We start from the raw sequence: 60948 nt of genomic DNA, 5'->3' as shown, positions 1-60948 counted from the left end.
TACAGCATGAAAATCCATGGTTTAGGTAGGGTTGCCATCTTTTGGAGATATTATTCAACTAGTCTAAGACCTATCTCACAAGATGTTTTTTTAATTAGATCCTTGTTAAGGCCTTTAGTCAAAGAATCCACTAAATTTGTGCACGATCGAATATAATCCACTATGATTACTTCATCTTCTAATAGCTATCTCATAGAATTGTGTCTAAGATGTATATGTCTTGACACACTATTATATAATTTGTTATATGCTCATGACAAAGTGGCTTGACTATCACAATAAATTAAAATAGAAGGCATACGATTTAGCCATATTGGCAAATTAATCAAAAAAATATTTTAACCACTCAGCCTCTTTGCCTGCTGCTCCCAAAGCCACTAACTCAGACTCTATAGTAGAATAAGTTATACAAGTCTGTATCTTAGATTCCTAAGAAATGATAGCACCACCAAGAGTAAAAATCTATCCACTCGTAGATTTATAACCATCATGTACACAGTTCTAGTTTGCATCACTATACCCTTCAATAATAGATGAATTTCTTCCATAATATAGTGCAAACAATTTAGTTCCTTCAAAATATTCTAATATAATGGATATTGCTTTTCAATATTCAAAATTAGGATAACTAGTGTATCTACTCAATTTGCCTAAAGCAAAAGCAATGTCTGGACGTGTGCAATGCATTGCATACATCAGACTTTCAATAACCCTTGAGTATTCAAGTTGTGATACACATCGGTTTTTATCAATATCAAGCTTCAAGTTTAGATTATAAGGAACTCTTGAAATTTTATCAAACAAATGAGAAAGTTTCCTTAGAATTTTCTCAATATAATGACTTTGTGACAATATAAAAGACTTTCCATCTCTAAGTATTTTCATACCAAGAATAGTATTTGCAATAACCAAATCTTTTATATTAAAGTGAGATGATAAGATATTTAGTTATATTAATACACCTTACTAGAGTCTTTTCTTATTACATTAGTTATTTATTTTTATAAAAATATACTTTCTGTAGGTCGCGTTTGAACGCAAAATGCCTTTGTGAACGCCTGTATTAGTTTGCATCCATAGAGAACGCGTCTTTTGTGTGTTCGAACGCAATCAACCCCATTCGAACACGATCGACGAGAGCTTACTAGTATTAGCGTTAATAATTGTTATTTTGGCTTGTTTGCTAGCCTTTATAAAAGTGTGGATAGCAATCAAAATTATTATAATGAATGAATATTAGTTTTTTTATCTTCCTCTATCCTCTCTCTAGTCTTTCTACCCTAGTCTCCCTACTCCCTCTTCACCAACCAGCCACTTCTACCGTTGGTAAGGTCTCATCTATCTTCTAATCTCCCTCGTATGTCGAGTCCTCCCTCCTCCTTAGGATCTCGACCACTTCTCCCTTTCATCTTTATCCCTTAAACTACATCAACCATCCACCCTCATCTCCATTATCATCCATAACCCTATCATCATCTCCACTCGTCACCACCACCATCATCTCCACTCGTCACCACCACCATCATCTCCACTCTATCATATTTTTTCCCCAGTTGTACTCCGAATCTGCAAAGGGCATCAATATCAAAAACGTAGATTATAAAGTTATGGATCAATCACCCTTAGTTTTATAATTTTTTAACTACGAAAGAATATTTTGTGAATATTTTCCCTCGATTGCATGGACTGCTTCTTACAATCAATCCAGATATTGAAGAGGAAGTTACTTACGTTAACATAATGCATAAATCACTCTTGCTAAAAATAAACATATCATCTACATTTAAGCATATGATCATAATATCATTATCAATCATCCTATAATAGATACATTTGTCTGTTTTATTTGACAGGAATCCATTAGAAAGCAAATAATTGTCAAATCTTTCATGCCATTGCTTAGGGGCTTATTTTAGACCATATAATGATCTAACCAATTTGCATAATTTATTTTCTTGACTTTGTAAAATAAAACCTGCTAGTTGATCCATATAAACTTCTTCATCCAAATAACCATTCAAAAATGCTGTTTTCATATCCATTTGATGGATTTTGAAGTTATATATTGACGCTAAAAAAATCAATATTTTAATCGAAGATATCTTAGCCATGGGGGTATAGATATCAAAATAATTAATGCCGTTTAGATTGTCTAAACTCTTTGGCTACCAATCTAGCCTTATACTTATCAATAGATCCAACAGATTTAAGCTTTCACTTAAATATCTATTTACATCCAATAAATTTAGATCTCGAAGGTAAGTCTACCAAATCTCTATTTCATCATTGATAGCTTCTTTCGAAAAAGTAGTTTATATTGATTTCATTACTTCATCAAAATTAGAAGGACCACTCTCCATATTAAGACAAAAACAAAATTTATTCAAATCAGAATTTGAAGTGCCTTCCACAAGGTAAGTCACAAAATTAGGATCAAAATTTGATTCTTTTCTAATTCTTTTAGATTTTCTAACTTCCACATCTTCAAAAGAATTTTTAGAAGAATCATGATTTAGAGATTTCCCTTAATTATTAAAATCAAATTCTAGAGATTTAGATTCTTTAAAAGTTTTATCTTTAAAGAATTTGGCATCTCTAGATTCAATCACAACGTTTATATTTATCTGTAGAAAATAATATGCTTTACTATTAGAAGCATAAACAATAAAAGCACATTTAGAGGTTCTTAGCCCCAACTTTGATCTTTTCAGATTGGGCAATCTAATATAAGCTAGACACCCCCACAATTTCAAATATTCTAAGTTAGGTTTTCGATTAAACCATAACTCATTAGGAGATACATTCCTTTTAGAAGGTATTCTATTAAGAATATGTGCAACCGTTAGGATTGTTTCACTCCAAAGATTGTTCGGAAGACAAGAATAGTTAAACATTATATCAACCATATCTATTAGAGTTCTATTTTTTTTTTCAGCCACACTATTTTGTTGTGGCATATATGAAGCAGTCTTTTGATGCACTATACCATTATTTTCACAAAATGCATCAAAATCATTGTTAAATGCTTCTTGGCGTGACACTACTCCACAAGGATTTATGTGCTTCATATTGACACAGGTAGGACTCTTGAACTCCGATACACAATTACAAGCAACATCTGCATCTAAATAATTATTGTAAGATATTTCCTATGCAAAATATATCAGCCCAAAGTAAAAATATTATATATTACATTGTAATAAGAACAAATACTTACACTAAAACACCATAAGATGATAAGGCAAGACAACGATCATAAATAATAATACATTAGTACATATATAAATTGGTACATTTAGAAGTATACATGATGAAAAGATCAGCTTGAATTTTATAGTTGGCAAGGGGCATACTGATTTCTTTATAAGTCATAAATAAGTGACGCAAATGCAAATGCAGACTCAGACAACCTATGATAATAGGCCATGGGAATGAGATCTATAAGTTGTTTAAATTTATAATCATACACTACCTCAGTTGTATTTAGACCTATTGACCTATTACCAGAATTATTATAAGGAAATTCAGTTGTTGACGATTTTATTTTTAAAATTTTTAGATTCTCATGGAAAGAGTCTTTAATAGGTCTCCTAGACTGTTATTGACTAATCAGTTTGAGGGTGGAATGCACTTTACTAAAGCTTAGTTCCTATCTTATGCCATATGATTTTTCAAAAATAATTTGTAGACTTAAAATCCCTATCAGAGACAATAGTTTTTGGTAGTCCGTGCACCCTAATAACTTTATCAAAATAGATTTTCACACTCGAGATGCGTCAAAAGTGTGAAAATATAGTATAAATTTTGCCATCTTAAAAAATCAATCCATTACCATGAGAATCCTACAATGCGTACGCAAGAATTAACTAAGCATCAATATTGACATAAAAAACAAACTACCCATGCCTATATATGTAATAAACATTAGGAATAGATGTAATACCCCTACTCGGCATAGGCACGTGCACGCCCACGCATCCACACGGCACGTGCGGCTCACGTGACAGGACGGGCAGAGCCCGTCACACACAGATACACTCCTGTGCACGTATAATTATGATTTCATCAAATACTACTTGCTAACATATCTATGCTCACATAATCTAACAACAAATAAATTATACTATCAATCAAATAAACATGTTAACATATGAATATCTAAGTCTACAATAATATATACTAGACCACCGCATAATCTGGCAAGACCCACATAGGCCACGATAAATCATCAAGCTACAACTAAACAACTAATGTACGAGTACACTATAATCTGACATGAATTATACAAATCATCATCTATACAATGAAGTACAAATATCAAATAATGGTACAACTCAATATTTGATTAAACTATCTTCTATACTATCTCACATCTATAGCTCACCTCATCTTTGCTCTAAAATATCTTCTTAGGGTATCTCAAGTCGCTATCACGTATTATAATATCTAGAGAGTTAGAAAAGAAATAAAGAGAGAGTCATAAGAAAAAGACTTAGTGAATAGACCTTACCCCGAATCAGTGATGCCAAACATAGAATAAATCATGTACTAGATGATATGAATTAGAAAGCAGCATGATGCCATGTATGAGTATGTATATATGTATTATCAATGACTTATATATAAACAAAATCAATTCTTATGAATGAGCATATTATATTCTCAACAAAAAATATATCTCATAATAAAATCACAATATAATATCACCGAATATAACGACATATGATGTATACCAATCATGATCCAATGATACTAGTCACATCAATGATGATGCATGATGTATGCCAATCACTAAATAATCATATATGTTAGAGCCAGATATAATCTACATATCTCTCACTATCACAATCATCTATCTCAACTTTGAATATCATCCATCATGCTAGACTACGATACCTGGCTCCAAACTCGATATACATCATGCCACAAGCTTAGAGCATACACTGTCATACACTAAGAGTATCTCTAGAGATAAATCATATCCTATCATACACTAAGGGTATCTTAGAAGAAAATCATACCCTGCCATACGCTAAGGGTAAATCAATGATAGTTGTACCTTATCATACGCTAAGAGTACAACCATCAGCCATCACCATTCTCTGTCATACGCTAAAAGTATGTCTAGTACCAGTCCGAACCAGATACTGTTCCAGCCATCACATCATATACACTAATATTTTTATAATTTTCTAATACATGATAAATCATATGCATATCCAGTACTATAACAAATCATACAACTCAGAAATTTAGATGGTAAAAAGGCTAAGAGAAAGATGATGCAATGTAGATTCCAACCATATATCTAACACATGCATACTCATGCTAGTTTATCACATGCACACTCATGATAGAAATCATCTAGACATAAAATTATAACAGTATAGTCATCTCCAATCATCTCTATATATCACCAATATACTTATATCCCATATCAGCCTAATCAAATACATGATAAAATATGCTCGACTGAAATTATCTCTAGATAAAGTCATATAATCGTGCTCCTAATTTGAAAAAGATGCCTAGGGGATAAGACCACTCGCCTATGATTAGAAGACCCAACACACGTATCCCTCACGTCCATCAATCAACCGTCACACATCACTAGCAAGGTCCTCTGGGTCTTAAATAAGGGGGTTCGGAGTCTGAAAATATTTAGGTAACATAAAATTAGTTGTTTATCCGATTATAATCCGTTCGAGTAAAATATAATATTTTATTAGGTTTAAAATTGATTAGATTCATAGGATTAGTTTAATTGTGATAATATTAATATGCTATTACCATAATTTATATTTATTTACTCAAAATCCTAGTTTGCTAATTATAGAATAAGTAATAAATAAATAGTAATTTATCTCCTTTTTGTAAATAACCAAGACGACTATATATATATGATTTAATAAAAATAATATTATTAATACTTATTTTGTAATACCTACTTTTATTTAATTAATCATAAATTATACGCAAAATAGTCATTATCCTATTATACAGAAATAATATGCAAGTCTAGTATTCCATTTTATACAAATTGTTAGACAATAATAATATACTAAAAATAGTTATATAAAATATAAATATAACTATAAGTTTATTATGAATGAGACTACATATATTAATCTAATAAATAATAACTAAACTATAAATAAATTTATAGGCAATATTAATAATTAAAATTAATAAATTATTATACTAAAAGTACTTAGTAAAATTATATTAGTGAGTTAAACTAGAAATAAATTTATAGGCAATATTTATAATTAAAATTAATAAATTATTATACTAAAAATACTTAGTAAAATTATATTAGTGAGTGTAAATTATCAAAATAATTAATTATCTAAATAGACTAATTTACCTAACATTAGAAAATAATTATATATATATAAAAAATAATCCTCTTTGCTATAGTGCTGAGCTCGGCCCAACACTAATCCTCTTTGCTATAAAAATAATCCTCTTTGCTACAGGAGGGACCGAGAATGGAGAAAAAGAAGAAAGGAAGAAGAAAAGAAAGAAAGAAAGAAAAGAAGGAAGAAGAAGAAGAGAAGAGAAAGAAGAGGGGAGGGAAGTGTCGACCCGGGCTGGCGGGGAGGGTTCCGGCCGCTGCTGGCCAACCAGCAGCCGGCCTCTCGCCGGCGGCACGGCTCCAACGAGCCCGAGCTTAGGTGTGAGCGAGAGAGAGAGAGAGAGAGAGAAAGGGAAAGGAGCTCACTGATGCTTCCGGAGGAGGCGGCAATGGTTTCCAAGGACGGGCAGTGGCGGCGGCGAGAGAGAAAGAGAAAGAGGGGGGAGGGGGGGGGGAGGGAAAGGAGCTCATCGACGCTTGCGGAGGTGGCGGCAATGGTTTCCAAGGACGGGCAGTGGCGGCGAGAGAGAGAGAGAGTGGCGGTGGAGGGGGAAAAAGGCGGCGGCGTCAGGGCCCGCCGCGGCCAGCTAGTCATAGCCGGTTGGCAGCGGCAGCGGCGGTGGGCGTGTGGCGCCTCACCATGCAAGATGCCTCATGCAGCTAGCCGCATGGGCACGAGGTGCCCTTTTTTTTAAGGTTGGGTTGTTACATTATGACTTTTAATAGCTTTCATCATTATAGCTCGTTTTACATAAAAATTCACACAGGAGTCGAGTCACAATAACATATCTCACAAAGCACCATAAAAATCGAGGGGGACTAGCCAACTAGCGGTATTATCGCCCATACATGCCTGGCGACGCTGCATATGATCGGTTGTCTGTGGTTATCAGACTAAGGACTTCAGTTGTAGGCCCATCAACACCGTTCTAGTCATCATCGCATAGAGCGAAATCATCACATACAGCTGATAAGAGGGCACAGCTCAATAGACGCCCTAACCCTGCATCCTCGGGTACCGCTAGAACTACAATCCCTACCTCTCAATCATCTTTTCTAATATCATACGAGTCAAGTCTCCAATTAGGCAGTGTAATCATCTGAATACTCCACCAGCTACCGACCTCAGGTGTGGGCCGCTAATATAATACTAAATAATATACACTCTACCCCTAACCCCGGGTTGAGTGGGTAAAAGGGCACTACCTAACTGGGACTTGACTAATAGTGATACGTGCACGTGGTGCCATGACCTCTATTATTTATTTAACATAATCATCATACATGTGCATTAAGTGATAAATAATACAAGTAAGAATTGACACGTAATTAAATGCAAATATGAAATGTCATATAAGTTTCACAAGTAAGAAAACGGCATTTAATTATCACAGGTAAGAAATGACATAAGCATGCATTTTTCAAAGACTATTATAGAATTCTACTCGCCTGAGTTATTTTTGGAATCCGTCTTACTCTCCTAATCAGTCGGCTCTTCTTAATTTTCGAGATCCTTCCCGCACAATAATGGATCTAATAATTTATAAATAAAATAAACATAAGATTAATGGACTTATAGACTAACTGTCTAGTTGTATGAATTTAAGTTTGATTTTTCTAGGTCTGAAATATTATTTGTCTTAATTTAAAAAAATAACGGTCATTTAGAGTCGTTTACAATGTAAGTGTCGAAGATAAATGAAAAGACTAATGAATTCAAATATCTAATTTAATTATGTATAAATCCTAATTTTATTAATAACATGGTTGAGAAATTTAATTAATTACAATTTATGTAGCTAACGGAATTTCTAAAAATAACAGACTAAATAAATAAATTAGTCGAGTTAATGATTGGGCTGGGCTTAAGGCCCAGCAAATTAGGTGTGAGAGAGAGAGAAAGAGTGGGCTACAAACCTACCTGCAGCCCACTAGATTAGAGACAGTGGACTTAAGAGCCCAGTCCAACAGAATGAGGAGGTGGGTTGCGGTAGGGCTTAAGAGCCCAGCCCACCAGGTTCTAATGTGTTCTGGACTGGCTCAAGGGCCCAGTCCAGTAGGGTGATATGGTGGACTGGGCTCTGGAGCCCAGTCCAACAGAGTGAAGAGGTGGGCCGCGGGCCTACTATAGCCCACTAGGAACTAAGGGGGTGGACTGGGCTCTAAAGCCTAGTCCACCGAGGCCTTAGAGAAACTGAGGACCTGGGCTGCAGCGCAGCCCACGTCACAACCTAGAGAGAGAGAGAGAGAGCAGTAGGGGGGTTGGCCCAACCCCACTTTCTCCTCGATTCCTTGCCAGAGAAGAAGAAACAGAGGAGAGGGGTGTTACTACTGGTGATCCCCGTCACCGGTAGCCCCCGGCTCCGGCAACTCCTCCCCAAGTTGACTAGGTCGACTTGGGCGCAGGAGTGGTCAGAACCTCCGGCTAGTGCGGCCGGAGGGTGAGAGTTGAGGAACTCCATGGCCGGCGGCCATGGAGTTTTCAACTCAGTGCTAGGTGGGCTCGAAGCCCTCTTCTCGGGTACCTACTTCTTCCAAGTGAAGAGGTGGGTCAGCCGAGGTTGACGAGTGAGGCCACCACCGCCGGTGGTGGCCGCTTGTCCCAAAGAAACCCGGCGGTGGGAGGCGACATGGCATCGCCTCCCTCGCACCCTGTGGGTACCCACAGCAAGGGGGTGAAGCGGCGAAACTTCCCGAACTGGTGGGTGGTCGACCTGAGATCGTCGGTCGGCGAATTTCTCCGGCGAAAGCAGACAAAAATAAAATCCTAATTACACATGATTAACTAGGCTATTTTCAAATTGAACTAAAGAAGAGATGAAGGCTATCCTGAGGATCGAGGTGAGGGGGTTTTAGTTGATTGTTGGCGCTCCCGTGACTTGCTGCCCGCGATGAGGACTTCGGCGGCTCGGGAGAGAAAAGAGGAAGAGAAGAGCGAAGAAGGGGAAGTTGCGAAAGAAAAGAAACTCGAGGGGAAGGAGTGGGGATTAAATAGAGAAAAGGGTGGAGAGGGCAACGGAGTGGAGTTAACTCCACTCCGGCGCACTCCTCTCCCACCTCTCGCAACTGACTGCGAGAGGTGGGGGCAAGGGGGAAGGAGGAGTCAGCGCACGCGCCAAGCACGTGCGCTGCGGTTAGGGTGCACGTGCGCTAAATTTTTTTTTTTTTAACGGGTGTTACAACTACTCCCAACAAAATAAAAATTTTGTCCTTGAAATTACGTACCTGAGTTATCTAGTAAGTGCGGATAAGTGGACTGGATTTCCTCCTCAAGCTCCCAAGTAGCTTCCTCTACTCCATGATTCCGCCAAAGAACTTTGACCAGTGGTACGTTTCTTCTCCGAAGCACCTTCATGCATCTATCAATGATCCGAATGGGTTGCTCCTCATAAGACAAATCCTTCTTCAGCTGAATATGCTCCTCTTTCAACACATAGGAGGGATCGTGTAAATATTTTCTCAATACTGACACATGGAAAACATTGTGAATTTGAGACAACTCTGAAGGCAGATCCACACGATATGCAACTGACCCTATCCGCTCCAGTATCTCATAAGGTCCAATGTATCGAGGGCTCAACTTGCCCTTCCTCCCAAATCGGACAACTCCTTTCCAAGGTGAGACCTTGAGGAAAACTCTATCTCCAACCTAAAATTCTAGATCTCGACGTCAACGATCAGCATAGCTCTTTTGTCGACTCTAGGCTGCCCGCAAATGTTCACGTACCTTTCAGACCTTGTCAATGGTTTCCTGGATCAACTCTGAGCTCTCTATCTTCCGCTCCCCTACTTCATCCCAGCTGATAGGTGTCCGACATCTCCGACCATATAAAGCCTCATATGGGGCATCCCGATGCTAGAGTGATAACTATTATTGTAGGCAAACTCAATCAAAAGAAGATGCATATCCCAGCTAAGTCCAAAATCAGCAACTGAAGCACGTAACATGTCCTCCAATATCTGGATCGTCCGCTCTGACTGGCCGTCGGTCTGAGGATGATAAGCTGTGCCGAACTGCAATTTGGTACCCAGAGATCTAGCAAATTGCTGCCACAATTTAGATGTAAATCTAGGGTCCCGATCTGAGGTGATAGACACAGGAGCCCCATGGCGAGCGAAGATCTCATCTCGAAATAAGGTGGCCCGCTGCTCCATGGAATCTGTGGTGTTAACTGGAAGAAAATGAGCAGACTTGGTCAACCGATCAATAATTACCGATATGGAATCTTTCTTCTTTATAGTCTTTGGCAGGCCAACCACAAAATCCATAGTAATATACTCCCATTTCCACTCAGGAATGGGTAGAGGTTTGAGAGTTCCTGCAGGTCTTTGGTGCTCAATCTTTACCTGCTGACATGTCAGGCATCGGGATACAAACTCTGCTATGCTCCTCTTCAGTCCTGGCCACCAAAAGACCTGCGAATATCATGATACATCTTCGTCTCCCCAGGGTGAACGTTGTAAGAAGTCTGATGAGCTTCCTCCAAAATTTCCTTTCAGAGTTCACTCACATCTGGCACACAAAGTCTATCTCCAAACCTCAAGGTTCCCGTATCATCAATACAAAAACCTCCTTTGCCCGAACCTCGAACTTGCTGAATTATCTGCAGAAAGTGAGAATCCTCCACTTGTGCTGTTCGAATCCTCTCAGCTAGTGTCGGTCTCACCACCAAATGAGCAAAAAGTCCTGAGCTTGCTCTGCTGGAAATAATAGGGATATCAATCCTCTATAGATCCTTTAAGATGCCCACCTACTAGGTGATCAAACAAGCCAAGTTGCCTGTAGACTTCCAACTCAAGGCGTCAGCTACCACATTTGCCTTTCCTGGATGATAACTAATAGTGCAGTCATAATCATTTACCAGTTCAAGCCATCTGCGTTGCCTCAAGTTCAGCTCCTTTTGGGTGAAAAGGTACTTCAAGCTTTTATGATCAGTGAAATTCTCACACTTCTCTCCATAAAGATAGTGCCTCCAAATTTTCAATGCAAAGACCATTGCTGCCAGCTCTAAGTCATGAGTGGGATAATTATGCTCATAATCCTTGAGTTGCCGTGAAGCATAAGCGACAACTCTGCCCTCCTGCATCGAAACACAGCCCAGGTCCATATGTGAAGCATCACAGTAGACCTGATATCCCACTCCACTACGAGGCACTATGAGAATAGGTGCAGAAGTAAGTCTCCTCTTCAGCTCCTGGAAGCTTTCTTCACAATCACCCGACCACACAAAATGCTGGTCCTTCCGAGTCAGCCTGGTAAGAGGACTCGAGATTTTTGAAAATCCCTCCACAAAGCGCCAATAATATCCAGCTAACCTAAGAAAACTGCGCACCTCTGCCACAGTGCTTGGCTGCTTCCAACCCAAGACTGCTGTGATCTTGGATTCGTCAACTCGGATGCCTTCCCCTGACACCACATGCCCTAGGAACACCACCTCGTTCAACCAGAACTCACATTTTGAAAACTTGGCAAACAACTTTTCTTTCCTCAAAGTCTCTAGTACCACCCGAAGATGCTCCTCATGCTCCTGCTCTGAGGCTGAATATATCAAAATATCATCAATGAAGACCACAACAAACCGATCTAAGAATGGACGAAAGACTCGGTTCATTAGGTCCATGAAGACAGCTGGAGCATTAGTTAGCCCAAAAGGCATAACCAAGAACTCATACAAACCATAGCGAGTGCGAAAAGCGGTTTTGGGGACATCCGCTTCCCTAATCCTCAGCTGATGATATCCAGACCTCAGATCAATCTTCGAAAAGACCCGAGCTCCACGCAACTGATCAAAAAGGTCCTCAATACGAGGTAGGGGATATTTGTTCTTCACAGTCAGCTGGTTCAGTTGCCGATAATCAATGTAGAGACGAAGAGTGCCGTCTTTCTTCTTAACAAAGAGAACTGGAGCTCCCCAAGGTGATGTACTATTCCTGATAAATCCCCGATCCAGCAAATCATCAATTTGTCCTCTAAGCTCCTCCATTTCTTTTGGAGCCATGCGATAAGGAGCCTTGGGGACTGGTCCTGCTCCTGGAATCAGATCAATGGTGAACTCGACTCCCCTGTCTGGTGGAAGCCCTCGAATGTCCTCAGGAAAAACATCCGGAAACTCCCGAACCACCAGCAAGTCAGTTAAGGCTTGGGCCCCACTAGACTCGTCAGACATGATCGCCACCAACTACGGGTGGTCCACCTGTCGATCCTTAAACAATCGACACTCTATGCCATCATTAAGTTGCAAAATAACTTCCTTGTTGTAGCAGTTAATGCTGGCATGATAAGCGGCTAACTAGTCCATACCCAAAATCAAGTCAAAATCATACATCTCAAGGGGTAAAAGGTTTGCCCTAAATTCCCATTCGCCAAAAGTCAGAATGCAAGGACTATAAATTTGACGAATCTCCAAAGAATCACCCATTGGGGTAGCTATGAACAGAGGTTCATCAAGAGGCTCTGGGGTCATATCAGCATATCTCAGAAATGAGGTAGAAATGAAAGAATGTGTAGCCCCAGGATCGAATAAAATCTTAGCAGTATGAGAAAATAATGTCATAGTGCCTGTCATTGTATAAATAGTTATAAACAAAACTTCTTTTATTAAGTTTGTAATAATTATGACATCATTTCCTATTATTAGAAGGAAATAAGGAACAATTGAACTTCTATTTAAGCAGAAATTGTAAATTCTAAAGAAGTATATTTTAATTATTACCTATCGCCACATCATTAGATGCTTCCGCATCCTGTTCCGTCATGGCAAATACTCGTCCAGTACGTCCGCCTCTACCCCTGTTAGAAATCTTGGATCGCGCCCCGCCACGTCCTCTACTCACAGTAGTACTAGCTCCTGAGGCTCCAGAAATAGCTGGCGTAGTGGTAATGACTGACCCACCAGCTAACAGAGGACAACGGGGCCGAATATGTCCAGCCTGTCCACAATGATGACAGGTCACCTCCCGAGTACCAAGACAATCCCGAGATAGATGTCCCTTCCGACCACATGTATAGCAAGTCCTCTCCTCCAAGGTAGGCCGTCGAGTAGATCCTCCGCTACTAGTGCTACCTGAAACCGCTATTGGCCTCCCGGTGCTAACAGAAGGTGATGCCTTACTAGGTCCGCCCAATGTGAGTCGGATCTGCTCGGAGCTGCACTAGAATTGGCACCACCAGCATAGGGGTGAAACCTCGGTTGATAAGATCCAAAGGGTCCACTCCAACTCGAACCACCTCCTCGTGGATGCCCATCTAAGCGACCTGGACGTCTGGCCACTCGCTCCTGCCGCTGGGAATACTCCTTTAGTAGATCTCTCTCGGCTATCCATGCGTTCTCCACTAGCTCCGCATAAGTCAGGTTCTTTGCCATGTTCACCTGTTTATGGATCTCAATCCGTAGCCCCATCTTGAATTGCTCAGCTCTGGCAGCATCATCTGGTACAACCCTAGGGAAAAAGCGGGACAAGGTATTAAACCTTTCCTTGTATTGAGCTACAGTCATATTCCACTGTTTTAACTAGGTAAACTCCTGTGTCAGCTCAACTCGGAGGGATGCAGGAAAGTATTTCTGGTCGAAGGCATCAGTGAATGCCTTCCATGTGATGTACTCTCCCATAGGCCGATTTGGCATCAAGCGCTCAGTGGCCTTCCACCACTCTTCCGCCTCCCCACGAAGAAGAAAAGTGGTGAAGGTCACCTGCTGATCCTCTGGACATCTGAAAGCAATCAGGATCTTCTTCACGTCCATAAGCCACCGATTCGCCTCCATGGGACCAGTCGTGCAACTAAACACCGGAGGATTTAGCTGCATAAATCGGTTTAGTGGCCACGAAGACCCCCTTCCAGCTTGCTCAGCTATGGTGAGATGCTCAGACGATCCACTCAGCGGGTTTGTCCTGGCCGCCGACGTGCGTTCGTGAATCAGTTCCTCAATGAACCTCTCCTGTTGTCTGACCAAACACCCGAGGGCCTCTATGCTGCTGGCTGAAGCATCAACAGTCGGCTCATCAACTGGAGCAGAGGCTCCCTCAGAAACAGTCGCACAGATCGATCTAGTGCGTTTAGGCGGCATTCCTGTTAAGTTCAAGATAATTTATTTATAATTTTCAAAGTTACACCTACATGTCTCTAACATTCTTATGTCCAATCTATCATGGTCTTTAAACTTCCTAAATCAATATGTGGACTGTACCCTAGAGAACTTGCCGGATTATGGTAAACCTATGCTCTAATACCATGTTGAAACACCCACTTCCAAAAATTCACGTGTTCCTCACGTGGAGCATGTCCACGTGATTCCCACGTGATCTGTCAGTGAAATAATCTCACCAAGTATCTGAATAAGCCAAGTAATACCATAATAATCCAACAAAAAAAATCCAGAATTATAATATCACAGGCCTCGACAAGTCTCTAGGAATACAAGTCCATCACAAATTTGTTAAAACATAAATACCCTCGCAGGGGCTAAGTCCAACTGAAATAATAGAATAAACAAAAGCTAAAAATGAGAAATGAATCTGCTACTCCTCGATGTCCGCATCCTCTATAATCATCTCTGAAATATTTCCACAAAAAATAGCGGTGAGCACGGGGCCCAGCAAGTAAAATCTAATAATAATAATATAAGAATATTATATGATAAATAAAAATGCAACTCATAACATACGAGAGAAAAAATGTACATTATGACTTTTAATAGCTTTCATCATTATAGCTCGTTTTACATAAAAATTCACACAGGAGTCGAGTCACAATAACATATCTCACAAAGCACCATAAAAATCGAGGGGGACTAGCCAACTAGCAGTATTATCGCCCATACATGCCTGACGACGCTGCATATGACCGGTTGTCTGTGGCTACCAGACTAAGGACTCCAGTTGTAGGCCCATCAACACCGTTCTAGTAATCATCGCATAAAGCGAAATCATCACATACGGCTGATAAGAGCACACAGCTCAATAGACGCCCTGACCCTGCGTCCTCGAGTACCGCTAGAACTACAATCCCTACCTCTCAATCATCTTTTCTAATATCATACGAGTCAAGTCTCCAATTAGGCAGTGTAATCACCTAAATGCTCCACCAGCTATCGACCTCAAGTATGGGCCGCTAATATAATACTAAATAATATACACTCTACTCCTAACCCCGGGTTGAGTGGGTAAAAGGGCACTACCTAACTGGGACTTGACTAATAATGATATGTGCACGTGGTGCCATGACCTCTATTATTTATTTAACATAATCATCATACATGTGTATTAAGTGATAAATAATATAAGTAAGAATTGACACGTAATTAAATGCAAATATAAAATGTCATATAAGTTTCACAAGTAAGAAAACGATATTTAATTATCACACGTAAGAAATAACATAAGCATGTATTTTTCAAAGACTATTATAGAATTCTACTTGTCTGAGTTATTTCTGGAATCCGTCTTACTCTCCTAATTAGTCGGCTCTTCTTGATTTTCGAAATCCTTCCCGCACAATAATGGATCTAATAATTTATAAATAAAATAAACATAAGATTAATGGACTTATAGACTAACTATTTGGTTGTATGAATTTAAGTTTGATTTTTCTAGGTCCGAAATATTATTTGTCTTAATTTAAAAAAATAATAGTCATTTAGAGTCGTTTATAATGTAAGTGTCGAAGATAAATGAAAAGACTAATGAATTCAAATATCTAATTTAATTATGTATAAATCCTAATTTTATTAATAACATGGTTGAGAAATTTAATTAATTACAATTTATGTAGCTAATAGAATTTCTAAAAATAACAGACTAAATAAATAAATTAGTCTTAGGGTTAATGATTGGGCTGGGCTTAAAGCCTAGCAAATTAGGTGAGAGAGAGAGAGAAAGAGTGGGCTACAGATCTACCTGCAGCCCACTAGATTAGAGACAGTGGACTGGGCTTAAAAGCCCAGTCCAACAGAATGAGGAGGTGGGCTATGGTAGGGCTTAAGAGCCCAGCCTACCAGGTTCTAATGTGTTCTGGACTGGCTCAAGAGCCCAGTCCAATAGGGTGATATGGTGGACTGGGCTCCAGAGCCCAGTCCAACAGAGTGAAGAGGTGGGCTGCTGCGGGCCTACTGCAGCCCACCAAGAACTAAGGGGGTGGACTGGGCTCTAAAGCCCAGTCCACCGAGGCCTTAAAGAAACTAAGGACCTGGGCTGCAGCGCAGCCCATGCCATAGCCCAGAGAGAGAGAGAGAGAGAGAGAGAGAGAGAGAGAGCAGTAGGGGTGTTACTGCCGGTGATCCCCGTCACCGGCAACCCCCGGCTCCGGCAACTCCTCCCCAAGTTGACTAGATCGACTTGGGCGTAGGAGTGGTCAGAACCTCCGGCTAGTGCGGCCGGAGGGTGAGAGTTGAGGAACTCCATGGCCAGCGGCCATGGAGTTTTCAACTCAGTGCTAGGTGGGCTCGAAGCCTTCTTCTCGGGTACCTACCTCTTCCAAGTGAAGAGGTGAGTCAGCCTAGGTTGACGAATGAGGCCACCACCGCCGGTGGTGGCCGCTTGTGCCAAAGAAACCCGGCAGTGGGAGGCGACATGGCATCGCCTTCCTCGCGCCCCGTGGGTACCCAATTTGGGTACCCACAGCAAGGGGGTGAAGCGGGGAAACTTCCCGAACCGGTGGGTGGTCGACCCGAGGTCGCCGGTCGACGAATTTCTCCTACGAAAGCAGACGAAAATAAAATCCTAATTACGCATGATCAACTAGGCTATTTTCAAATTGAACTAAAGAGGGGATGAAGGCTAACCTGAGGATCGAGGTGAGGGGGTTTTAGTTGATTGTCGGCACTCCGGTGACTTGCTGCCAGCGACAAGGACTTCGGCGGCTCGGGAGAGAAAAGAGAGAAGAGAAGAGCAAAGAAGAGGAAGTTGCGAAAGAAAAGAAATTCGAGGGGAAGGAGTGGGGATTAAATAGAGAAAAGGGTGGAGAGGGCAACAGAGTGGAGTTAACTCCACTTCGGCGCACTCCTCTCCCACCTCTCGCAACTGACTGCGAGAGGTGGGGGGAAGGGGGAAGAAGGAGTCAGCGCAAGCGCATGCGCTGCGGTTAGGGTGCACGCGCATGGCGCGTGCGCTAAATTTATTTATTTATTTATTTTTATTTTTTTTAACGGGTGTTACAATTGACAACTATGTGCAATGCTAAAGTAAGTGTGCAATGCCAATAGAATTGCAATGCTAAGATAGATGTGCAATCCCAACTAAATATGCCTTGTGAAAATAGGTGCGCAATGCCAACTAAGTATGCAATGCAAGATATACAAATATTTTCCATACCATACAAATATTTTTCCAAATATTATTATATTTCATAGTCAAAAATAATAAATTTTTTTTTATACATGGAATTTTTTTTATTGTAGCTTCAAACATGAGATTATTAATAATATTAAAATATTTACACTTTTATATATTTATTTTTCTGCAAATTTCTTAGTATATTATTTAAAGAAAGAAAGATCTGACAAGGTTAATACATAGTTTAAATAGTAAATGTATTATTTTATCAATGAATAAATATTTAATCTAATAAAATACTAGTTTATTAAAGAAATTTTTTGATGTTATTAGTACATATATAAATTATTTTAATAATAAGATAATTTATAATAATTTTTTTATTATATCAAATTAATATTATATTATCATTTTATTATATTTATATTGAAGTATATACAATTAAAACAATATTTACTAATAATAAATTTTTAAATGTACTTATTTTTATAAAATATTACATTATTGATATTTATACTATTTTTATTTATTTAGCGTAACACAAAAAATATGATGAGAGATAAAGAGATGAGTGATCCAGAGAGGAGAGAGAGTGCTGAATTATAATAAGATATTTGAGGGCGAGAGGAGGTGAGTGATAAGTAATGATAAGATGTTTAAAAGAGATAAAGAGATGAGTGATAAATTATAATAAGATATTTTGAGAGAATTTATAGTCAGATTAATAAAATAGGATTGTTCAGATGTTTAGATGTTATTATGGAATAATAAGTTATATTCTAAAATTAGAGAAAAAGATATTTAGAAAGTTAAGTTAAGCAAATGAGAGTTTTTAATCAAATTAGCCCTCTTTTATATTTTATTTAGCTAAATAAACTATCTCTCAAACTTAATACTAAAATGGGTCTATGGTATTGTAGCCCTATGTATCTTTATATGAAAATACAAAAAAATTCAGTTTATAAAACACTCAACTCTTTAGTGTTTTATATTTAGAGAATGCTGAAGAGATGGGCGTCTTATCTAACAGAAGTGAAAAGAGAAATTCAAGGTAAATTTGGAGGAGCTACGGATTGTAATTCTAAGTGCAGTTGGGTTCGGAGAATAACTATTCATTCAACTTATAAAACTCATAGTAATATATTTTATGATTAAAATGGATAACCGAGTACAAAGTTACGACTTATAAACTTTTTCATTATATTTTTATCTTTATTTTTTTTTATTTAGTATTTTTAATAACAAAACGTTTAACTTCTATGTTTTATGTGTATTATTTTTTTTAGTAAAAACGTTGAAATGTTCAATATTTTTTTTAATGAAAATACTAATCAGTATCTTATTTTGGGCTGGGTTGGTCAGATAAAATGCTTAACAGTTTAGCCTTTTATTTAAGGCTACTGAAATAAACACTATTAGTATGAAGTTTGAGGTGCAGGCTATTATGGTAAAAAAATATTGAAAACTGGTCTAGTTTGGTCAAAAGACAAAACCTCAGCAAATAAGGCCTCAGTTATTTCTGCGGCTCAGATTTATTAACCAAATCCCTACTTCCTAACTCAATCCCTTCTTCCTCTTGGACTCTCTCGCGCGCGACCGCTCGCGGTGGACGGCGACGGTGGTGGTAAATCTCTCTCCCCGCCTCCTGCTACCCACCGAACTCTTTTCTCCCCCTCACCCGCTGCCACCTTCTCTCTCTCTCTCTCTCTCACCCACCGGCCACCTTTCCTCTGCTTCTCAACACATCACCCTCTTTCTCTCTCTCAGATGCATACAGAGAGCTCTGGACTGCGTCTGTGACCGTGTGCTTTCTTCTCCAACTCCTTTCCCTGGATCATATAGTTTGATCTCTGGATATCGAACTCGGCGAAGGAGAAGATGCCAGGTATCTAATCGATTCTTTAGACCAATGCTTTCCTTAATTGTAGAATTAAGATTGCACCCTCTTCCCCTCTTTTTTCCTTCGACGTGATTGGTATCCATTTTTTTTTTTTTTCAATTTTTTTAGGAGGGCTTCCCGAGAGGGAAGAGAGGGTCTCCATGGAGCTGAGCGACGAGGTCCTGAAGAGCATGGAGGTTGGCATGGCCTTCCGGGATTACGTACGTACGTCGTTTCTATTATACTCTTGCCAAAATCCAAATTTCTGATTTTTGTGATGCATTCTACTACTTTGGTATGTTATTGGGGTCGATTTGCCAATTGAGTCTCTTGGGTGTTGCCCTTTATCGTTAGATTTTTCAATGTTGGGCAAAATTTTTGTAGATAATCCTATTCACTATCTAGACTAAGTAAAACAGTGGAATTTATTGAAATTACTGAGGATTCTGCATTGGATATTATATTACAACTTAATATCTGAAATGCCAGATTCGGAGTTATATCTAATCAAATTGTATGATGTAAATTTACCATATTTATTGATCTATTCATGTTGGTCGGTTTGACGAATAAATGCTAAACACATTTGATAAGGAAGTTGTGGCCTTCAAAAGCTTACCTTACATGATCAAAGGTTTTTACCAGACAAATTTATCTTGTATCCATGAGAGATTGTTTTTTTTTTCTAATCTATATATTTCTACATTCCATCACCAGTTTTGCAAGCTTATGTTTGATTTTTGGAATCTTCTTCCTACTTTCTTTATTTTTCTTGTCCATCTTTAAAACCCATTGCCATAAATACAATCTCGTTTAATCCTCAATCTTTGGTGGAACATACTTTGCTAAGAATTCCTTTGAGTTTTGGTCTTCTGACCGCACTCCCCAGGCAGAGTGTTTCACAAGGTAGCTGCCCCCTGATCTGCGTAGACCAAGGGCAAACACTCATCATTTACGGCATGGACTACCAGGGTATCTAATCCTGTTTACTCCCCATGGTTTTGCACCCCAATGTCGGTATTAGGCGGCTCCAGACCTTCTTATAAACCATGTAAAGAAAGAAAACATTCTCCCTCTTCTCCTTCCAATGCCATTGAAAGAGGAATTACAGAGTTTGCCTCTCGACATCTTGTTTGGTAAACAGGATGAGGACCCAGGCACCTCCATGTTGCCTAACCGTTCGGCCGGAGTAGGCTTGTTAGTAAGGTGAGAGCTTCAAGCCTGACTAAAGGTGGCACACCCCCCCAAACAAGCACCTTTAAATTTTTGTGAATTCTTTTGCTTTTGTATTGTTATACCTCTCCAAGAATTGGTAAGGATGCCCAAATTTTACATCCCAATAAACTGAAACAGTGGGAGCCTCATGCAAGAGGATGCTTCTCAAGTGGTTATAATTATCTATTTCGTTTGATGGGATAGGGAAACTCTTTCTTTTGTTGGCATTTATAGTGTCTCTACCTAGAATGTAATCTGTAAAACAACCTTTTGAAAAGGGAAATTAATAAATTCTAGAGGGATGCCCTCGGGTGACTATCCAACGCTTAATAACTATTTCATATTGAGGACTTCTTGGAGAGCTTAATTTCTCATCTTTCTGGACCAACACAGTAGGAGTGGAATATGATTGTGGGTTGTTGATGTCTGAAACTTCAATGATAATCTTCACAAGGTCATTGATTCATGATTGCATAATAAATAAATAATCTCCCTTTGTCTTACTCTCATGTAATCTCATTTCCTCTAACACCCCAACCTCTTTCTTTCCTTTTGTGTATTATTTATAGACTCATTTAACATTTGTTAGATCTTATATTTTGTACCAGATCTTGTATATTGCACTATATTCTTCATTGACAGAATTGTATATCTAATCTAGCATTCTTAACAAATTCTGCTAGATATTGAAGCTAACAGCTTGCTGAGTCTTTGAGATGTTTGGATGTGACTAATGGGAATGATTATAAAGAGGAGTGTTTTCATTAAAATTTGAGGTGCCTTAAGAAGGCCAGCAAGATGGAGTATGATTTGGAAAATTAATAAGTAAATTGAATAGGTCATAAGTTGAAGTCATGGAAACATGGTCCCTAGACCGTGTTAGTGGGAGCCTCTTGCAATAGGAACCATTTAATAAGAAAATCCATGATGGACCTTAATGCAACAGTCTTGAATGGAGGAAACATTATTTATATTAGTCAGACATAATAGGTGATCCGAAGTAGCTCTTCTAAAGCTTTTGTCTCGTTACTACTTGCTCTAATTAGAATTCTCAATAAAGCCATAACCTAGTCAAGAATGCTAACTGTGGGCACCAACCTAGTTAGGTAAAGTACTTTGACAAGACTCATATTTTGACTGTAATATTCTCTTTCTATAATTTGACTGATACGATCTCTCCTTAGGCCGAAGTTTGATTCTTTCCGATTTTCAGATCTGGACAGGATCTGACACGGAACCTTGAAAATAGATTTCGAAATATGAAGCCGTCGGATCGACGTGAAATTTTGATATGTTGTAGCCCTCGAAAAGAGCTTTTCAACAAATCTAGTTTCAGGCGAATTGGACGGTGAGATCTCGATATATTGTCCGATCAGTAGACGAACGTCAGGGAATTCTGTCTTAGGATCCGTGGATGGAGGCACGAAATCCTTGGTGATGGTAGAGGTTGGTGGACTAGCGTTAATGGGGTGGCACCGGTGAATAAATGGTGATGGAAGGGTTATGGGTGATGGAAAGATTATGGTAAAGTAATGGATAGATTGGAAGAAGGGAGATGAGTGGGCTGCCCTTAAGGGACTAGGGTGATTGGCCGGTTCGAGGAGGCTAGAAGTGGCGACGCTAGGGAACGAAAGAACGGGAGAGAAGAAGACGAAGGAGGCAAGGCCAAAACTCAATTCATTCAATAATAATTCCATGGTTGCCATCCACACCTTTAGAGGCTAACCAAACAATTAAAAATTGGCAATTATTAACCCTAAAACAGTAGATTTTCGTTGACCGCGTTCGAACGTGCCCGATTGCGTTCGAATCCATATTTTGCGTTCCTCGTATGTGCGAACACGATGCAGGCGTTCGCGGGAGCGTTCGAACGCACGTTTCACACTCTCTGGATATGCGAACCTGATGCAGGCGTTTATAAGCGCGTTCGAACGCACTCCACCCGTGTTCGAACGCGACATACAAAAAACTTATTTTTTAAGAATTAAATACTAAAACAAGAAACAAAGACACCTCTAGAGTGTATCCATGTTCGAGACGACATCGGTGAAGTCCGAATTGTATCAATCCACCACGCTTCCGCAACCTTGTCCTTAAGGTTTGAAATTAGGTAAGTGATCTTTGAACTCTGACTCAAGCTCCTCCATGATTTGATCCTCTACATTGGTTCCCCACATCTAAAAATAGAGGAAGGGTTGGTGCTGAAAAGAAGGCGAGTTCACTTGTGTCCGGTTGGCGCGAAAGGGGCTGCTCGGTTCTCGATCCCCTTTTTGTAGACTAGTTCGTAGTCACACGCAAGAAGTAGTTTCGTGACCCACCGTTGCTGTGCTAGGATGTGCACACGTTGCTTCATGAAGTAGGGTAAGCTACGCTGGTCCGTGCGGATAGTAAACCATTGGCCAATCAAGGGTCACCATTTGGTGACGGCATGTAGAATTGCTAGCATTTCGCGTTCGTAGGTGGATAACTGTCGCGATCGATTTGACAATGCCTTGCACATATATGCCACAGGCTTGCCCTCTTGCATCAAAACAACTCCAATGCTCTCACCCGAAGCATCGCATTTCACCATAAAGGGCTTGCTGAAATCTGGTAGAGCCAAAATCGGTGTAGTAGACATGGCTGTCTTCAATGCTTCGAAGGCCTTTGTCGCCTTGCCCATCCATTAAAACCCTCCTTTCCTGAGTAAGGAGGTCAGTGGGGGCAGCAATCTTGCCGTAGTTGGCAACGAATCACCGGTAGTACCCCGTCAACCCAAGGAATCCCCTCAATTTTCACTGATTAGTGGGAATCGGCCAGTCCACCATATTCTTGATTTTGCTTGGATCGGCTTCCACTCATATCGCTGAGATTATATGACCTAAGTACTCCACTCGTGGCTCACCCCAAAGGCACTTGCTCATTTTGACTTTTAACTAATTTTGTCGCAAGATATTCAACACCTCACGCACATGCCGCAAGTGCTCGCTCCAAATTCTGCTATACACTAGAATGTCGTCAAAGAAGACGAGTACGTACCGACGCAAGAGTAGGCAGGAAAAGGTCATTCATCGCCCTTGGAAGGTAGCCGGTGCATTGGTGAGTCCAAACGGCATGACTTGAAACTCATAGTGGCCATCGTGAGTACGAAATGCTGTTTTGTGCACATTTTCCGAGTTGACGCGGATTTGATGGTACCCCGCTCTTAAGTTAAGTTTGCTGAAGTAAGCCGACCCTGTAAGTTCATCCAGCAACTCCTCGATCACCGGTATTAGATACCGGTCTTTGACAGTGATCGCATTCAAGGCTCGGTAGTTGACGCAAAATTGCCAACTCTTGTCTTTCTTCCAAACCAGCAGCACGGCGATGAGTAGGCACTTCTACTTGGTTGAATAATCCCTTGCTCTAGTATCTCCATCACCAATTTGCTGATCTCTTCCTTCTGGACATGCGGGTATCGATAGGGCCGAACATTTGCTGGTTTAGCCCTTGGAATGATTTGGATGCGATGGTTGTGCTGACGGGTCGGCGGCAGTCCTCGAGGTTCCTCGAAGAGATCCTTGAATTCCTGTAGCAGCTCTTGCATGTCAGCGGCTATTTCCTTTGATGGTGGATGTATTGTTTAGCAACAGCCATTTGCAATAGTAGAGCTCGGTCCCCTGCACATGGAAGTCCCAAAAGTGGTTGCAACGTCGGCCCTTGCCGCGGTTGGTTTCCATCCAGCAGCACTCTTCGACCATTCCTTCGAAATGTAAGTGTGAGGTTTGAAAAATCAAATGTTACAGGCCCCAAGCTTTGAAGCCATTGGGTCTCCAAGACAATGTCGGCACCTCGCAAGGCCAACGGATAAAGATCTAATGTGAAAATTTGGCTTTGCACCTTCAATTCCACACCTCCATAAATAAAATCTGCCTGCAATGTGGTGCCATCTCCAATCGTCACATCGAACCCTTCCGTGGGTTCCGACTCGAGCCCAATCTTCCTAAGGAGCCTCTTGTCAATGAAGTTGTGAGTGGACCCGGTGTCAATCAAGATTCTCATTGTGATTTTCTTGACTACATCGTTCACCCGCAAAGTCTTTGGTGCGACTGTCCCTGAAAAGGTGTGGAGGGAGATTTCGGCTGTCATGTCCTCCACGGGTTGCTCCTTAGCTACTCCTCTTTGCTGTCTAGCCACCCTTTCATCTTCAGCTGCCATCTCATCCTCAGCCTCCTCTAATCCGTCAATTAGCATCACCGATCCCATCGGTTTAGCACAGTGATGCCTGGGTACAAACTTCTCATCGCAACGAAAATATAAGCCTTTGGCTCTTCATTTCTCCACTTGAGCTGGTGTGAGTGCTCGTTTCGGACCTCTAGGCATGTACTTTACATCTTGGGATGGCTTAGGGGCGCTCAAGGAAGCACCATTGCAGCAACGGTTTTTGGTACGTCAGTAATATTTCCTGCCGCTATGGTTGGTTGAACCGGATTGTAACTTCATAGCTCGATGTTTGTCTTCCATGAACACATCATCTTCGAAGGCCTCCTTTAAGGTTCTAAGCCTTAAAGCCCTCACGTCGGCTTGTATGTCTCCCCGCAGTCCGGAGATGAAGGTACTGCGAAGTTGCTGATCCGTCCATGGGGTTGGCATCAACTACTTATCCTCTCAAATTTTTCTTGGTATGCCCCAACCATAGTCCTTTGCACCGTCTTTGAGAGGAGAGCATCAAAGTCTTTATACCTCGACGCTCCAAAACGCCGCTTGATATCGGCGCAAAAGTCGGCCCAAGTTTCAATAGCCTTATGGGCATTGGCTGCTCAAAACCAATGAAGCACTGCATTCAAGGTGGAAGCTCGCAAGCATCACCTTATATTCTTCCGCTGTACCCTGATATGCGAAGAATTGCTCCACCCTATACAACCAATCGATCGGATCGCCACCTTTGAACTTGGGAAATTTGAGACGCACAATTTGCCCACGGATACCGTTGTCTCAATTCGGATCATATCCAAGTCCTTGTCTAACCGAAGGAGGATGCACCGTGAATGGTTGATGATCCCTCCTTTGATTTTGATTAACTCAACGTGGTTCCGGTTCGTATTGCCCCGCCCACGGATCTAGATCTCCAAGGCGATCTCCATAGTGGTTTGCTCGTTGGATGGGCTCACCTGCAACTATGCCGGGTGGAACCATCCTTGCTTGTCTCTGCCCATAGGGTGGTGGCAGCTAAAGCTCTTGTGGTTGCAAATTCTGAACCGGTGGCGGTGGGTTCATGGGGGTGGACTCGCGTCGTGGGGTCGATGGTGCATTCCCGTTCGCCATAGCTTCCCTTGTCACCCGTAATTCCCACATCATCTCTATCATCATCTGGTTGTTGATGGCCATTTGTTCGGTAAGAGACCCAAACATGGCTTGAAAGCTAGGCTCTTACGTATTCCGATTTAGTCGGGCAGTTCGGCGGGTGGAAGTCCCCACAACCGTTTCCCCCTTCTCTATTAGGAGAATCTCTTCTTCCTCATCTCGCCGTGCAGCCATGGCTTTGGTTGTCGTCATAGGAAGCGCGTGTCCGAGAAACGGTGGCTCTGATACCAACTTGATACGATCTCCCCTTAGGCCAAGGTTCGATCCTTTTTGATTTTCAGATCTGGACACGGAACCTTGAAAATAGATCCCGAAAGATGAAGCCATCGGATCGACGTGAAATTTTGATATGTTGTAGCCCTCGAAAAGAGTTTTCTAACAAATCTAGTTTCAGGCGAATCGGACGGTGGGATCTTGAGATATTGTCCGATTAGTAGACGAATGACAAGGAAGTCTGTCTTAGGATCCGTGGATGGAGGTATGAAATCCTTGGTGATGGTGGAAGTTGGTGGACCGGGGAAGAGAGAACGGGAGAGAAGAAGATGAAGGAGACAAGGCCAAAATTCAATTCATTCAATAATGATTTCATAGTTGCCATCCACACATTTAGAGGCTAACTAAACAATTCAAAAATGGCAATTATTAACTCTAAAATAGTAGATTTTTGCCGACCACGTTCGAACATGCCTGATCGCATTTGAACACACATTTTGTGTTCTCTGTATATGCGAATGCAATGCAGGCGTTCGCAGGCGCGTTCGAACGTGGCGTTTGAATATACATTTCGTACTCTCTGGATGTGCGAACCTGATACAGGCGTTCACATACAGAAAACTTATTTTTTTAAGAATTAAACAGTAAAACAAGAAACAAAGACATCCCTACAGTGTTCAATGCTCGAGACGACATCGATGAAGTCTGAATCGTATCATTGACACCGTGTAACTTCTCAAATTTAAAGCATGTGTGAGCAGCAATATAAACTGCATGAAAATTGAACATTTTGATTACTATATTCTTCATTTAATGATCCTGCCATGCATGTTAAAGCACACTTCTTTGACAAATCTTCCATGTTCATTGTTAAGGGGAATATAATAATAAATTTATCGTTTCATCTTGTGTGTGCACTGAGCAGCAATATAAAGTATAAACTGTATGAAAAAGGAATACAACTTTGTTTCTGTATTCTTCATTTAATGATTCTACCATGCATGTTGAAGCATACTTCTATGACAGTTCTACCATTTTCCTTTTTGATACATTGTGAAATCACCATCGAAATGTTGTTAGCTTATTTCATGTTTGACTTATTATGCTACTGGTTCACTTCTTTGGTTTAATTTTGGTATTCTTGAAATCATATATGCATCAGATTTTTAAAGTTAAAACTTAAATTTTTTGTTACAAATTTGTGTTGGCAACTTTAGAGTCTAGATCACTGAGATACTTTCTTGCATTCTAGAATGGTCGAATCAGTTCGATGGATTTTCACAGCAGAGCTACTAATTATCTGGTGACTGCCAGTGATGATGAATCAATTCGCCTCTACGATGTTCAAAATTCTATGTATGTGCTTGTTTTAGTAGTTTATGTTTTCTTATGTCTTCATTAAGTAATTTTGCTTTCTTGAATACCTTTTTTGTTTCAATTTTCATAATTATTTCCCTACAAATGATTGGCATCATATTGTTTTAGTGCTCTGAAGGTTGAACATTTTGGTTCCTTTGGGCAGAGTATTTTGATTTTTATGAATGGTGATAGCTAAAATTATGAGAAGGCGTCGGTTTTTTGGACTCAGTGATCAAACTTAGCTCATTTATATTCAAGCCAAGCTTGTAAATCAATCCAAACTAGAGTTGCTTGATTATTTTGACCGAATTAAGGTTTTTTAGCTTATGCTTGAAGTTTACCATGGCCTTAGAAGAACTCACAATAGTTTGTGTTATGCATTATGCAGAACTACTTATCTGTGCTCATGTTATAGATTGTGCAAAGCTATAGAGACTAATATCTGAATTTTGGTATACTCATGTTGCTTGTTTTGACTCATCTGAGGCAATTTGTTTAGGTGTTTGAAGACCATTAATAGCAAGAAGTATGGGGTTGACCTAGTCAGCTTTACTGATAATCCAACTATAGTCATATACTCTTCAAAAAATGGATGGGATGGTAAGTCTAGCCCTCTGGTATTGTCATGTTAATTATTTTTATTTAGTCTCAGACCATGAACTTACATGGAAGAATAGTTCAGAATCTTTGCGGCTTCTTTCTCTGAATGATAACAAGTATTTGCGGTACTTTAAGGGACACCATGACAGGTTTGCAGAGTTTATCCTACTTTCACCTTAAAAGCACTTATCAGTCAGAAAAATAGAAGTTACACTGAAGTAACATACGCAAATATCTACTTCTTTCTTTGTCCTTGAGCAGGGTTGTTTCTCTGTCGCTCTGCCCTCATAAGGAATATTTTGTCTCTGGTTCACTTGATCGGACTGTTTTATTGTGGGACCAAAGGGCTGAGAAGGCTCAGGTTGGAGGCTTGTACACTTAGATTTATCTAGAAATGTAAGGCGTTTAAAATTTGTAATTGAATTATTTAATTTTACAGGGCCTTTTACATGTGCAAGGAAGGCCTGCTGTATCATATGATGACCAAGGTTTGGTTTTTGCGATTGCATTTGGAGGGTATATCCGGATGTTTGATGGTCGGAAGTTTGAGAAGGTTAGCCACTGTGTAAGATAAATTGATCTGGAAGCATAGTCCTTAATACTTTCTTCTTATATCTCTGCATGTATCAGGGACCATTTGATACTTTTTCTATTGGTGGAGATGATTCTGAGGCCAATGTCATAAAATTCAGCAACGACGGCAGACTTATGCTTTTGACAACAAAAGATGGGCATATACATGTACTTGATTCCTTCCGTGGCACAACAGTGAGTTTTAATTTATTTACTTATTTATTTTAGGTGTATATAATTGTTCATTTACTTATTTTTTAAATCTTTAGCAAGATAGTACTATTAACTCCGACCTTTACAGCTGGTTGTACTAATTTAAATTTGATACTCTTTGGTAGATATCCACATACAATGTCAAGCCAGTTTTAAGCAATGCCACATTGGAGGCTTCTTTCAGTCCTGATGGAACTTATATCGTATCAGGTCAAACATTGTTTTCCACCCTTTGCCTGACAAGTGACGAGTTTATTTTCTATTTGACTGCATGAGAGATCTCCAAGGGTTATTCATTTGCTTATTTTTGCTTATTCATTTTGCTTCCTCATATCAGTTTCAACATTATCCAGCCTTATAATTTTGTTCAACAGGTTCTGGTGATGGCAGTGTTTATGCTTGGAATGTTAGAAATGGCAAAGTACGACAATAACATTCATATATATATCATATCTTATGATTTTCCAATACACATTCAAGTGTCCTAATGGACAAATGCTTTATCATTTCTTTTCTTTCTTGATTTTTGTCAAGGTTGATATTGTTGATTATTACTGCAGGTTGCATGCTGGGGAAGTACGGATACAGAGCCGCCACTAATTAAGTGGGCTCCTGGATGTCTCATGTTCACCACTGGATCATCTGAACTGTCCTTCTGGGTTCCAGACTTATCCAAATTGGGTTCATTTGCCAGTGTGAAATAGAAGCCCAAGGTTTCGTGATACTTCTCACTGTTTAAACCAAATATATTTCCGATGCACTTCTTTTCATCTGAAACTAAGTTCTATTTCTCTTTCTTCTTCTTTTCTTTTTTTTGTGCAGATTCAGGCTGTTATAATTAATCTAACCTCATATGTTTATGTTTGTGCGCCATCTCTTTGAGCCAGTAATTTATCTGGTATTTTCCTCGATTAGTCATGGAAGAAGCTGACAGATTCTGTACACCTATCAATGGTTATCGATTGCTCTGCCTGCAGTTTGTCATGGATTCAACAAATCTAATGTAAATATCTGTAATGTTGTCCTGTTTCGTGTAAAGAATTTTGATCTACTACATATCTGAGTTCATGCTATAACGTAGCTGGCTAATAAAAGAGACTTGGTTTAACTGGCTAGCATGCCCTGGTGAAGTGCATCATATTATGTTACGAACTTGTATAATTCAGTTTCTAGTTTCTCTTTTAAACAATTGGAGTGCAGAACAAATGCTTTGGAGAGTTTATGTGATACTTCAAATAACTTATGGAGAGAAAATTTGTCATCTCGTCTATTTTATTGATCAGTTTGTGGCTTTGATTTGGACAATCAAATAATCATCAATCTTTTATTCATTCCATGGTGATTATGTAGGTAAATTGAGGATAAGAGAAATCATGATAATGTAGTGATTAGATGTGTAAAATTTTGCAGATTCTTAGTTAACCAAACATCAGTTTAATGATAAATTGGGTTTTGGGACAATTTACTTAAACCCATTTTTTGTCTCTCCTTTTTTAATATCCATTCAACTACTTTACGATTACCAACAAAGCCTAATTATTATTTTGCCCTTAAAAATGTTGCTTTAATTAACTATCATTTTAATTATTCTCTCATATCTTTCTCTCCTCATATATTCACAATAAAAGGTACTTTGTTAGGGGTGAAAATGGGTTGGATTAACATCCACATGTTATGGACAAGCTTCAACTACTTGTTTAAGCTCGGATGCAGGGAAGCAATCCGTATAGTTGGAGAAAAATATTTGCTAAATATTCTCTTATAGTCAGAAAATTATAAAACTAGATAGGTTAATTTTGTATTTTTACTATTTATATTTTTGATATTCACGCCTTTCACAGATTCTGAATGCAGCTAGGGCGAAAATAGGAAAAGTTACGATGGAGGTGGAGATGATCGGTGATTGTGATGATGGTTGTGATGGATTGGTTGCACGAGGTGCTGTTGGGTGAAGGAAGAGTGAGGAGAAGGTGGCTAAGATCCCAAGGAGGAGGGAGGACCCAACAATCGAGTGGGGGCTAGGAGTAACCAGCGTCGAGGTGGAATGTGGCTAGGGTTTGAGCGAGGAAGGAGAAGATTTAGAATAGAGGAAGAAGGAAGGAAAACACAATATTCATTGATTTTTCCTAATAGGTTGCCTTCCATATATTAAGAGGCTAATCTAACAAGTAAAATTAACAAATGATAAACCTAGAAATAGTGCATTCTCACCGAGCGCATTTGAATCCACAATTTGCGTTCTCTGTATGTGTGAACATATGTAGCGTTCGAATGCGACCTCCATGCATTCGAAGTCGCATTCAAACAAATAATTTGCATTCTCTGTGTGTGCAAATGTATGCAAGTATTGGAACGAGGCGTTCCAACACGACCTCCCTAAGTTCAAATGCGATAATCAAAATTCTTGTTTTTGAAGAAAACTAAATAAAAGGATCCATGGGTCATATCCATGCACAAGATGATTCAATGTGATTCGAATCACAATGCGACTTGCTACTTGATTCGATCCGGATTGAATTCAAGTTAAAAATACTCTCTCTAACTCAGATACGGATAGCGTTTTTGTAAATATATGGATTTGGATATGGATGGGGGTTGAGTAAGGCTTTGTTCATTTGTAGAATAATGGAGGAATAAGCATAACTATTATAATTTTAATTACTAGAAGAAGAGAGTTAATACTAGTATAAGTTATTCTAATGTTTAGTTTAATAATAATATAATGAGTAATAATATATTTGATGTGACATAAAGTTGATATTAAATTATTGAAGAATAATAAAATTATATTGGGAATTGGTGATGTTTTAAACCAAATGACTATAATCCTGTTGAGTATATGTTAAAGTAGTAATAGTAAATAGCATATTTCTAAAATAATAATATTTTTTATTAAAATTGCGGACTTAAAATACTATATATGTCCAAATTATGAATAAATAACTATGCACTACGGGGTAATATAGAGTTATAAGTCTGCAATGTAGGAAAAAAACCTCACACTTTCTATATAAAGTAACTATGCACTAAATAAAGAGGCACTGTGGAGTTATAAGCCTGCACTAAAATAACATGCATTAGAGGATATAAAGAGGAACTACGAAGTAATGCGGGGTTATAAGCCCGCACTATATATTTTTAGATATGAATACATATTGAATATTCCTATACTCGCGTTCTAACTAAATAATAAGTCCTGCTTGAATAACCCGATCCATTAACCTAGCAGTACCCAATGATGAAACCCTCTTCACTCCCTCACTCCCTTCTCTTATTGGGATACGAGCTAGGTTAGTTCTTTATCTAACTCGTGCAAGAATTTACAGGTAAACTTTACTAAATTATCTAAAACCAATAATTTCTAATCTACCGTCTTTATATACAATAATTCTTAAAACTATATTTACTATATTCAATGACATATTCTCTAATTCAGCATATATATTCAGTTGAAAATAAGTTAGAGTGAAAAATAAGCACCAAACAAGAAAATGTTATACCAGCCACATGCCATACATTCTCAACCATCAAAATTCAAAACTATTTCAAGGCTACTAGACATTTCGCTAATCATTCAAACTTTCAAAACACTACAACTCCACCAATGTATATTTACCATAATAAAGTATAAATGGATTACTATAAGACAACAAACAACATGACCTATAAGAAAAGAACCAAAACAAATATCATCTAATTCCACTCTAGAATAGCTGCACCATAGTCCACTCATTTAGAATAGTTGCATCAAATTTAATAGGAAGTCTTGTAAAATGCAGTCACAACTACAATTAATGGTAATAGTGAGAATACAAACAATTTTTCTCCGAGCACAGCTAACCTCTGGACATATTTTTGATATCCATCCTTTGAAAAAGTAAAGCAGGGATAAGACATCATGTCAGCTTGTTAGATGTTTCTGCACCATAATGTGAGACAATTGAAAAATATGCATGAAGAAAATGAAACAGAATTAAAGCTATATCCTTATTAGAAGCTTTAGATTTCCATAGGAAATCAAAACTTCTTGACAAATCTTAGGAGCACCTACCAAATGATACAAGAATAATAAAGCTTAACAACACAACAAATGCTAAAACTCACAAGAAGGAAATAAATTCCATGCTAAAGTACATTGCAAAGGCTCTTTCTATTAACAACAGCAAAAAAGAAAAAAAAATGCTAACAACCCTTGGTAAACAATGTACAGTTAGATAAGTGCAGTGATCATCATTTGTATAAACCCAAAATAGGTAAAATTAAATATGTCCATAAATAATACAATTTAATAGAAAAATAAATTACCATCAAATTGCCAATCAATAATACAGTTGAAAGAGATTGATCATAAGAATTATTACTCATAAAACCTTCAGTTGCTCCCCGCAAAAAATGTAAAATAACTCTATCCTATTATACATAGTTTAGATGCTACAATTTTGTGTAAAGACTTAAAAGTGAAAGTATTTATAATTCTTTAGAAAATTATCAGTTGCTAGCTATATAGCATGCTTAACTCGAAGCAATTTCATATCATTTTGTCCAAATCCAGCGACTTCAGTATTTCTTTGAATTCGATCTTCATATTCTAAGAGAAATTTATCACAATACATTTTGATGTTGCCTTGCAATATATTTAATTTCTATAAATTTCCAATCGCTGCCAGCTTGGACTCCATGTATGTCAGAAACTAGTCTTTTCTAGGTGTCTTTTACCCATTTTCCGTGTTGCAAATATAGATTTATATAAGTTATATGCTATTGCAAATAGTACTAGATGAACATGAAATCAATATTTGAACTTCATACCACTATTGTCGCCTCCAATACTATTCTACTTCTATTGTAGAGTAATATCATTGAACACTATTTTCTAAATCAACAACAAGAAGGTGTCAATGCAAAAATATATTCAATTGAATCATCTAACAAGCATACTTTCTTAGCCTTCCACCTTCAAGAGCACCAGATACACGATGTCTAACCATTGAATCCGACTTCATGCTCAAAGACCTCTACAATGTTTCAAATAATTAAGTTGTAAGAAGTAAAAAATGCGAAATAAATTATAACTTACATGTAAGTCTATATAAAACAACTTTGAGCATATTCTTCTAAAACTTCAGCACAGTTGTGATACATCCTTTGTTGTGCAAAACTAACATTATCTACAATCATGTAACCCTTTACCAGATCCATCACCTTTTTTCTTGTGAAATACATGAATCCATCATTCCAAATGTAATCCACACGGCCAACAAGAAGACAACATTAAAAATATCATTAAAAATATGAAAATTATATCTTTGTGCATAATTTGACTCAATCATAATCATAAAAATATAATAGATGAGATAAAATATTCTTACTAATTAGGGATATCATTAACCTTGTCTATAATATCTTAATATGTAATAGATCATCTTTTCATCCTAATAAGATATAACCTTTCTAGCTTCTTTTTGACAAGATAGTTGAGATAAGCTGTAACACCCCCACCCGGCATAAGCACGTGCACGCCCACGCACCCACACGGCACGTGTGGCGCACGTGACAGGATGGGTGGGGCCCGTCACGCATAGATACACTCTTATGCATATATATCATGACATTATCAAATACTACCTGCTAACATATCCATGCTCACATAATCCAATACCAAATAAATCATACTATTAACCAAATAAACTTGTTAACATATAAATATCCAGGTCCACAAAAATATACACTAGACCACTACATAATCTGACAGGACCCACACAAGCCATAACAAACCATCAAAATACAACTAAACAACTGATACACGAGTACACTCTAATCTGACATGTATTATACAAATCACCGTGTGATACAATAAAGTATAAATATCAAATAATTGTACAACTCAATATCTGATTAAACTATCTTCTATACCATCTCACGTCTATAGCTCACTTCATCCTCGCTCTAAAATATCTCCTCAAGATATCTCAAGTCGCTATCACGTACCACATATCTGAGTGGGTTAGAAAAGAAATAAGAAAGTTATGAGCAAAAGGCTTAGTGAATAAACCTTATTCCGAATCAGTGATATCAAATACAGATATCACGTACCACATATCTAGCCGGGGAAGTGACGCCTGGCGCCCCCATGCAGCATCAAGTTGCATGGGTGGCGCTGCATGGGCATGAGGCCGGCCACAGTAATTTTTTTTTCATTTTTAAGGTTGGGTTGTTACATTTTCCTCCCCCCCTATAAAAATTTTGACCCCGAAATTTAAATCACACTGGTATTGTAAGAGAATCTACATATCTAGTTCCACTACCTTCTCATCAAATCGACAACTGTGCAATCTCACTTTTTCAGATTCATAACTCATACTTAGTTCACTAGCTTACTCATTCACTCCTAATATTACACAACCATAAGTAACTCCCTTAGAAAATTAAAATTTCTAGATCTAGGTCAGTCAGGTAATCATACCATATCTATAAATATTATTAATACCATCGGTCTGCAAGAAAGCGTACATTCATTCTACAATATAAAAAGTATTGTCATCTATTAATTCAATCATATGCTACTCCAAAATACCTCAAGCTGTCCAAATTTATCACTTTTCTTGCTAACCACAATAATACAACATCGTAATGCCATAATCACATATGATAATACGATACAATCTATTTAAGTAAATTATCTTCAATATATTGAATATATACTCCGATCCTAAATATATTCAATGGATTATCCCTCAATACTATCACTAATACCAAGTAGAACGATAAATACAAATTATTTCAAGAACATTCGAAATGCTTAACTCATGCTTCTCTTTCTAGACAAATATTGTCACTAATCTAAACATACACAGCATCATCTGATATCCTCATAAAATTTAGGCAATAGCACAAAGTCTCTTATTTAAAGTGCACCTCTCATATGCTTAAACCATTATACAAATTACTAGATAAATCAATATAAGAGATCACACCTATCCATACAAGGCTACAATATGAACGTGTATTCATAATACATTCTTCAAAATAATATATAGTTCATCAAATCCAACCTATTAATGCTAATTCTAATGCAACCTCAAACGAATTTATACACTCTTCTAATTCTCCACTTTATCTTCCTTCTTAATCTGCAATATCTGAAAGATTAAATTCAAACTATCTGAATAAACATACATGATAAACTTTATAATGATCTTTCTATCAATCATTTCTGTATCCAAACTATTCATTCCTCGATTCACATAATTCCAATTTGATCATTATCTATTTAATTACTATCACTACTAGTATATCCACCAAAATATCACTTAATGATATCAATATTCAGGTCCAAAGACTATCTACTGAGTTCTACTAAGTAATCCAATAATCTCTTCAATATCTCGATAAATATAATATTCAATTCATAATATTAATCCATTGCCACACAAATATTTACTAGTCCATCATATTTGATCTTTAAGAATACATAAACATATCTTAGACAAATCCACAATATCATTGTACATGAACTAAAGCTACTAAGATTAATCTCCCGAATTGGTAATGTTATTATAATCTGCTAATAAAATAACTGACACTAACTGATTCACATAGATCAAAAGACATCCAAAAATATAAATTACAATCTTATTAGTATATCTTCCATTTTACTTTAGATCAACTCACAACCTTAACTTTGCAATCCATTAAAAGATCAAATTTTCACTAACTATAATGGAACCAATCATGAAATTATTATCTCCAATCAAATATCTTTATCTTAAGACTCAAATGCAAACCTGTAAGTCTTTACAATTATTAAGATCAATCTCATCAGTCTAAAAGGCTCGCTCAATAACCTCTAGTAATAATCGAACATGTACGCCAACGGTTAAACAAATGCTGATATGATCACTTTCATATACATTATTATATGCTTATCCTCTAGCAGTATAATAAACATCCATCAATACACTGTATATGAAATATAGTAGCCCTCTGTATTCTTTTCATTACCGTCCTATGAAGTAAGTAGATCAATTTCCAAATCATCTATCAGTCATAATAAATAATCATATCTATAGGCTCTATTAATGACTCTATCAAATTATCTCTCCGATCAGTATCATCAAAACAACTAACCTATCAAAGCATATAATGTCTCAATTTAACATCTATGATTAAAACCAACAAATCTCATTTCTAATTAAATCACATAAATCTCATATTTCATCAAGAGTCTCAACTTAATATTCTATCACATCCTCTATATAAAGTCCATCACATATACTGTACAATTTAATCTTATAGCATCATCAAAAATCTTTCTATAACATCATTAACATCACCTAATAATCATAAAAAAAAAAGTATGTGTATTTGTAATTAAAATTCATTAACCAAAATACATGAACATCATGCTATAATATTCTTATCCTCTAAATCAATGTCCAAAACTAATTTAATAATCAAAATATACTTTCACTGTTATATGTCATGAGACCATCAACTTAGTAACTATCACTACTCTATATAATTCCTTCCATTATCATTATTTCTATCTAATCATATTCATATACTTAGCAGCTACTAAACTAAACCTACTATCATGTCATCTAGAACTATATACATTACGTCTCAACTACTGAAATAATTCATAATCCAATAACTTTACCCATGCCATATTTCCTATGCTCATTACCCTCTTTGGTAATCATCAACTTAAAGATTTAAACGAGACGTTAATCATCTAGTAATACTATTGGACAAACATATCCCTATTAAATTATCCATCTCATCGGTATAATCAAAATTGTATACCTACTAACACAAGTATCTTGCAAACATAATTTATCATACTAGTCATCCCAAAAATTCTTTTCCATATACAATCACATCACTTAATATCATTTTCGCTATACAAAATCATCATATGTTTTACTCATCCATCCACAATCCATAATTATAACCCTCATAAAAATCAAAATAGTTTCTCTGTGCATATATCTCTTTACATCGATCTCCTAATATCAAATATATCCATAAAAGATCAAAAATCCAAAAATATGCTATATCTGCTTAGAATAACCTCAAATCTATTGATAATAATTCTTCTCCACAAAATACATATCTCCACATATTTATAAATTTCTACACTTTATCACAACATATGAACAAGTCTATATATCCAATATTATGCTCCACAGCCTATAACACATCAACATCAATAACATCAATGCATGATTTTAGTAATATCTCTTCCAATTCATTAGTCGCTTAGATAAATTCTTACTAATATCTCAAATTATTTCTATTAATATCGTCAAATATCAAAACTTAATAATCTCAACATCACAACCAAGATCTCTATCTCAACCAATTAATATCTCACTCGTAAAGATCGATTACTAGAGTAATCCTAAAATAAATTGATAACTACTATACTTGATGGTTTGCCAAATCATCCTTAAACATAAGCTCTGATACCACCAGAATTGTAACGCCCTCGCCCAGCATAGGCACGTGCATGCTCACACGTCTACACGGCACGCGCGGCGCATACGACAAGACAAGCGGGGCCCGTCACGCGCAGATACACTCATGTGCACATATATCATGACATCATCAAATACTACCTACTAACATATTCATACTCACATAATCCAACACCAAATAATCATACTATTAACCAAATAAACTTGTTAACATATGAATATCTAGGTCCACAATAATATACACTAGACCATTACATAATCTGGTAGGACCCACACAGGCCATAACAAACTATCAAAATATAACTAAACAACTAATACACAAGAACACTATAATCTGACATATATTATACGAATCACCGTTTGATACAATAAAGTATAAATATCAAATAATTGTACAACTCAATATCTGGTTAAACTATCTTCTATACCATCTCACGTCTATAGCTCACTTCATCCTCGCTCTAAAATATCTCCTCAAGATATCTCAAGTTGCTATCACCTACCACATATCTGAGGGGGTTAGAAAAGAAATAAGAGAGTCATAAGCAAAAGGCTTAGTGAATAGACCTTACCCCGAATCAGTAATGTCAAATAGAGAGTAAATCATGTACTAAATAATATGAATTAGAAAGAGCATCATATCATGAATGAGTATATGAATGTTCCTCAATAATACATAAATAAAAAATAGATAACATGTCATGTCATAACTGATAAAATATATAATCATCGACAATGTATAAATAAATCTCCATATCATACCATCAACATAACTCTCTCTCTCAAATATAACACATATGATGCATGCCGATCATGATCATGCTATGATATCAAATGCAACCACCTATGATGCATATGACCATTTGATAATCAGGTACAACAAATGATAATGAAATCATATGCATTTCTTAACATCACGATTATCACCGACATCTCGATATAATATTATTATACTAGACCACTTTGCACAATCAACACTCGGTAGCCGATCTCAACATCATGTCCAAAGGCTTAGAGCATATCCCGCCACCTGCAAGAGTATCTCAAATATAACCATACCCCGCCACCTGCTAGGGTATCAACATCCATCCAGATCGGGCACCCTTCCTAGTTAATAGAAACCTCGTTTGGATAACTTGCCACATATGCCTTGGCGAACGACATGTGTCTGAATGTTTGCTTCGCACATAGACTAACGACCTCGGACGTAAGGCCAACAGGATTGCGACTATGTCGAGCGATCAATCATCCACTAAGCGCATCCTAACCCTCGTGCCCACTCGGGTATCCTCACGCTTTCTATCAACTATCCTATCAATCATATTTCATGCTTTCCTTCTAAATGATAAATCATATGCATATATCCAGTACGATAACAAGTCACTGCATAATAGGAATTTAGGTGGAATAGGAATCAAGAGAAAAATAATACAATGTAGTCTCCACTATGTAGTCAACACATGCATACTCATGCTACAGATCAACTCGGTATATAATCATAATAGTAGAATCATCTCCAATCATCTCTATATATATCACCAATGTACTCATATCCCAGATCAGCATAATCAAATACATGATAAAATATGCTTGACTGTAATCATCTTTAGATAAAATCATATAATCATGCTGGAGATCAAAACATGCATATACATAATATATAATATAACCTAATTTGAGAAAGGTGTCTAGGGGATAAGACTACTCACAATGATCAGAAGACACAAACCACGTATCCCTTACATCCGCCAATCAACCGAGTGACACTCATCGCTAGCAAGGTCCATGGGGTCTCAAATAAGGGGTTCTAGATCAGGAAGTTAAGGATCTAATATAATTGGTTTCATAATTTTTTGACTACCGGAAAATATCTAACGAATATTTTCCCATAGTTGTACAGATTAATTCCTATAATACATCTAGATCTTGAAAGAATCATTGTGTAGCCGATATTTTGGTACAAGAACTCATCAATTTGGTATCAGAGCCTATCAAAGTGATATCAGAGCAGACAAATCTCAGACCTCTATTAATGGAACAAGGAAGATGACATCAACAAGGAGACCTATAGAGAGCACACTGACAAGGGAAGACTCAATCCACGATGACCCTAACTATGAGGTTGATTCCTTTGGAGCGACCATGGTAGGACCGAGTTAACCAACGTCCATGAGTGCGAATATGGATGAACTTAATGGCATGTTCCATACATTGATGCATAGAGTTGACTCGATTCAAAATGATCACAATGATTTCAAGGAATATGTCATGAACTGATTTAATTCGTCATCTCCTTGACGGCGATCGGAGTTTTAAGAAGGACCAGCGGTGGGACCTCATCGAACTGATACCCCACAGGTCTAGATGCGTCATGCGAGTGTCAATGATCCCCTTTTACCTATGCCTACACATCATTCCCCACCTCTGTTGCAAAACCCAAGACCGGCAATAGTGGAACCCGAGAGGCGTGCGGCACTGGTACGCTTCGTCGATGAGGAAGATTGGCACTTTGAGGATGAGGTTGATTCCTTTGGAGATGGTGATGGATATGTTTGAAGATTTAGAGAAGGGGATCAACTTGCACAAAGTTTTAGACATAAACCAAGGATCTTTCGCGAACCCGACAATGCTATTCGAGGGAGAACCACACGCTTGGATTTCTCAGAATTCCAAGGCGGTGATTCAATGGATTGGGTGTTTCAAGTTGAACAATATTTTGATTGTCAAGGTATAGCGGAAGATGCAAAGATTCAGATGGCAAGCTTTCACCTCCAAGGAACGACATTGCATTGGTATAGATTGGTTATTTATGGTGGAGGATTTATCGGATGGGCTGATTTTTGTAGGAGGATTACACGCAGATTTTGGACAGTAGCATATGAAGATTTTGCTGTCATATTAAGCAAGATGGTTCAGAGGACGACTGTATTGGAGTATCAAGCTAAGTTTGAAAGAGTTAGTAGTCATTATGAGCCACCTTGACCCGAATCGATATTAATAAGCATATTTATTTCAGGGCTGCGGGATGAGATTCAGGCAGATGCTCGTGCTCTTTGTCCTACTACTCTTGAGGAGGCCTTTGAGAAGGCTGTGAGGATGGAGCAAAAACATAAGGCTCTAAAGATGGCAATGAAAACCAATTGGGGCAACCGAGATGGGAAATTTGCACCTAGAACGCCGACTAAAAATTCTGCGGTTTCAAAAACAGCAGCTGCGAGTACTAGACCACGATCACCCTTGAGACCTTCTTTCGATCTTAGAAGAGACACAAGACCCCCCATTCGATCTCTCACACCTGCCCAAGTGGAGGAGCGAAGAGCGAAGGGCCTTTGCTTTCGATGTGATGAGCGTTTCACCCGCGATCATCGATGTTCTAAACCGATCGAAAGTGTGATGCTTATAGATGGTCTTGAGGAGGATGATGAGGTTGTAGATGATGGAAAGTTTTCAGAGGAGGTCCATGAGGAGGCCGTTGTGGAGGGTGCGGAGGAAGATATCCAAGCTGAAATATCGATGCATGCATATTCGGGTACTTCTGCGCTGAGGACATTACGAGTAGATGGACTCGTTAGAAAGCATTGTGTGCACATCTTCATTGATTCGGAGAGTACACACAACTTTCTAGATGAGAGGTTAGTGAGGAGATTGGGTTTGGATGATGAATCGACCACGGGGTTTGACGTTGCTATTGGAGATGGCACGAATCTTAAGACGGAGAGCTTGTGTTGCCAGGTCGGTATACATGACATCATTGTGGACTTATATCCATTGGTGCTGAGACGAGCGGACATTGTCCTTGGTGCTCAGTGGTTATAGATTTTGGGACCCGTAACTTTTGATTTCCGGAGTATGTGGATGAAATTTAAGCAAGGAAACAAGGATGTGCGGCTTGATAGCGTTCGATCTCCACTGATTCATGTGATGCAGCCTATGGTGGGGCTGCCTTCTGCGTATGATTTGGTCTATCTTCTTCAATTAGGACCAGTCGGAGATGAGCCTCAGATGAGTTCAAGTACTACCATTGAATTGTCCAATTTATTAGATAACTTTTCTGGACTGTTTAAGGAGCCACAGAAGTTGCCACCGAGGAGTGGACCATCGCATAGATGATGGAGATTTTCTAGAGGAGGTCCATGAGGAGGCCGTTGTGGAGGGTGCGGAGGAAGATATCCAAGCTGAAATATCGATGCAGCATATTTGGGTACTTTTGCGCCGAGGACGTTACTAGTAGACGGACTCGTTAGAAAGCATTGTGTGCACATCATCATTGATTCGGAGAGTACACACAACTTTCTAGACGAGAGGTTAGTGAGGAGATTAGATTTGGATGCCGAACCAACCACGGGATTTGACATTGCTATTGGAGACGGCACAAAGCTTAAGGCAGAGAGCTTGTGTCGCCGAGTCGGTATTCGGGTGCAAAGACACGACATTATTGTGGACTTGTATCCGTTGGCACTGTGAGGAGCGGACATTGTCCTTGGTACTCAGTGGTTACAAAGTTTGGGACCCATCACATTTGATTTCTAGAGCATGTGGATGAAATTTAAATAAGAAAACAAAGATGTGCGGCTGGATGGTGTTTGGTCTACGCCGATTCCTACGATGTAGCCTATGGTGGGACTGCCTTCTGCGTATGATTTAGTCTATCTTCTTTAGTTATGACCAGTAGGAGATGAGACTTAAATGAGTTCAGGTACTACCATTGAATTATCTAATTTATTAGATAACTTTTCTGGACTGTATAAGGAGCCACAAAAGTTGCCACCGAGGAGAGCGGTGGACCATCGCATAGAGATTGTACTCGGGGCTGCACCGGTGAGTGAGGCCATATCAATATCCACATGTGGAAAAAGAAGTTATCTCAAAGATGGTAGCCGAGAAGTTGGAGCAAGGTCTCATTCAACCAAGTCATAGATCATACTTATAGGATAGGACATGGTGTTTTTGTGTCGACTATCCGGCACTATATGCTATTACCGTCAAGGACCGGTATCCTATTCTGGTTATCGAGGAGTTGTCGGACGAGCTTGCAGGGGTGACTATATTTAGCAAGCTTGACTTGAGGGCTGGGTATCATCAAATTAGAGTTCACTCGTCAGATGTGCACAAAACTACATTTCAGACTCCAGACGGGCATTACGAGTTCCGAGTGATGCCTTTTGGTCTCACCAATGCTCTAGCTACCTTTAAAGTCCTAATGAATGATATATTTTGGCCTCTCTTGTGAAGGTATGTCTTGGTATTTTTTGACGATATTTTGGTATATAGTAGGACTGAATTGGAGCATTGGCGACATTTGGAGGATGTGCTGAATTTGTTGAAGCAAAACCAATTGAAGATCAAAAGTCCAAGTGCCTATGGGGAGTTCCACAAGTGGAGTATTTAGGCCACATCATTTCAGCGGATGATATAGCGGTGGATCCTCCAAAGGTTGCATGTATGACCGCTTGGCCTATTCCTACTACTACCACCGGATTGAAAGGATTTTTGGGGCTGGCCGGATATTATCGCCGATTCATCGTCGGATATGGCAAGATCGTTGCTCATCTCACTTCTTTGTTGAAGAAGGACTCTTTTAGATGGACAGATAAAGTTACTTCTACCTTTGAAAAACTAAAAACAACAATGACGACGGCACCCTTTCTAGCGCTATCGGACTTCACCAAAGAGTTCATTGTGGAATTTGATGCGTCGGGTGTTGGCATAGGAGCTGTACTAATGCAAGGAGGACATCCCATTTCCTATCTTAGTAATGCTTTGTCACAAAAATCTTAGCAATTATCGACTTATGAGAGAGGGATGTTAGCAATTCTGCATGTGATGATAAAGTGGAGGCCTTATTTGATCGGTAGAAGATTCATTATACGAACCGATCAAAGGAGTCTTCCATACTTTGTGGGACAGCGTATACACACTCAGGCACAGAAGAGATGGGTCACAAAATTGTTGGGGTATGATTATGAAATATAATACAAAAAAGGAATGGAAAATAGAGCGGCGGATGTACTATCGCGCCAAACCGATATCGCCGAGCTTGCAACCTATTCTTCTCCTACCTTTCCCTTCCTTGACGAGCTGAGGTATACATGTACATATGACCCAGATATTTTGAGATTGTTATAGGAGGTGATGGATGATCCGGAGCACCATCCAGAGTTGGAGAACCAAGGCGAGTTGCTGTTGGACCGCGGATGCACTCGGGTGCCCGCAAATGATGGATTATGGCAGAAATTATTGGAGCACTTCCACCAAACTCCAGGCTGGTCATGAGGGTGTCTTGAGGACTTATAGGAGGATATATTAGAGTTGCACATGGCCAAGATTGAGGCAGAATGTGAGGAGTTTTGTTCGTGCTTGTGAAGTCTGTCAAAGTGATAAGGCAACCATATTGAAACCGGCCAGATTACTACAGCCTTTACCTATACCGAACCGTGTCAAAGTGTAACGCCCCCACCTGGCATAGGCACGTGCATGCCCACGCACCCACACGGCATGCGCAGCACACGCGACAAGTCGGGCGAGGCCCGTCACGCACAAATACTCTCCTATGCACATATAATCATGACATCACCAAATAATACATACTAACCTATCCATGATCACATAATCCATTACCAAATAAATCATACTATTAACCAAATAAATCTATTAACATATGAATATCAAAGTGTATAATAATATACACTAGACCACTACATAATCTGGCAGGACCCACTTAGGCCACAACAAACCATCAATATACAACTAAAATAACTAATACAAGACTACGCCATGATTCGACTTGTATTATACAAATCATCGTCTAATACAAAAGAGTACAAATATCAAATACCGGTACAACTCAATTTCTATATAAACTATCATCTATACCATCTCGCATCTATAGCTCACCTCATCTTTGCTCTAAAATATCTCATCAGGATATCTCAAGGCAGTATCACGTACCATAATATCTGTGGGGGTTAAAAAGAAAGAAATACACCTGGTACCCAGCCTCAACATCATGTCCGAAGGCTCAAAGCATACTCCATCACCCGCAAGAGTATCTGAAATATAACCATACCCCGCCACCCACTAGGGTATCAACATCCATCCAAACCGGGCACCCTTTCTAGCTGATAGAAACCTCGTGAGGATAACTCGCCACATATGCCTTGGCGAACAGCATGTGTCTAAATGTCTGCTTCACACACAGACTAATGACCTCGGACGTAAGGGTAACAGGATTACGACTATGTCGAGCGATCAATCATCCATCAAGCGCGTCCTAACCCCCACGCCCACTCGGGTATCCTCACGCTTTTTATCAACTATCCTATTAATCACATTTAATGCTTTCCTTCTAAATGACAGATCATATGCATATATCCAATAAGATAATAAGTCACGTATAACAGGAATTTAGGTGGAATAGGAATCAAGAGAAAAATAATATCATGTAGCTCCACTATGTAGTCAACACATGCATACTCATGCTAATCTATTACATGCATACTCATGCTATAGATTAATTCAGTATACAATCATAGCAATAGAATCATCTCCAATTATCTCTATATATATCACCAATGTACTCATATCCCAGATCAGCATAATTAAATGTATGATAAAATATACTCGACTGTAATCATCTCTAGATAAAATTATATAATCATGCTGGATGCCAAAACATGCATGTACATAATATATAATATAATCTAATTTGAGAAAGGCGTCTAGGGAATAAGACTACTCACTGTCTGATCAGAAGACACAAACCATGTATCTCTCACGTCCGTTAGTCAAACATCAACTCATCGTCGAGTCCACAGGGGTCTCACATAAGGAGCTTCAGGATTTGAAAATATTTAAGTAGTATAATGTTAGCCGTTTATCTAATTAGAATTAATTCAATTAAAATATAAAATTTTATTAGGTTTAGATTCACTTCTCTTTATTTTTTATTGCATAACTAGGTCTATATTATAGATACGATTCAAATACTATAATTATATTATTATCATAAAATGTTAGTTGTAACATAAGGAGAAGAGGTCTGTTTACTTTTATATAAGATTATTTCTAAATATTATATTATAAAATAAAATAAAATAAAATAAAATGCTAAATAACTATAAGTATTGACAAGGTCTAATTCTAAATAATTTTATAATTCATACATTATCTTGATTAATTAGGGACAATGTAGTCTTTGCTCGATAAAATAATAAATAAATAACTAATAAGTGTAGTATTTTATTTGTTGCAGAATACTAATATATAATAAATTAATAAAATTACTTAAAATATATATCATAAGAATATTAGAATATAAATCTTATAATTATAATTTACAATCTATCTATTAATCTAATAGACATATAAATAAATAAATATAAGTATTACCTATATTTATACCTAAATAATTATTAATTATACAAATTATAATTAATAATAATCATATTGAAGAATATATATTGTTATTAAAATAATTAATGTCTAAATAATCTATTTGCAATAATTAAGATAGAAATATCTAAATAAATAAATAAAAAATAAAAAAAATAAGGGATTACTAGTACTAGTGCTGAGCTTGGCCTAGCACTGGCCTGCTACAGTGCTGGGCCGAGCCCAACACTGTTGCAGAACAACAAGAAGAGAAGAAGCAGCTGAGGAAGAAGAAGAAGAAAGGAAGAAGAAAGAAGAAAGAAGAAAGGAGGAGAAGAGAAGGGAAAAAGAGAAGAAAGAGAAGGGAGGGAAGTGCGGCCGGCCTCTCGCCGGCGGCTTGGCTCCGACGAGCCTGAGCTCGGGGCAAGAAAGAGAGAGGGAGAGAGAGAGAGAGAGAGAGAAAGAGAGATAGAGAGAGGAAGAAAAGGAAAGATAGGGGGATGAGGGATCTCACTGGTGGCGGCGGCTTCGGGGAGGTGGCAGCGGGCTGACGTCGGCAACGAGGAGAGGAAGGAGAGCGAGAGAGAGTAGAGAGAGAGTAGAGTGAGAGAGTGAGAGAGTGACCGAGAGATAGAGAAAGAGAGAGAGAGATTTAAAGAGAGAGAAGGCGGTAGAGGAGGGAGGCTCCGACGGCAGCGGTGGGGCCCATCAAAACAACAACAGCTGTGCGAGTGTGGCCGGCCACATCGAGCTCAAAATTAAGTTTTTTTAAGGACGAGCTGTTACACAAAAGGCCAAGTCGATGGCTAAAATTTTTGTTAGAGATGTTGCTCGGTTACATAGCATGCCACGCACGATTGTCTCGGATCGTGATCGTATATTTATGAGTGAATTATGGACTGAGTTTTTCAGATTACAAAGGACTCGATTGAACTTCAACTTGGCCTACCATCCACAGACGGACGGCCAAACTGAGGTGGTCAATCAAGGTATTGAGCGGTATTTGAGGTGCTTTGTTGGAGAGATACTGAGACGATGGTTGGAGTTCTTACCATGGGCGGAGTGGTCTTATAACACTGCCTACCATAGTAGCATTGGCATGACTCCGTTTGAGGTGGTGTATGGATGCACGGCTCTGACGTTACGCGCTTATGATCCAATGGCATATGCAGATCGTATGGAGGTGGACTTAGCTTTGATGGATAGAGACGCCACATTGAGGAGGTTGTGTGCTCATCTTAAACTTGCTCAAAATCGCATGAAATAAGTTTATGATCGTAGCCATAGGGAGCAGGAGTTTAACATCAGCAGTTGGGTATTTGTGAGGGTGCAACTGTATCGACAAGTGACCTTATGTCCAATGCGAAACCAAAAGTTAGCATATCGCTACTTTGGTCTGTTTCGATGTTGGAGCATATTGGCCCGGTTGCATATCGTTTGGAGCTGCCGAAGAGGTCGAGAGTGCATCTTGTCTTCTATTGGAGATCATGAAGCCGTTGGATTGGTTCTACCGGAGCCGTTGGATTGGTTCTACCGGAGCCATTGGAGATGGAGATCATAGAGCCAGTTCGTGTACTTGCTAGATGTCGACACCGACATGGTACCAGATTGGAGATAGAGATTCTAGTTAAGTGGCTTGGTAAGCCATCCGACGAGGCTACATTGGAGTTGGAGACTAATATCTTGGAGCGTTTTCCTGACTTTTCACCTTGAGGGCAAGGTAGGGACGAAGCGTGGTGGGCTAATACACTTAGTTAGGATCTTTTCTTATTGGATTAGTTATTTATTTTTATTAAAATAAAATTCCTATAAGTTGCATTCAAACACAAGTGGGGTCGCGTTCGAACGCCCTTGCGAATGCTTGCATTAGGTTCAAAATTACAGAGAACACATATTGTACGTTCGAACACGGTCGAGCGAGTTCGAACGCCCACGTTCAAACGCCTGCATCGCGTTCGCACATACAGAGAACGTCTTTTGTGCATTCGAATGCGATCGGACATGTTCAAACGCGATCGGCGAGAATCCTCTAGAATTAGGGTTACATATTATTTTAAGACTTATTGGCTAGCCTCTATAAATATGTGGATGGCAGCCAACTTCATAATATTATTGGAATATTGATTTCTTGCCTCTCTCTCATCTATCTACCATAATCTCCCTCCTCCCTCTTCACTATTCTTCCACCTTTACCGTTGGCAAGGTTTCTCCTAACTTCTAATATCCCTCGACTGTCAACCACCCCTCTTTTTGGGATCTCGACCACTTCGTTCCCGTCGTCTATATTCCTAAATCACATCTACAATCCACCTTCATCTCCATTTTTATCCATAACCCTAACATCCACTCCACCCGTCACCACCACCATCACCCACGTTATTCCATATTTTTATCCCTAATACAGTTCGAATATGTGAAGGGTATAAATATGAAAGTTATAGGTCAGGAAGTTATGGATCTAATCCAATTGATTTAGTAATTTTCTGAGTATTGGAGAACATTTGACGAATATTTTTCAATAGTTGCGTGGACTGTTTCCTATAATACATCCATATCTTGAAGGAATCGTTGCATAACCAATCTTTTGATACAAGAACTCATCAATTAAGTATCAAAGCCTATCAAAGTGGTATCCGAGTCTATCACAAGCCTCGTGAGAGTCACGTGACTGTGTTTGGTTGTTACAAAAAATATATATATTAGAAACATATATTTATTCATTCAATGTATTGAAATGATATATAAATATTTAAAACAAATATATATATATATATATATATCATCTCTTCCCATGATTCATCATCAGGTGCCACTAACTTGTTCAATGTATCATCTCAACTCCACTTTTCTCTTTTAGGATCTTGTATTGTTCGAAGATGCTACTTAACATTTTTGATCTACTTTTTATTTGTCTCTACTTATCTCATCATCTATCTTTTGTACCCAACCAATGTGTACCTATCCCAAACATCTGTTGTGAAGGTCTTAACACTCCTTCTCCTTATGTTATGTTGTTGGCGGAGGAGATCCAATAAAATAGTATCTTGTTTATCAATCCAATTATCATGCCTGGTACCTGACAATGCTCCATTTTTCTTCTTCGGCATCTTAGCCCTAATGACCACATTGTCAATAAATATTTGTATCTAAATATCACAGTGCTATACATAAGCACTACTTAGTATTGAGTAACCAATTAATTGATAGACAGACAAATAAAATTCAGATGGTAAAATATGATAGAAATATATACAATCAAAATAGCTCTATTGACTATAATGGTAGTACCCAAAATATTAGATAGAAAAAACTATAACTAATCATCAGATCTATAAAATTAGGGATTTCAATAGGAATTTTTTTACTTTGGCTTGTAGGAAGTGTTGGAGGGACTTCTCCTTCTAGTGGGAGAGAAAGTCATCGTTGTTGGAACTATAAACAGATTAATCTATTTCTTCCACTATTGCCAATCATGTAGGACTGTAGCTACATCGGGCAGCTATGACCAATGCAACAGTCTTATGGACCTGTTCAATTTAGTCGTTCATTGGTCGGAGAGCTCTTCATAATAAGTATCTCTCTCGGTTGAACTACTGGACTTGTCGTTACGACGACTAGCGATGACTTACGGGCACAACTTCGGAGTCATCATTCGCTTCGATGATCGCTACCGATTGTTATTTTGTCAACACGAGTAGATGAGTGATGAGAACAGGGAAGCTCAACAAACATCAAGAGATGGGAGATGATGGAAGAGATCGAGAGAGGAAAGTTGGTGGATGAGATTGAGAATCTCATTCTCTTTTAGCTGCGCTGTACAAGAGAATATAGAAAAAGAGGAGAGTTGATAAGACATGAGAGATGACTCTGGTCAAATTAAAGAGTAAAAATAATAATTATAGAAGAGTAGGTATAAAATGTAATTTTGATGAATAATATTTTATTCTGGAATAGGATTATTATGATGTTTAGATGTCATTTTAAATTCTAATATAAGAAAAAATATTTTAAAATTGTATATATAAAAAAGATATTGCAGAAGTGAACAGCGGCTAACTGTCTCAGGCTTCATGCTCAAACTCTCACATATTTGGAGGAAATGGGGTACTATCCTAAGTAAATAAATTGTCTCTTCTTTGACGATTTCTCGGCTATCTGATCACCCATAATCTCCAGTTAACCCTCTCCCTCTAACCTCTCTGTTGTAATTCCTCACAATCTTGTTCGGTCTGACCCAATTTTTCTCAAAGAAAAAAAATATTCGGAGAGTGAGTACATTGCCGTGATGTTGAAGGAAACGCTAATCCTGGACCATGCTACTTGTTGTAAGAGGGGCATCTTATTTTGTCCCAAGGAAAATCTAGCAAAAGACAATAGAAGGTTATTATGCGAGTCTATGTGGTGTTTTGAACTAAAATTATTTGGAATGAATGGATCCAGTTTTAGAGAAAAATCTCTAATAATCTATATCACAATTTTCCAGTATTCATGTATAATAAATACTTTTCTTTTTATATCATTCATACTTCTGCCATTAGTGTACCACCTTGACGGCGTAGGCGTATGTACTACGAGAACAGTTTGTGGAATATAAAAGGCCATGAAAGGCAACAAACAGAAGAAACAAAAAACCTAAACCTAACAACTAATGGCAACTACTGTTGTCGATCAGGAAGACAAGATGCTGTACGAAACAAGACATCAAGAAGAAGCAGCAAACTCTCCTCTCTCTCTCTCTCTCTCTCTCTCTCTCTCTCTCTCTCTCCCCCCACTCTCCTTCCTTCCTTCACAGCTCACCAAACACAACCAAAAAAGGAGGAAAAGATAAGAGAGGAGCTCAGATTCCAAGCTGTCTTCCAGGAGATCACCATTACTGAAGTCACCCGTAGATGTACATATATATATATATGGATAGTTATCTATTATCTTTTCAAGAATAATTCTTGGTGTCCTTCAATAGTGTCCCCCATGCAGGAAATGTCCCACAAGGGAGGACTTCTATTTTGGCCTTAGTTGAGCGCTTGCCATGTAGAAGTTGTTAGTTAGGGCAGGAGACTCTAACTGTCTCATACTTCAAAATTATATCTGTATTTATTTTTTGCAAATAAGGATGTGAATATGGATATAAATGGTCCACCACCTTATTAACTAAATGTGTATTTTTAACACATCGGCTACAAATAAATGTGTAAATTAAGTAAAAAAAATACTGAACCCTAGCATTTCAGATAAGATATAAAATACTGATTTTTTCAGTATATAATCTCAAATATGAAACATTGATCTCATGTGTGCTTTTGTATATGAAACACATATAAATATGAGAAATAGAAAAGTATGTGTGAAAAATATGAGAAGAATAAAGATATTTGATTTGTATTTATTTCATCTAAATATAATATTTTTCTCTAGCTTATCCAATTGTAATATAATAAATCTCTCTAATTTATTTTTAACTATCGGTAAACAATGGATGCTTAATTCACGACGGATGGACGAAAAAAAACCCTAGTGATGGACTACACTCTTTCTTTCAGGGTACTCTTTTAGATATGCATAACATTACCCATTTATTTTATGCAATTATTTAAGTGAAATTATTAGTTGTAAAGTGTTAGATATCTCTGCTACACCAAACTAAACAACCTGCATTAGCTCAAACCTAATCTAATCAGAGCTCACACTCAGATTAATTATTAAACCATTGCATGTATTGTTGTTCAAAGTGGGCAGCAGATCTCAGTGGGTTTTGGTGGATCTGTCAGAGAGGAACCTTCACATGGGCAATTGGGCAGAGTGTGATTGATAGATAAGTGTGTTTCGTTGTGGATGATGCTGGATTCTCTACAATCCTAGTTGTAAGGATTGATTTATCACTAGGAAAATCTATAAAATAAACACTCTCGCCTTTAATTTTCTTTTATTATTGTTAATATTCTATTTTTATGGTATGGATATTTATCGTCTAAGTCTTGTATTTTCCCTAATATTCCTCAAAAACACTATGGATTAATTTTATCCTAGCAGTAGTTAACAAATAAAGAATGCTTCATTATTTTTTTAAAATTAAAATCTATTTCTCCCTTTAATGTTATCTTAATATGGAAAAAGCTATTCAAAGTTATTACGAATTATTTTGCACCTATAATTATCTTAATTCATCTATATAGTAACTAACAAAGTATTTTTAAGGTATTTTAGGTAAATTATAGAGGTTAAATGATAAATATTTTTATGATATAGTGTAAATAATAAAATAATGGTATTTTTAATAAATTTTACCTTTTATGTTGGAATTTGGGAAGTCAACTAACTCACGGGAGACTTTACTTTTAGATTAATTGTGCATTTTCCACTTTTATATCCATCTTAATAATTATGGATCTAATCCTATTTTTTTTTCACTATTCCTAGATTTGACTTTTAAACCTTGGCTAACTAAACCATTTCTTTGCATTAGTGAAATGCCACTAGTTTGACTTGGATTGGTGGCTAATAAATGCAAAGTTGACTTAAATTTAGATGTTGCATCATATGAATTCATTCATTTGGAATATATTCTTTCACTGTTCTTTATTATTATAATAAGGGATTTATTTTAGGAAATATTTATTCTTATGTTTACTAGTATAAAATAAGAATATATAATAATTAATTTTGATGTGATATAAAGTAAAGAAAAAGATATAATATATTTTATTTTTTATGAAATTATCATAAATATTTTTTAATTTGATATAAAATTGATTAATGTAATAGATATCAAGAGTTACTAATCGAGTTAGTGTATCGCATAAGATGTAATTTTGATAAATAATATTTATATTATAGAATATAACTATTATATTATTTAATTACTATTTTGGAATAAAAGATTATATTCCAAAATAAAGAAAAAGTTATTATTGACATGAACAGGCTCAAGTATTCATAGTCATCCGTAAAGAAAGGAAACCGCTATTAATGTGTGTTTTTGAATGAATTAGACCTCTTAAATATTTATTTTATGTGTCTAGTACACTTAAAAATTTAAATACGAGATTATGTGTATTTAAAAATTGGCGACTCAGTTTACGACTTTCAATTAATATAAGTCGTTGACCCAGCCATCAACTTATATAGAAATATTAGATATATTGACTTAAAAAATGCCGACTTATAGGGAGAAATTTCAATATAGGCCATTGATCCACTCGTCGACTTATATTTAAAAATTATTGAACTAGAAACGACTTATCAAGAATAAAATTTGTAGAGAATTTAAAATTTTAATATAAATCGTTGATTCAGTCAGCGAACTATATTTGAAAGTTGTTGATGAGGTCAATAGTTTCGAAACACATCTAATTTCGTATTTAAGTTTTAAAATAAATTAAACGTGTAGAAAATTTAGAGATAGACTTAAAATAGTTAAAAACTATATAATTGTCGATCAAATAGTAGTCAAACCACATCCGGATCCATATTTTAGGTCTGTATATGAATTCAGATACGAATAGAAAAATTTTAAATCATATCTTAACTAAATGAATACGAATATTTTCGGATATGAATCCGATAATTTTTGGATAGAAAATTAGATCTTAATCGGATGTGAATCGAGTTTTAAATGAATTATGACATATTTTTGGAAACAATTAACACAAAATGTTAAGAGTTAAAAAATATATATATTTTTTACATATCAAATACATATAATTTAGTAAAATTAATCTCTAGAGCACATTATTAATAACAATATTAATATTCACTATTTAAATAAGCAAACTAAAAATTATAAATTATTCAGAGATAAATAGATGTTCGATATCCGTATGAAAAATAATATCTAACTCACATTCGTATCTATGTTTTTATTCGTATCCAAATTCGTATATGAATTCTTTTCAAAAATCTTACTTGTATCCGAATTCGTATTCGAGTTAGGTAGGAATGTTTTATTCGAATTTGATCTGAATCAAATCAAATAGTGGGTCAAGTGAGAGTCATTAGTAGAGCTATAAGGCGCCTCGATCAAATTTGCCTTGTTTGTAAATGTGCTGAGCTTGATTTATTTTTAGACTCAAAATTAGTTTCAAACTATGCTAGATTATAATTAGGACTCACGCAAGCTCAGCTCAATAAGGCTCGAGATAAAAATATAGATAATTTAGAACTATTAGATTAACATATGGAGGTTCATGTCAACTTTGCTAATCAAGCCTATTCAATTTAAGCTTGTTCAAACTTGATTGCATACAATCATAAATAGAGTATTTTTAAGGAAAAGCTTGTAGGTGATAGCAATTCATTGATTTTTAAAAACTACAATAATATATCTTGATACACAAAAGAGTGGGGAAATAGAAAGATATTTTTTAACACAAGCCTCAACACTTGACCTATTTTAGACATCACTATAAATGGAAGACATAATATCAAGCCTGGGAACATAAAACTTAATTATAACAAGGAGCCTTAAGTCAGCCTGTGATTTCATTGCGATCGAATAATCAATGACACGACCCTATGAAACTTCGAAGGCTTGAAGTTTAGAGATCACTGACCTAAAATAGAAAAGAAAATAACAAACAAAACACAAATCCTACAATATGGACTAAACAAAAGAACCCAAAACTAAAAAATCTCACAAAAGGCACAGAATCAAATCTGATAGATGCCATAAGGAGAGGGAGTGGGAGCGACCATCTTGGCTTCAGTGAGGAGGGAGGAGGAGCGATGGCCACAGAAGTGACTATCCTAGCCTTAGCGACCACAATAGCGACCTCAATGACCACAACCTCAGCCTTGACCAAGGGAAAACAAAGAGGATAGAAGACCACAAAAAATGTGAAGAGAGATAAGAGGAGGAAGGAGGAGAAAAGTAAGGGAAAGAAAGAGATAAGGGAAGAGGGAGGCGAGGGAAAATGAAATAATAGGGAAGGGAAAAAAAGAGACCTTGTAGTGAATAGGGGCAAATACCCCTCCTCTACTCCTAGCCGAAGGCTAGGGGAGGGGGATAAGAGGAGCTTGCCGGTGTCGGCATTTGCAGGGAAGACCCTCTGAGAAGGGATTTTTTTTTTTTTACCCTAATAGAGCTTGATTCTGCTAGGGATTGTGGATGAACGAAATTGAATAGACTTAATTTGAAATATTGTTGACTGTACTTATGATTTATGGTCAGATTGGAATGGAATTCATTTGCTTCTTATGTCAAATTTTTCGAATCTCAAAGTTAACCCTTAATCTATTACATTCTTATGAAAACTCATGAGTATAATAGAAAAACTAAATATAAAAAAAATGAATCCCTACCCCATTCCAAACAACAAGATTAGATGGACTTCATTTCAGTTAAACAAAATCAATTAAATTCTCCTTAGAATTGGTTCCAAATGTATATTAAAAGCTCAACCAATGTGTTATTTAAACAGCTCTCTAGGAATTTGTTCTAAATAGTGAAAAGGCAACTCTTGAAGCACAATAGACAAACAAAATATGAGGTGAAGAGTATTAAACTCCCCCTATTTGGAATCATTTAAAATCTCATTTATGATGGCCAGTGCAGTTATTAATATATGTAACCAGTTAAAATCTGCACAACCTCATTTAAAACACACACAGATGCTTCTAACAAAAAAACTCACTGGAGAAGGTGAGACAATGTGGTGAGTCTAACCCTAATTTTCAGAATTATAAAATTATTTATACTATTAGAAAAGTTAATTGGATTGGTGATTGGCTTGCTAATTAGAAAATAAATTGATAGTTTTCCCGGTGAGCTATTGCTCTTCAACGCTATCGGAGCTTTTTTTTCTCTTTTTCTGAAAAAAAAAAGTTATAATCTGTACAACCTCCATCTGAAACACAGATATGCTTCTAACAAAAGGTCATTGGAGAAGGTGAGACAATGTGGTGGGCCTAACCCTAATTACTCCAACCCTAAACCCTAAATCCTAACATATAGTAGAAGCAATCATCCTCTCTCTCTTCTTTCACAACTTTTTTCCAATCAGGTGGAGTATTGGTGGCTTTTGGTCAACCAAGCTTTTTGCAAATTATTTGGTTTCTTTAGTACTTAATGCCAATTGAGTATCTCATGTGGGCAACAATTATTGGGTCTAGTTGTCACAAACTCCATATGGAATCAGCAAGGAAGAAGGGGAAGAGTCTTTGGATCAGGAGACAATAAAAGTTGGCAGGGGGTAGTTTCAAGATGAGGAGTTAAATGAGTAGGAATATATATATACATTGCATTGAGATTGGTGAACAAGAAGTTTCCTTTGAGTCATACATTGCATTGTTTTGAATAAAAAAATATATTCATGAAGGATATGACCAAATGACTCTGAAACAAAACTTGCTTAAATCTCACAATAATCTAAGTCAGATCTAATTAACAATGTAAGCATATGAAAGACTTGTAGTTGAGCATTGTGATTCGCCAAGGTGATGCTACTTGTAATCATTAATTAGAATATCATAAGTTTTCCTTATGTTAAAAATGATCAATCATTATAAAGATAAAGAAAAAAAGAACAAAGAAAGCATGATGGACTTTAGCAATTATAGTTTGAGGGAATCTTTTACCATGCTTCTTTAAATTTGAAAAGCAAAAAAAAGCTATATATATACATATAAAGTTTTAATTATATAAAAGTATATAAATATATTACAATATCTATTCTTATGAGAAGGCATTGAATACTACATTTTGGATATTATAAAATGTAGATTATATGTTTTTATTCATGAGGGATGTCATTTGATTAGGGGTGAAAACGGGTCGGATTAACTCCGACCCGACCTGCTATCCGATATGATTCGGATCGGATTCGAATAAAAAATTTCTATCCGATTCGGATACGGATAGAATTTTTGAAAAAAATTCGGATACGGATTCAGATACAGGTTGGATATATTTTTCGGATTCGGATACGGATATCGAATATCCGTTTACCCGTATATTTTTTTAAATGATTTACAATTTTTAGTTTGCTTATTTAAATAGTAAATATTAATATTGTTACTAATAATGCGTTATATATTATTTATAGAGATTAATTTCTCTAATTTTATAAATTTGATATACAAAAAAATTATTTATTGTAAAACTCTAAATAATTTTATATTATCTAAATAAAATATTATAGTTATTTTAATTTCAATCAATATCCATTTAAAATACCATCCTCTATCCAAAAATTATCCTTTTACTATCTGTCCAATATTCATATTCGAATTCGTATCGAAATTAAAAATATGGATCCGAATATGAATTTTGCAGTTCATCCTAACATTTGATATATCATACTCTATAAAATGTAAAAATAAAATTAAACCATATATCACAATAGCTTGTGCATCACATCAGTCACCAGCTTGTTCTTCTTTGTCTAACAAATTGATGTGATATACTATTAGTTTTTTGTTGTTAGTTAATCAATAAATATTATACAATTTTTCTTTATTTATCATTACAAAGAAGAAACAATGCATTCGAACGTCATCATCACATCCATCTAATCTATCAAACAATTCATTTTTTTTTCTTCTTTTTCTTAATCCATCGCACGGTAAATGACGACGAAGCACGGCAGGATAGCCCTCGGATTCGCCACGAACAACTCCTCGAGATTCCCGTACACCCCTCCCCCATCCACGGCCACCGAATCGTACGGCTCCTCCGGTACCGCCGCCGCATCACCGGCCCCCTCAGAGCGGCGGACGCGCCCGGCGATGACGCGGCAGACGAGCATGGCTCGGCTACCGCCGGCGCCGGGGTCCGCGCCTGCGTGGTCGTGCGAGCGCCCGCTGCTGGCGGTGGTGCGGACGCCGAGGGGGTGGGGGTGGTGGTGGGCACGACCGACGCCGTGGCGGATGGCGGCGCAGACTCCGCAGGCTGCAGCGCCGTCGCCGGCGGCTGAGGAGGAGGAGGAGGAGGAGCAGAGGGAGGTGGAGCCGGCGAAGCCGAGGCGGCAGGAGAGGGAAGCGGAGTGGAAGCGGAGGAGCTCGTTGCCGTCGGCGGCGGCGCGTGCGTTCTTGGAGTTGGGGTTTTGGGGGAGTTGTTTGGTGGTGATGGGAGGATTAGGGTTGGAGTAGCGGGCTTTGACGGCGTCGCGGTAGGCCTCGAAGCGGGCGATGGTGCGGGGGGAGTTGTGGACCTTTAAGATTCGCTCGATCTGGCAGATCGGATGGTCTTTCTTCTGCCAGCTGGACTTGAAGATTATCTCGACGATGTTCCGCCCCGAGTCCTCCGGCCCCAATTCCGACACTGCTCACCATAAAAGAGGATTTTATTTTCTTAATTAATTTGGCAACTATTTTTTGTTAGGATAAAATCTTAAGACAACTAATAATAATATTAATGACCATATAACTACAAAAGCACCAGCTTTGTTGCGTGTTAATTGTAGCAACTATTATGAGTCTATAATCAGACAAAATATTCCATCACCCATGCACGCCAGATCTTTTCTATTTCCTTTTTCTTTTCTGTACCATTGTTCTTCGCGAAAGGAATCCAAAACAACTTTTATCCACGAATCTCTCTCTCTCTCTCTCACTATGTCTATGTACCTTAGCCGACAGCCCTATTTACAAACACAACCACTCTCTCTACTCTCTCTCTCTCTCTCTCTCCCCTTCTCATGAAGGATTGATACCATTTTAATCTTTGGCTAATTAATGTAAACATCGATGGGAAATGGAGAGATTAAAGTAATAATTACCAGCATGGCGAATGGCCTGGTGATGCTCTAAGCTCTCTTGTTTAGTGAACACCTCTCCACAATCCGAGCAAGCACATAACGTTCTTGGCCTCGGATACCTAATAAAGTAAAGATATTGAAGAGATTAATTAACTAGTTAATTAATTAATTATAAATTTAATTCTGGATCGAAGGATGGATGGAATACCTGTGCATGAGCTCGACGTTGACGGCGCGGCACTCGTAGCAGCCCGACAGGCCCCGTAGCTGCATCCCGACCTTCGGAGGAGGAGGAGGGGGGTGACGTCGGCGGTGGGCCAACCGGCCGGCTAAAGGTGTCATCTCGTGATTCGAGACGGAGCCGCAGTCCGAGGCGGCGGAGGAGGCGGACGTGGCGTCCTGGAAGTGGCGGCGGTGGACTGCGACGTCGCCGAGGGAAGAGCAGATGGAGCCGCCGCACGCGGCGGCGCGGCCGATCCTGGCGGCGGTGGGATCGTGAACTTGCGCGGATGCGGCGCTCCGGCAGCTCAGGAGGCTCTTAAGCTGCTCCCAGGAGGAAGGGGAGTGATGGGTACTGTTACTAATACTTCTTGGATTAGAAGGTGAAGGGAGTACTGGTGGTTGGGGTTTCTTTCTACGGCGGCGGTGGTGGTGGTTGCTGGTGGTGGTGGGGAGGAGAGAGATGAGAGCCATGAGGAGGAGAGCAAAGAGACGGTGGATGACGAGAGGGAGTCTACTTTCTCTCTCCACCACCATAAGCAACTATACTACTCTCTCTATCGAGTCTTAGTCTTCTCTACCTTCTTTTTTACATCCTACTCCGTTGGTGATCATCTCGATGGATGGAATTGAGTATTAAAAAGAGAGGGAGGAGGAAGAAGGAAGAGAGAGGGTGAGAGATGTGGGTGGGTGTTTGTCTTTGTATGTGGTGTTGGTTACTGCTGTAAATTCTATTTTTAAATAATTATTTATTATTAATTTTCTATGGGAGGATGAACTGCTTCACCACCTAATGGAGTACTGATTTATTTATGGTTTTCTGAGGACCATTTAATGGGTAAGCACATCGTCTGCAGGCTCAGACTGCAGGAATTTGCTGCGGTCCATGATATAGATTCTTTGTTTTATCTTTCTCATGAAATTTACTACCTTTTGGAGTTGCTTTCCACTCCTCTCCTCTCTTCTTTCTTTTCCATTTTTTTTCTGTCTTTTTCTTTTATTCTCTCCTCTCAATTTCCTCCTCTTTCATCCCTGTCCTCCTTTCTTGACCACTAGACATGATCATTAGGCCCGACCCGCCCAAACCCGGCTCGAACCTGCCCGATTTTAATCGGGCTAAGCCTGGCCCGAGCCCGATTTAGGCCCGGCCCGACCCGAGCCCGATATGGTAGTGGGCGACATGGGCTAAGC

The 60948-nt window shown here is 38.1% G+C and overlaps 2 protein-coding genes across 5 annotated transcripts; one reads left to right on the top strand and one right to left on the bottom strand.

The window, feature by feature from the left end:
• The first annotated feature begins 19153 nt into the window (after positions 1 to 19153).
• Positions 19154 to 30261, top strand: LOC140799347 (protein ANTHESIS POMOTING FACTOR 1). 4 transcript variants are annotated; one of them, XM_073153648.1, is made up of 13 exons: positions 19154 to 19250; positions 19394 to 19511; positions 19635 to 19726; positions 27508 to 27611; positions 28114 to 28214; positions 28297 to 28363; positions 28476 to 28575; positions 28654 to 28767; positions 28845 to 28982; positions 29126 to 29210; positions 29375 to 29421; positions 29561 to 29713; positions 29823 to 30261. In XM_073153648.1, the coding sequence occupies exons 2-12, from the start codon at positions 19505 to 19507 to the stop codon at positions 29702 to 29704; spliced, it is 999 nt and encodes a 332-aa protein (XP_073009749.1). In that variant the 5' UTR covers positions 19154 to 19250; positions 19394 to 19504; the 3' UTR covers positions 29705 to 29713; positions 29823 to 30261. The 4 variants fall into 4 exon arrangements, with proteins under 4 accessions (XP_073009749.1, XP_073009750.1, XP_073009753.1 ...); XM_073153649.1 differs by having other exon boundaries at positions 19635 to 19730; XM_073153652.1 differs by lacking the exons at positions 28114 to 28214; positions 28297 to 28363.
• Positions 30262 to 58280: 28019 nt separating this feature from the next.
• LOC140798814 (uncharacterized) lies at positions 58281 to 60618 on the bottom strand. Its single transcript, XM_073152876.1, has 3 exons — positions 59747 to 60618; positions 59560 to 59657; positions 58281 to 59102 (listed from the first exon to the last, which is right to left on the bottom strand). The coding sequence occupies exons 1-3, from the start codon at positions 60292 to 60294 to the stop codon at positions 58390 to 58392; spliced, it is 1359 nt and encodes a 452-aa protein (XP_073008977.1). The 5' UTR covers positions 60295 to 60618; the 3' UTR covers positions 58281 to 58389.
• Between the last annotated feature and the right edge of the window lie 330 nt (positions 60619 to 60948).

The sequence above is a fragment of the Typha latifolia genome, chromosome 12, assembly GCF_019914945.1.
Source record: "Typha latifolia isolate L0001 chromosome 12, TyphaL0001v2, whole genome shotgun sequence".
Lineage (NCBI taxonomy): Eukaryota > Viridiplantae > Streptophyta > Magnoliopsida > Poales > Typhaceae > Typha > Typha latifolia.
Note: the sequence above shows the minus strand (reverse complement) of the source record. Positions and strands in the feature narration are given on the sequence as shown.

Coding starts and splice junctions, on each gene's coding strand:
- LOC140798814 (XM_073152876.1), bottom strand. CDS start 60,294: ATGGTGGTGGAGAGAGAAAGTAGACTCCCTCTCGTCATCCACCGTCTC. Junction 59,658..59,746: donor AACGTCGAGCTCATGCACAG/GTATTCCATCCA, acceptor TTACTTTATTAG/GTATCCGAGGCCAAGAACGT. Junction 59,103..59,559: donor CCAGGCCATTCGCCATGCTG/GTAATTATTACT, acceptor TATGGTGAGCAG/TGTCGGAATTGGGGCCGGAG.
- LOC140799347 (XM_073153648.1), top strand. Junction 28,364..28,475: donor TTTAAGGGACACCATGACAG/GTTTGCAGAGTT, acceptor GTCCTTGAGCAG/GGTTGTTTCTCTGTCGCTCT. Junction 29,422..29,560: donor GGAATGTTAGAAATGGCAAA/GTACGACAATAA, acceptor TTATTACTGCAG/GTTGCATGCTGGGGAAGTAC.